Source organism: Helianthus annuus, chromosome 8 (genome assembly GCF_002127325.2).
Source record: "Helianthus annuus cultivar XRQ/B chromosome 8, HanXRQr2.0-SUNRISE, whole genome shotgun sequence".
Taxonomy (NCBI): domain Eukaryota; kingdom Viridiplantae; phylum Streptophyta; class Magnoliopsida; order Asterales; family Asteraceae; genus Helianthus; species Helianthus annuus.
In genome coordinates this window covers 3,589,208-3,660,786 of record NC_035440.2, presented here as the reverse complement: position 1 = coordinate 3,660,786, position 71,579 = coordinate 3,589,208, and the positions used below count along the sequence as shown (strand labels likewise).

At 40.0% G+C, this 71,579-nt stretch overlaps 4 protein-coding genes and 1 non-coding gene across 9 annotated transcripts in view; 2 read left to right on the top strand and 3 right to left on the bottom strand.

The window, feature by feature from the left end:
• The first annotated feature begins 35,689 nt into the window (after positions 1-35,689).
• LOC110871796 (protein ESSENTIAL FOR POTEXVIRUS ACCUMULATION 1) lies at positions 35,690-42,772 on the top strand. Of its 4 annotated transcripts, none has more exons than XM_022120529.2 (11): positions 35,690-36,000; positions 36,704-36,760; positions 36,925-36,998; positions 37,116-37,955; positions 38,043-38,136; positions 38,228-38,332; positions 38,437-39,054; positions 39,593-41,131; positions 41,260-41,317; positions 41,404-41,552; positions 42,144-42,772. In XM_022120529.2, the coding sequence occupies exons 1-11, from the start codon at positions 35,925-35,927 to the stop codon at positions 42,470-42,472; spliced, it is 3,939 nt and encodes a 1,312-aa protein (XP_021976221.1). In that variant the 5' UTR covers positions 35,690-35,924; the 3' UTR covers positions 42,473-42,772. The 4 variants fall into 4 exon arrangements, with proteins under 4 accessions (XP_021976221.1, XP_021976222.1, XP_021976220.1 ...); XM_022120530.2 differs by having other exon boundaries at positions 36,701-36,760; positions 36,934-36,998; XM_022120528.2 differs by having other exon boundaries at positions 36,701-36,760.
• Positions 42,773-44,291: 1,519 nt separating this feature from the next.
• LOC110871795 (4-sulfomuconolactone hydrolase) lies at positions 44,292-51,721 on the bottom strand. Its single transcript, XM_022120527.1, has 10 exons — positions 51,460-51,721; positions 51,312-51,383; positions 51,153-51,232; positions 49,758-49,857; positions 48,631-48,684; positions 48,094-48,171; positions 47,908-48,005; positions 46,363-46,420; positions 46,144-46,265; positions 44,292-44,704 (listed from the first exon to the last, which is right to left on the bottom strand). Exons 1-10 carry the CDS (start codon positions 51,658-51,660, stop codon positions 44,548-44,550), a joined length of 1,020 nt encoding a protein of 339 aa, XP_021976219.1. The 5' UTR covers positions 51,661-51,721; the 3' UTR covers positions 44,292-44,547.
• Positions 51,722-51,765: 44 nt separating this feature from the next.
• On the top strand, positions 51,766-51,839 carry TRNAV-AAC. The gene has a single exon. It is a non-coding gene; the product is annotated as a tRNA-Val (tRNA).
• Positions 51,840-59,446: 7,607 nt separating this feature from the next.
• On the bottom strand, positions 59,447-62,870 carry LOC110871794 (ACT domain-containing protein ACR4). The gene is made up of 6 exons (XM_022120526.2): positions 62,574-62,870; positions 62,417-62,462; positions 62,195-62,309; positions 60,834-61,507; positions 60,619-60,723; positions 59,447-59,977 (listed from the first exon to the last, which is right to left on the bottom strand). Exons 1-6 carry the CDS (start codon positions 62,645-62,647, stop codon positions 59,618-59,620), a joined length of 1,374 nt encoding a protein of 457 aa, XP_021976218.1. The 5' UTR covers positions 62,648-62,870; the 3' UTR covers positions 59,447-59,617.
• Positions 62,871-69,815: 6,945 nt separating this feature from the next.
• Positions 69,816-71,579, bottom strand: part of LOC110871793 (cation-chloride cotransporter 1) — a 13,371-nt gene continuing 11,607 nt past the window's right edge. For both annotated transcript variants that reach the window (XM_022120523.2, XM_022120525.2), the window contains exon 13: positions 69,816-71,124. In XM_022120523.2, the coding sequence (XP_021976215.1) occupies positions 70,022-71,124 (1,103 nt within the window). In that variant the 3' untranslated portion in view covers positions 69,816-70,021. The remainder of the gene's footprint in view (positions 71,125-71,579) is intronic.

The following is a 71,579-nucleotide window of genomic DNA, read 5'->3' as shown; positions in this document are numbered from 1 at the left end:
GTAATTCTTTTCATGCACCTTTAATTGCCTTGAAGCATAGGCAATCACTTTGCCCTTCTGCATAAGCACACACCCCATGCCTGTGTGTGATGCATCGCAGTAAACTACGAATTCATCTGTACCCTCAGGTAATGTCAACACAGGTGCGTTGCTTAGCTTCTGCTTCAGTATTTCAAAGGACTCTTGCTGCTTCGGGCCCCAAATGTACTTTTCTTTCTTCTTGGTCAAGGAAGTCAAGGGCGCAGCAATCCTTGAAAAATTTTCAATAAATCTCCGGTAGTATCCTGCTAATCCCAGGAAGCTACGGATTTCGGTAGGCGTCTTTGGCTCTTGCCAGTTCATAACTGCCTCTACCTTAGCGGGATCCACTTGGATACCACGCTCACTTACAACGTGTCCTAAAAACTGGACCTCTCGTAGCCAGAATTCACATTTCGAGAATTTGGCGTAGAGTTTCTCACGTTGTAGTAATTCGAGAATGCAACGGAGGTGCTTCTCGTGGTCAGCTTGATTCTTGGAATAGATAAGGATGTCGTCGATGAAGACTATGACGAATTTATCTAGATACGGCTTGCAAACGCGATTCATGAGATCCATGAATGCAGCCGGTGCATTGGTGAGCCCAAAAGGCATCACTAGGAACTCGTAATGACCATAGCGAGTCCTAAATGCAGTCTTGTGTACATCTTCATCTCTGACCCTTAGTTGATGATAACCCGACCTTAAGTCGATCTTGGAAAAGTAGCTTGCTCCTTGCAGCTGATCGAATAGATCATCGATCCTTGGTAAAGGATATCTATTCTTTATGGTAACTTTATTCAGTTCTCTATAGTCGATGCACAACCGCATCGATCCGTCCTTCTTCTTTACAAATAGGACAGGAGCTCCCCAGGGAGATGAACTAGGTCTGATAAAACCTTTCGCCAGCAGTTCATCCAACTGGGTCCTCAGTTCTTTCATTTCCGTTGGCGCTAATCTGTAAGGTGCTCTTGCTATCGGAGCTGCTCCAGGAATGATGTCGATTCTGAATTCCACTTGTCTATCTGGTGGCAAACCAGGTAGTTCTTCAGGAAAAACCTCGGGGTATTCAGAAATGACTGGAAGATCCTCGATCTTCGGCTTTGGTTCTTCTATAATCACCTGAGCCATGTAAATTACACAGCCTCTGTTCAAACACCTTGAAGCTTTCAGCATAGATACGTCTTCGGGTAATCCGTAATGCGTATCCCCTCGAATGGTAAGAGATTCACCACTCGGAGTCTTTAAGACAATTTGCCTCTTGCCGCAAATGATTTGGGCCTGGTTATGGGATAACCAGTCCATGCCTAGCACGATGTCAAAACCCGCAAGTTTGAAAGGAAGTAGAGATAAAGGAAAAGAATGGTTCCTAATGGATATTTCACATCCTTCTAGAACGGTAGAGACGGTTTCTATCGTTCCGTCTGCTAACTCTACTTCGTATTTCATGTCTAGGGTTTTGATTGGCATATTTAGTAGTTGGCAAAATTTCTGGTCTACAAAGGACTTGTCAGCGCCAGAATCGAACAGTACTCTTGCAAATATATTATTTACGAGAAAAGTACCTGTAAGCACATTGTCGTCCTTAACTGCTTCCTTTGCATCCAAGCGAAAAATTCTCGCATTTGATTTCTTCGTCTCTTCCGCCTTCTTGGCATACTTCGGGCAATTACTCTTTATGTGCCCCTTTTCATTGCAATTAAAGCAGGTTGCATCCTTTATCTTTTTGCACTCCACTGTCTTATGCTCCTTGGACTTGCATAGCCCACAGGGTGGAGTCCTTTGTTGCGACTGTGAACCAGACGCAAACCTACACTTCCCGGAGTGAGGTTTCTTGCAGACCTTGCAGTAAGGTCTTCCATCAGCTTGCCCCTCTTTCTTTGCCTCCGACCCTCTCTTTCCTTCACCGTTTCCACGGTGCTTTTTCCCAGCCTTTCGTGAGGTATCATCCTCACGCTTTCGCTTTTCAGCCTCCTTGCTCCTTTGTGTCCTCAGACGGACAGCATCAAGTGTAAGAGACAAGGAGAGGTCAGTAACTGACCTGAAGGTCGTTGGCCTAGAAGCCTTTACGCTGGCCTTGATCGCCGGCTCTAAGCCCCCAATGAATCGGGCAATCCTTCGTGGTTCTGGTGTCACAAGATATGGCACCAGTCGTGACATAGTGTTAAAGCTTGTCAGATAAGCTTGACAATCCAGGTTTGTCATCACCAGTGAGACAAAATCAGCCTCAATCTTCTCAACCTCGTGCTGAGGGCAGTAGTTTTCTTTTATGAGGGTAATAAACTCCCCCCATGACATTTTGTACAAGGCAGACTTACCTGAAGCCTGCACCAGAGCTCTCCACCATGCCAGGGCCTCGCCCTTGAATGACTGGGACACAAACTTAACCACGTCCCTCTCAGCGCACCCGCTGATGTCCACAATCGTGTCCATCTCGTCCAGCCAGGTGATACAATCCACCGCACCTTTCTCCCCCGTAAATTCACGGGGCTTACATGATACAAAGTATTTGTAGGTGCAACCCTTAGCACTGGACGCATCAGTATATTCTCTATCGCGATGAACGCTGTGCTCAGTAGACGAATGCTTGTCGTCATCTTTCTTGGGTTCAGAGGGTGGTTTGGAGTGTGTCTTTGGTTTAGAGAGTGGCTTTGTCACAGATCTGCCTTGAGACTCAGTATTTTGACGATCAATAGCTGCCTGGACAGCATTGTTGATCAGAGCCTTTAGCTGTGCGCCTGTCAAATGTACTGACGCATTGTCATAGTCATCTTCATTCGTGTGGCTGTTCTCTCCGTTGGGATCCGCCATTTGTAACTTGAATCTGTTACAGAAGATGACAAAATTTAATTTAGGAGATTATTACATGATTGTCTTTTATGACAATTTGTCAACCATGGTATAGAGACCATATTCGGTTAACTTATTAGTTCATTAAATATTAGGATTTGAATATATCCTATTTTGACTATATAAATAGTATTGGCGGCATAAAGCCTAATCATGATGATGTTTTATAATATTAGCCGAGATTCCAGAGAATCAAAGGCATAGAGAATTGAACCGTAGTTCTTTCATCTCTTTCTGACAGAGAGTCATAGACTACCACTGCCTTTTGTCCTTATAAGACAATTATTATGGCCCATAGGCACTACACCTCTAATGGATGTCTTAATAATATTGGCCCGTAGGCACTACATCTCTAATGGATGTTTTAATAGGGTTGGCCCGTAGGCACTACATCTCTAATGGATGTTTTAATAGGGTTGGCCCGTAGGCACTACATCTCTAATGGATGTTTTAATAATACTGGCCCGTAGGCACTACATCACTAATGGATGTTTTAATAGTTCTGGCCCGTAGGCACTGCATCACTAATGGATGTTTTAATATGTTGGCCCGTAGGCAATGCATCACTAATGGATGTCTTTATAATACTGATCACCTTCATTGGTGATTTAACCCACGATCTATATATCATTTAGTTGGGTTTTGAAATCCTCAAAGGATTATTGTATAAGAATGACGTGCGTGATTATAACGAATCACATCTGCCATGAATGTTAACATGCGTACAGAGGTTAACAGGGAATCAGAATCTTTTCAGCAAGGTCGTACCATCTTGACTGATCTTAAAAGACCCCAAGCTAGGTTTCACCTTTTAAGATTCTTTATTTTAGGCCGATGAATATAAAAGGAATGGTTTTGATTTATTTTTATATATATTAAAACAAAACTCATAACATACATTCCAAAATCTCAAATACAATTACATATTGCCCTAAGCGGGTCTTTCAAATAGTACATACCTCCAGAGAGGTTTAAAATAAGTGACAAGTCCACGCAGGGACTAATATAAGATAGGTGTCCATGCAAGGACTAAAGATAAGTCCACGTAGGGACTGAAATACGATAAGTTGTCCACACAGGGACTTATTTTAAAGTAGAAATTACATTCGTACTACTATTAAGGGCTAGTGGTCACGTTTCTTCTTTTTGCCCTTTAGTAGGTTCGCCAAGCCCTTGAGAAATCCTCGGTGGCTTTTCTTTTCTTCCTCGAACTCTCTCTCCACACGATCTAGTCGATGGAGTATTTCTTCCTGTTCAGGAGGAGAGAATCGTGGTTGTGGCGCTTGATGCGGAACTGGAGGTCTGGGAGGTATTGGATACCCATGAGCTGAGTAGTCCGGTGGTCCCATGTTTCCATGTGCTCCGTCAGGGTAGCGCGCATTATATCTAGCCGACACCACATATGGGTCGCGCTCATAGCCGTAGTTGTAGCCGTAGTTGTATTGTGCTTGTGACGGTTCAAACGGGTTGTAAGCCGTTGGACCTGTGTAAGCTGGTATGGGTTGGTCATACCCAAATGGTGGCGAATTTCGTGCAGTAGGTGCGGAGTTCGCTTCTTGTATAGGACTTGAAGGTCCTTCTTCTTGTAGCGGCGGATAGTGGCTGCTACTTGAATGTCGAGGAGTACTGAAATGCATACCTCCTCCTCCTCGTGTAGACATACGAGCATTGCTCCTCCTACGCCTCGGCGGATCAGGTATTACTGGTTGTGCCGGTGGCGGAGGTGGTGGCGTAACTGCCTCAAAGTGTGAATCCTCAGAGGGATCCTGTGGATGTCTCGGTTGTTGTGTCTGATGAGATGGTGTGTTGTACCACTCATGTCGGTCAAACAAGGCCATAAAGCTATCTGGGCCTTGATACTGCGGACCATGATATGAAGATCCATCAGATACTTCTATCGGATGCGTGGGCGTACCACGAGCTGGTTCAGTTGGATCCTCATCTTCCTCCATGGGATCTTCAGAAAAATGGTCTTGTGGCCCTAGTGGAACAAAACCTGAAGGTTCCTGTATGTAGTCAGCCGGATTAAACTGAGCTACGTAGTATGGACTAGGGTCGTCGTAGTTTCGGTGCGATACCGAACGTTGTAGAGGTATGAAGGAAGGTTGTGGGTTGTTGGGATTATTTTCTGAATCTGGCCCAAAGGAGTGCCGGTAGGATGGCGTCGAGCTGTGCGAAGTGGAATGCCTCGCTGGTTCGTAAAGATCTCTTCGTCGTTGTGGCTCTTCGCTCCTTGTCATCGAAGGATGTCTTGTACCAGATGGTCCAGCTTCTTGATCGTGATGTGTCACGATTTCTCCTCGGCCTCTTCGTCCCCTTCCTCTTCCTCGGAATATAACAGGTGGCATTTTCCTGCTCCAAAACTTATTAAAAATCAAATCGAAAATAAAGACAAAAAGGAGTAAAATCCGAATTTGTCCTAAGTTCTTGTCTAGACTCAAGTATGTGCAATTGTGTCACTGAGATTAAACACAATGCCTATTGTGTTTAATTCACTCAATGTTGGCTCTGATACCAATCTGTCACACCCCGATTTCCACGTGTCTCACCGGTGGGCCCGGTGGGGATTACCGTGACGATGTTGGCAACAATATAGTCAAACCACACAATTATATAATGCACAGCGGAAGCATAATTTAAATATATAATTTCAACCTCTGATTGTAATATCAAAATGTATTACAGAAGTTGAATATCCACAGTGGATCATAAATACAGATAAAGTATTGTTCCATTAGATACTGCAATCAAGCTTGCGAGGCTTATCCCGATGCTAGGGAGCTAATACCAGCCAATTACGTTTAGGTACCTGCACTTAATCTTTTTGGGGAAAATACGTCAGTTTACACTGGTAAATACATTCAACTGACACATTTAAAAATGTTTATTTAAAATTGATTTGAATGCACAAGGCACAAACTCTTTTATAACTTGGGAAAATTCATAATGATCTTGTGAACGTTTTACATGTTCTTTTATGCGTTCAGTAGCCCGGGTCGTGCCGGGTTAAAGATTTATAGACACACCACGTTTGCGTAAAACCGTAGTACAGAAACCAACGGCTACGTCTTTTAGTTTTAATGTCGACACTTTATACCGGGTGTACGCCTACACCGGGATGTTGATGGTCGTGGCCATTTCGTAAAATGATGCCGAGGATATCCGGGACAACGGTCATTAAACCCCCCAAAGGCTTATAAGCAACAAAACTGTTTAAATGAGCCGATCATATTATTTAATTATCCACCTAAGCGATGGATGAATATAATGCTCAATCAAGCGGTATTAATATACCGTAACCCAAGCCCATATAGGGGAAATAAGTCAAAAGTATTTACCTTTGCAAGTATTAATCCTTAATTTAGATCAAGTCACCGATAGCTTTTACTGGGGCTCCTAATCTGGAACGAAGGTTTTAATTAACCTCTTAGAATCCTAACGGTCCTTATAGTAGCTGTAGCTTAAACCGGTTGATTCCGATATATAGATATGGTTAATTCGCACGAAAAGGCGAAAACCGAGAATGGAGTATGATTTGGACCCAACAAGTTCAGTGACTTGTTTTATATGGGTTTATAGTTCATACTCTGGATTTTGGGGTTCAAATAATATAATTTGACCCGTATCGGCTATTGCACGAAAACTAGTTCCATGAGCCGTACCGTGTGCGCAAATAGGCGAAACGGTTAACCATAAGAGTCGTACGCTTATTTCCTAAGTCAATATGCCTTAAAAGTATTTTGGTATCAGTAGGATACCTTCCGTAATGCCCGTAACGAGTTTAAGTTTATATTATGCCCCATAGGGGCTTTTCGGTCATTTTAAAGACTTTAAAAGGGATTTTCGAGTTCTACAGGAAATCTGAGTTTCCCGAACAGCTTATAAAGCTTAAAATACTTTATTTATTATTTAAAACCAGTAGCAACTGGAATCGGGTCAAAAGACCTTGTAGAACTCCCGTTTTGGCCAAAAAGGGCATATTCGGTATTTACCGAACCGTAGCCATAACCGCAGGTTATGAGCAAGGTAAAAATTATTAAAAATCTTTAAAATTCCCAAAATTTTATTTCACCACAGTGGGTAAAAGTTTTTGTGACGAAAACTTGGGTTAGATGGGCGTTATGCTAATTGCGCCGTTAATTACCAAACTTTCTTAAAAGTGCGCCTTTTAGCATAACTCTCATTCTAGACCTCGGATTGACGTGAAACTTTAAGGACATGCTTATAATTTAATAAGCAAGGTTTTGGTCCGTTCACGTGTCCGAAATACTCGTTTTAATTTTAAAAGGCCGTTACGGTCAACTTTTAGGCGAATGACGGAAATGCGCTAAAGACTCGGATAACTCATGAACCGATCACAGAGGTTCATACCATCATGTAACCTGGTCCTAAGAGTGTCCTAAGGCATATCTATACCTCACTAAAACGGGTCAGAACTGAAGTCAAAGCAAAAGTCAAACTTTTGCGACTTTCGGCTCCGAACCGGGTTAATATAGCAAACGGTCGATTCAAACGAGCGCAAACATGTTTATATACTTATTATCATGTTTTATGATTATCAAAACAGGTTCCATAACATATATATTACAGATTATGTATGAATCGCCAAAATAGCTTTCTGTTGACTTTTTAACCGCACGTTTGACTCGACATTTGACATAGTTAGAGTGGTGATCAGGGGGAACCATTTTAGAGGTTTAATACCCACATAAATACCAACTCATAACCATTTTTGATTCGTCATAGGACTGAATCATTTGCGAGTTATTGTAATGACAACCGTTAGTTACGACGGTTGCGTTTATGAGCTATAACTATGGAAATGTGGAACCAAAATGGTTATGAACGACTTACAGAAGTTGCTTCTTGATTATAGAACAGAAGAGAAGGCTTGGGAGCACTTAGAATGATCAGTAGTTGAGTGTTTTGATTGTGTGAATGGTTATGCACACAAAGGTGCTATTTATAGCCAAAAACAAGCTCCTATGATCATTACAACTACCACAACAGGTCAGGGGTGATGGGTAGATGTCCCCTAAGTGTTATGGGTCATATGTAGGGTGCCCATGCTCCATTAAGTGGTGTTTGATCGTTCAAAGGTTCCAAAAGCCAAGTAGTTACAAAGTTCCTGCATCTGGGCACTTTACGCGGCCCGCATGGACATTCCATGCTTCTTTTACGCGGGTCGCTTGGGATTAGAATTTCAGACGCGTTATTGAGGAGGCTCGCGGCCCGCCTCAACTTATCCTTAAACTTCACGCGGGTCGCCTAAGGTTAAGATTTCAGGATTTTTAAATCTTTTTGTAATTATTACAGAATCTGGCCATTAATAACGAAATCTTTCGCAATGATTCGCCTGACCTTTCGGTTTTGAAGGGGTAACTTTGCGGTTTGGCCCTCGGTTATTTACCGATAGGGGCCTCGTGTTAATTACCCGCATTATTAAGTCCCCGGTTTATTTATTAATTATATTGGAAAGCCTTAACTTTCACTGTTGACGCTTTTAACCCTTCTTCTACGAATTCGATCGTAACTTTCTCGTTTCATATCGAAACTTCGCGAAATTCATATATATTATTTTAGTGAGGGTATAATACCGTTACAAAGTCTTTGGGACGTTAAAGGGTCACTCAGAGGTATTATTAAACATGTTGACACAGTTAACCCCTGTAGTTTGTAATCTCTCACTTTCTTCCGCGTTTTATTTTTGTACGATCTGTAATTTATTCGTTTGAAGGTTTAAGCATTAATTAGGGATACTATACAGTATATTTACCCTTGTTGACATTTATAACCCTCGAATTTATATACTTTCAAGGTTTGTCAAAATTAGTCCTTTATTTATTATAGATGCCACGTGTAAACAAATGACACGTGTTAACACATCATTGGACACAAAAATTCGAGGTGTTACAGGTTTGGACCTGGTTAAGGAACGTGCGCGCGATGCTGGCTTTAAAGCTGGTTATAACCGCTGCATTGGGCATATCAATGTATTATCCGCAGGCGGTTATACTGATAAGGGATCCGGGTTCCGTGATGTGGATACCGAAGGTCGCCTGAAAGCGGCCGTAGCCTCCTTTTATGATACGCCTCTCTCCTGTGTGGAGAAGTTGGACGACTGTTTAGAGGCTGCGGATTATGTAGATCGGCTGCGGATGCTCTATGCCGATGCGGAAGAGGAGGATCCTGCTGGTGGTGCTGGAGATGACGCTGGTACCAGCGGTACGAAATAGGGTTTAGGTTGGCAAGTGTGCCCCCGTTTTGTTTTCCTCTTGTATATATTAGGAACTTTATGTAAATCCATTAAGCACCGTGTGGGTGTTTGAATTTTTTGAATATAAAGTTTTTTGTTCAATGTGTACAAGTGTTTTTAATTCTTGCATGTTTGAACGTATGTATGCGGAAACCCATTTGTGAATGGGGTCAAGTAGACTCCATACTTTTTGTCGTATGAGGATGCGTCAATTCTGTTATTTACCGCGTTAGGGTTTTAGAATTGTGTAAGCTTTGTAAAAGCTTATATATCCGGAACTCTACCCATTTGTGAATGGGGTCAAGTGTACTCCATACCTTTGTCGTATGAGTCCGCGTCAATTCCATTGTTTGCCTTTTTGGGCTCAGGAATTGTGTTGTCTAACAAAAACTTGTTTATTCGGCCGGATAAATATGCAAGTCTTTTTGCCTTTTGCTGGCCTATTACAATATTTGTGTGTGGTTACCACTTTGTATGGGTATCGCGAATGAAGATTTTGCCAATCTGTTTTTGGGATACCGCAAAGTGGAACACGCATTTGTAATAGTAATAACAAACAATAATGTATAAAATTGCTTATTTATTTATTTGCAAATGGCCTGCGGCCCGATAGGTTACTGATGTATTGCAAAATACATACTTTTATCGTGTATAGTTTGTATATTTTATCGTTATTTTTAGTTCAGTTTAGGTTAGAATTGCGTGCTATTGATCTTTCTTGCGTTTTCCAGGTCGTGATACACAAAAATGCTGGAATTGGAGCAAAACAGAGCTGGAATGTCGAATGTCACGTCTTGGTTCAATACATAAAAGTGTTAGAATAAATTGCAAGAATTTTGGAGAGTTAGACAAGCTTTTGGAACAAACATTCTGTGAAAAAGTCCCACTCGCGTAGCGCGAGGGGAACACATCAAGCTCTAGCGCTACACCACTGCATGGGCTCTGACTTTTCGTTGACTGAAGACCACTCGCGTAGCGCGAGCACATACACTTTACCCGTCGCGCTACGCGACGGGTGTAACTGACAAATCTGATCTGTTGGAGATTAGGGTTTCGTATAAAAGCCTAACTAATCATCATTAATGAACAACACACGAATCAAGAACCCTAGGACGAAATTCTCAGCAGATTTTGAAGGTTTTCGAAGCGTTCGAGCGTACAAGAATCATAGGATCGAAGCACGGAGCGTAGGAAAGAAGATAACTCGGGTCTTACCTCCCGTTTTTCACTATTTTCACGTTTTGTTACTTTAACCATGAATTCTTGTTTTGAAACTTATTTGTTTTCGTTAGACATGATGTTTCTTGGCTAGATCTTCGTAACTACCTAGACTTGATGATGTTTTGATTAATGTTTTGGATCTTTTAACGGTTTTTATTTGTTTGATTATGGATTGATTTTTAAAGTAACGTGTTCTAGAATTTTTGATTTGGTGCACATGCGTATTTATCTTTGATTGTGGATTACTTGCTGTTTCACATAGATCTTAGTGACGGTCTTTATCACAACATAGGTCTGTGTTAATTATTTGCATCCTTGCGGGTTCGGGTAATCTTTGGGTAAATCGGCCGATAGCCTTAGAAACAGTAACTAAAATATAATTAGAAGTAAATATTCTGCTTAGCTTGTCGCTGAGAGGCTCGAGTTAGTTATTAGGTCGCAGTGCAATATATAGCTAAATTAGATTTTGAGAGAAGTCGAGGTTAGTTCCCTAATTGCAGTTGTGTCTAGTAAGCCAAATCAGAACCTAGAACTGCCTTAGATTATCGCGCTGAGAGGTAGATAGTCATATTAGGGCACTTTTAGAATCGTTAGAGGACTGAGAGGAAATCTAACAGTCGGTAATCATAACAGCCTTGTAGGGTTTCCTAGGTTTCTTCCTGAGAAGGGTCGGGAAGTCTTAGCATTGAAATACCTTAAGGTTTAGTATTTAACGATCCCGGCTCCATACAACAATAAAACCGTTAGAAGTCCATTCATTATCAAACCGGATTCATGTCTAGGTAGTCTTTAATCTCATCTGAGTCAAAACCTTAGTTCTTCGTGCGTGCTTTAGTTAATTTTAATTTAATCACAATTTTAGGATTTTAGCAAAACCCCCCCCAAACACAATATTTGTTAGTCGTGTCAGTATTTAGTCGTAACTGAGTCGTTAACGTAATTCGTAGAGTCCTTGTGGGTTCGACATCCGGACTTACTTTTCTGTGCTAGAGTCGACCGGTACACTTGCCGGTGAGTAGTTTAGTCTGGTTTAGGAGTCTAGATTTTTATTACTTGAGTCGTAATTTAGGGTAATTTTAGTTTAATTAGTTGAACTACTTTTTCCACATCAAGTTTTTGGCGCCGTTGCCGGGGACTTCTTGGCAATTGCGTTAACTGCTTTGTTTGGATTTCAACTGATTTCGTTACGTGCTTTTTGTGTGTTTGTGAGTCGTAGGAGTCCAAGTACTTTTAGTGTCTTTTTCGTGTTTCCTTGAGTCTTTTATTGGAGTTGACTTACTTGTTTTATTCTTGGTTTTGCAGTTCATGCCCCACACACGTTCGCAGGGACCAGTGAAGCCACCAATTGACAAGTCTTCCGTCTCAACACCAATCCCTCAGGTTCGAAAACCCCCAACTTCATCTTCAGCCCTTTCTGACTCTACACTTCCATCTAAACCACCGAACTTCGACTTTACCCCTAAGTCATCACCCCACAATTCCCCACCACCCTCCCGTCACCCTAGTCCACCACCAGTTCACCAAATGGCCGAAAACCAAACTGTCCACCAGCGTTCCACCGCGGGTTTTACCGCAAACTCACCCATCACCCTCCCTGAAATCACCAATGATAAGTCTTGGCAAATTCCTTCATACATCATGACTGCCATTAACAACTCTTGTCAGTTTCACGGTCGTGATGATGAAGACGCGCCAGCACATATCAACCGTCTCACCCGTCTGTGTAGCACCTTCGGTATCGAAGGTGTGAATCTTGATGCCCGTTATCTCCAAGTCTTCCCCTTTTCGCTTGCTGGCCGCGCAGCCACCTGGCTTGATTCGCAGCCGGCAGGTACTTACACCACTTGGGCCGGACTTAGAGATGCCTTCCTTGCTAAGTATTTCCCACCTGCGAAGGCCTCCCGCCTTCGAGATCAGATCCATTCCTTCAGAATGGAGCCTGACGAACCTTATCACTTAGCATGGGAGAGGTTTCAAACATTGCTCTCGCGTTGTTCCCAACATGGACTGTCGGATTGGGCCTTAGTAGAAAAATTTTATAATGGTCTTACCCCTGAGTGTAAGGCCCGATTCGACACATCCGCAGGAGGCCACCTAATGGGAAAGAAAACTGTGGCTGACTGCAACGACCTCTTTGAGAGCTTCGCTCATGCTGATATAGATCATAGTGCTACCGGCAGGAATTCCAATCCTGTGGTTACCTCCTCATCCTCTCGAGGAGTGAATCAAGTCGTTTCAGACTCAAAGGTAATATCTCAGCTTGACTATATCACCAAAGAGTTGCTAGAAATTAAGAAGAAGGTAGATAGATGCGAGGTTTGTAGAGGGGGACATGACACCATAGATTGCCCAACCATCACACTAGAGCAGGTCGAGTATTTAGCAGGTCAAAATAGGGGTCCAACTAACCCGTTCAACAATAGTAACTCTAATTGGCGTGCTAATAATTATCGCTCCTCAGGTAACCCCCCTGGTTTTCCGTCAGGTCAATACCAAAGTAGGGGGCCAGGTTTTTATTCTAGTGGGGGGTCGGGTCAAACAGGTCAATTTGCTAGTTCAGGTTCAGGTGGTCAGTTTAGGGGTGAGGGGTCAAACCAAGAGGTTCAACCCAAGAGTGAGGGGACAGGGGGTAGTTTGTCTAGGATAGAGGACCTTCTTTCCCAATTATTGGTTAAGGACCAAGCTACCCAACGTACCTTAGAGGACCACGCCACTCTCCTAAAGAACAATCATTCTAGTTTCCTAGACCTTCAAAGACAAGTTGGGGATATTGCACGCCAGTTGCAAGAACGACCTCCCGGTCACTTTTCAGGTAACACAAAGCCCAACCCATCTGGTTCTTTGAAGGCAATTTCAACCCGTAGTGGTAGGACCTTAGGAGAGGTAGTGAGACCCGAGACCGTAGAAATAGAAGAGGAAGAGCCTGTAGATGAAGAGATTGAGATGGAGGAGCCCGGTAAAGTGCAACCTAGGTTAATCCCAGCAAGTACCGCACACACCGGAGCGCCCTCGAGTGAGAAGAGTGTAGGAAAGAAACCCGTCCAAGTTGTTCCTTCACCGACTGTTGATATTTCCCGTGCTCCTTTTCCGTCCCGCCTTAGAAATCAAACCTATTCCAAAGAGTACGGAAAATTTTTAGAAATCTTCAAGCAGCTTAGGATAAACCTTCCGTTCATAGAAGCTCTCCAATCAATGCCTAAATATGCAAAATTCTTAAAAGACCTTTTAAAACGAAAGGATAGGTTAGGAGAGGTTTCCAACATCCCCCTTAGTGGAGGATGTTCAGCCGTAGTGTTGAACAAGGTTCCGGAAAAATTGACGGATCCGGGCCTTTTTACCATCCCGTGTTTGTTTGGGAGTGATACCGAGTGTAGGGCCCTAGCCGACCTAGGAGCGAGTATTAACTTGATGCCATATTCTATGTATGAGAGGTTGGGGCTAGGAGAGTTGTCACCTACACGCATGTCTTTGTCGCTAGCCGATAGGTCCATCAAGTATCCACGAGGTATCATAGAAAACCTTCTAGTCAAAGTGGATAAGTTTGTTTTCCCGGTAGACTTCGTAGTTCTTGACATGGAAGCCGACGAAAAGGTTCCCATCATTCTTGGACGACCATTCTTGTGTACCGCCAAGGCCATCATCGATGTCTTTGACGGGAAAATCACACTTCAAGTCGGTGAGGAGAGGGTCACGTTCGAGATAGCACGCTCCATGGAACACCCTAGTGGTTCCGATGATCTTAGTAGTCCCTGCCATTCGGTCTATTTCATAGAGTCTTTCTTATCATGTGTTGACCATTGCTTTGACTATATTAGTGGAGCCGACCTGGTTGAGAGTAGGATAGAGGAAATAGTTGAGAAAGTGGACGAGGTTGCTAGTGAGAGTGAAGAGGTAGTCGAGGACGAAGGGGTCCCCGAAGTGTTAGAATTGAGTGAAATAAAGAGTGAAAGTGAGAGTACACCCGTAGAGAAGCCCGCCCCTTTAGAGCTTAAAGTCCTCCCGTCCCACTTAGAGTATGCTTTCCTAGGTGAGGGGTCCGAGTTTCCCGTCATTATTTCGTCTAAGTTAGAGGAGGGAGAAAAGGGTAGACTCTTAGAGGTGTTGAGAGTGAATAGGGAAGCTATTGCATGGCGCCTTTCGGATATCAAGGGCATAAGCCCCGCTTATTGCACCCACCGAATACTCATGGAAGATGACTATAAGCCGGTGGTGCAGCCTCAAAGGCGCCTTAATCCGAACATGCAAGAGGTGGTTAAGAAAGAGGTTCTTAAGTTGTTAGATGCCGGGGTAATTTACCCCATTTCAGATTCACCATGGGTTAGCCCGACCCAAGTCGTCCCAAAAAAGGGTGGGATGACGGTGATCATGAATGAAAAGAACGAGTTAATCCCATCCCGTACCGTTACCGGTTGGCGTGTATGCATAGATTATCGAAAATTAAACGACGCCACCCGGAAAGATCACTTCCCCTTACCATTCATTGACCAAATGTTGGAACGTCTAGCGGGTCAACAATTCTATTGTTTTCTCGATGGATTTTCGGGTTATTTTCAGATCCCCATCGCCCCGGAGGATCAAGATAAAACGACATTCACATGCCCTTACGGCACTTATGCGTATCGCCGCATGCCTTTCGGGTTATGCAACGCTCCGGCAACTTTCCAAAGGTGCATGGTAGCCATATTCCAAGACATGCTTGAGACCTCCATGGAAGTTTTCATGGATGACTTCTCGGTCTATGGCACCACTTTCGACCAATGCCTTTCCAACCTAGATAGGATGCTTAAGAGATGCATAGAGACGAACCTTATGTTGAATTGGGAGAAGTGTCACTTTATGGTGACGGAGGGGATAGTGCTAGGACACAAGGTGTCGAGAGAGGGAATAGAGGTGGATAGGGCCAAGATAGATACAATAAGTAGATTGCCTCCACCTACTAGTGTTAAGTCCGTTAGGAGTTTCCTAGGTCATGCGGGCTTTTATAGGCGTTTCATAAAGGATTTTTCCAAAATCACACGCCCGATGACTAGGCTTTTAGAGAAGGATGTACCTTTTGTCTTCGACAAGGAGTGCATCAAGGCGTTTGACTTCTTGAAAGAGAAACTCGTTAGTGCCCCAATACTTGTGTCGCCCGATTGGAGTTTACCTTTCGAGCTCATGTGTGACGCAAGCGATTATGCTGTAGGTGCGGTTCTAGGTCAAAGAGTCGATAAACACTTTCATCCGATTTACTACGCGAGCAAAACTCTGAACGATGCTCAAGAGAACTATACCACGACGGAAAAGGAACTCTTAGCCGTAGTGTTTGCGTTTGACAAGTTTCGCTCATATCTCGTGCTTTCTAAATCCACCGTGTTCACCGACCATTCTGCTTTGCGATTTCTGTTTCAAAAGAAAGACGCAAAGCCACGTCTTATTAGATGGATTCTTTTGCTCTCCGAGTTCGATATAGAAATTAAGGATAAAAAGGGAGCGGAAAATGTGGCCGCCGACCACTTGTCACGGTTAGAGGACCCTAAGAGAGAAGAAGTTCGTGAGGATACCATAGGAGATACCTTCCCCCACGAAACCATAGATTTTGTGAGTGCCGAGGTAGAGGGTTTGCCATGGTTTTCGGATTTGGCAAATTATTTGGCAACCGGAGATCTTGTGAAGGGGATGTCGTTCCAACAAAAGAAAAAGCTTCTTAGGGAGGCTAGGAAGTACATTTGGGATGATCCTTACCTCTTTAGGATAGGAGGAGATAGAGTGCTTAGAAGGTGTGTCGCTAAGGAAGAGGGTTTAGACATCCTTAGGCATGTGCATGAAGGTTTAACTGGGGGTCATCACGGAGCACATGTGACGGCACAAAAAGTTTTCGATAGTGGGTTTTATTGGCCGACGGTAGTTAAGGATGCCGTAGAGTTTGTTAGGACTTGTGATCGTTGCCAACGTACCGGCAACATCTCATCCAAGGATGAAATGCCTCAAAATCCAATCCAAGTATTGGAAGTCTTTGACGTTTGGGGCATTGATTTCATGGGACCTTTCCCGTCTTCTAGCGGGAATAGGTACATCCTCGTGGCCATTGACTACGTTTCTAAGTGGGTTGAAGCTCAAGCTTTGCCCACCAATGATGCCCGAGTGGTGGTGAGATTCCTCAAGAAGTTGTTTACACGTTTCGGGATACCTAAAGCTATAATAAGTGACCGTGGCACGCATTTTTGCAATTCCGCCATGGAAAAGGCACTTGCGCGTTACGGTGTCACTCATCGTCTTTCCACCGCGTATCACCCGCAAACTAGTGGCCAAGTAGAGAATGCAAACCGAGGGGTGAAGAGAATCCTTGAGAAAACGGTAGGGAAAAGTAGAAAGGATTGGTCGGAAAAGCTCGACGACGCTTTGTGGGCATTCCGTACCGCCTATAAGACACCGTTAGGCACCACACCCTTTATGATCGTATATGGCAAAGCTTGCCATCTCCCGGTTGAATTAGAACATAGGGCGTTGTGGGCGTTGAAAACCGTGAACCTTGACCTTACCGAAGCCGCAAGGAGGAGATTCTTCCAAATTCACGAGTTGGAAGCTTTGAGGGATGCCGCATATGAAAGATCTTGGAGCATCAAGGAAAAATCAAAGGCATTGCATGATCGAAGGTTGCGAGGTTTGAAGGAGTTTAAGGTAGGTGACAAGGTACTTTTGTTCAATTCCCGTTTGAAATTGATAGCAGGTAAACTGAAATCGAGGTGGAATGGACCGTACGTGGTTAAACAAGTGTTTCCGTACGGCACGGTTGAGCTTTACGATGAAGTCGATAAGGGAGTTTGGAAGGTGAATGGCCACCGTTTGAAACATTACTTGGGAGGTCCGATTGATTCTACCGAAGAGGAAGAAATTCCTCTAGAGGACCCACCCACCTTCGCCGAACAGTAATTGCGTAAGGTTTCGTTTGTAGAGTTTGTACCGTTTGTAAATTGCGTTATTTCGTATGTTTTTCGTAGTTTTTGTGTTTGCGTCTTGTGTGTGTTTGAGAAATTTTGCAGGAAACGTACCTTGAGGAGCTGGAAATTTGAAGAAAACGAGGTTTCAGGTAAGTCCCATCAAAATTTTTCTAAAAAAAAAAAAAAAAAAAAAAAAAAAAAAAAAGTGGAATTTCACGTAACATTCTGTCCAAAATGCCCAGTAGCGTAGCGCGACAGCTACAACCCTCTCACTCGCGCTACGCGAGCTCAAGGGGTTCATTTGCCAATTTTGAACCGTTGACCCTTTTGACCCTTTTGAACCCTTTTCACCTGACCTCTGTCCTAGCGTAGCGCCAACATCTAACCACTGTCACTCGCGCTACGCGAGTGACATAAACAACCAGAAAAAAAATTTTTAAAACCCTAATCCCCAAATTTTTAAAACACTTCCATTCCACCCTTCTTTATCCGGCGATCACCCACCACCAAACCCCTTTTCTCACCCGGCGATTCACCTCCAATCACCCACACCTCCGGCCAACCCCCTTCTCCATCCCACATCCGATCCACCACCCATCACCACCTGTTCACCGCCGCCAAACATCCACCATTTACCCGTTCACCTCCGCCATACCTCCAGCAACCGGCGATTCACCACTACCACCCACACCATCGGCCACCATTCACCTTTATCCGCCGATTACCACCACCCCCTTTACACTCCACCGCCGACAACCCATCACCGCTGTCGATTTTGTTTCTTGCATCTTTCACACCTCAGGTATGGTTCTCACTAAATTTTTCTGTTTAGGTACGGTTTAAAGTCAGGGTCTTTGTTAGTTGTGTTGGTTGTGTCGAGTTAGTCGGTGATTTTGGTCGAGTCATTGTTTATGATAGTTAGGTTAGTCATTGGGTTCATGTTGCGTCTGCAGGTGTTAGTCAATCGAGTCGAGTCACTTTGCTAGTGTTGCGTTGTACGCTTGTTAAATATTGCAAGGGTGCGGGCGGCTCGGGTTGGAATGCTGATTGCTTATGCGTTTGATTGATTTGAGCGGCGTGAGGTTGGGGGTTTGATAGCTTATACGGGAGGGATGGTTTTTGTCCGCGGACTTATTTATCATATTATTTAGACGCGGACATATGTTAGGATAAAATGCATCCCAAGTGTAGGGATGTGTCGCGCGAAATTTCATAAAAATTCAAAAATTTTCATCAAAACCACGCGCGCCGCATCCATTGCTTCCACACTTCGGAGTTGTTTCGACTTTTCGGCACTTGGGCTTGCTCGAGGGCGAGCAAGGTGCCGGAAGGGGGTAGAAGTGTTTGTTGCGTCTTTTGCGTCATTTGTGTCGTGTTTTGCGTCGTTTAGTGTCGTCTTTAGTATCGAGTCGTCTTAGAATTTTGTCCAGTGTCGGTTTGCGCAATGTACATCGCTTGATCATCGGATCGTTTCGCAAGTACTCAATCTCCATTCGGGCGAAGTTCGATCCGGTTTTCGAGCCGATATGCGTAAAAGTCACTTGTATCGAATTACGGCCGCAAACGAAATGCTATACGGCCGTCGTTCGACTGTACATTTTTATATTATTATTTTTGAGAAAAAAAAAATAAAAAAAAAATCATAAAAATCAAAAAAATTTAAAAATCCAAAAATAGTTTGTTATTACTGATGATCTGCTTGTTTTGTCTTGAATATTAATTGTTTTGCAGATATGGCGAGTAGTTCGCGAGCAGGTCGCGCCAGGAAAAGGGCCGCGGGCCAGACTGCACCGGGACAGGATCCGGTAATTGTCGAAACGCCAATCATTCAGATAGCACCCGATGATCCGAATCTACGAAAAATCACATATGATAAGTATAGTTTCATCCCGGATTGTAAGATGCACAGAGAGGACCATCCGATCCTCAAGTTCGAAGAGGATACGTACGAATGGGATAAGTTCAATAAGTTTAAGAAAATGGGTTTGCTTCAGCATAGGATAATACACTGGGAATGGTTGGGTGAGATAGGAGCTGAGCAGGAGGTTAGAGATTTGTTAGGAGAGAGGTTAATAGCTGCGATGAACTGCATTGAGCCACAGTACGAAGAGCTTGTGCTAGAATTCCACAGTACGTGGTATCATAAGGAAGGTAAGTTTGAGCAGGGAAATGCATTATCATTCAGTTCTGGTAGGAAGGTGTACGAGATGAATGTACCTCGGTTCGCGGTTATTTCGGGCTTATATACTGAGGATGAGGTTAGGAGGCCCGAGTTCTCGACCTGTCTGAGGGGTGCGTATGTGGAGAATAGGAGGTTTAGTGTGGGGAAAAGAGAGTTGAAGGCGTTCTGGGAGTCGATATCGGATACGAAGTTTGGCCAGACAAATCTGATTACTACGGTTAGGAATCCGATATATAGGTATGTGCTGAGGTTGTTGGCGACTACGTTGGTAGGTAGGAAATCAGGGGAGAATAAGGCCAACTGGATTGAGTTGTTTGTGTTGATGTGTAGGGTGCAGAGGCGAGAGTTTAACTTAGCCACCGTGTTGGTAGACTCGATTAGTCGAGGTAGGAGAGGTGGAAATAGAGCTAGGTTGGATATGGGCCCCTACATTACTAGGATTGCATCACATTTGGGGGTTTTAGATGTATATCGACCTGAGTTTTTACATAGGGGGCCGACTACTGCGATCTTTGGGTTAGAGGACCTGCAGAAGGCAGGAATAGCATCGTGGACGGCACCGTACGGCTGGGAGCCGATTAAAGAGGGCCCACCTGTTCAGCCACGACAGAGAGGACCGGTAGAGGTAGTTGAGCCTCAGCAGGAGGCAGGACCGTCGGGTGTTCAGCAGCCGCCACAGTCACCGGTACAGCCGGCACAGCAGGCTGAGAGGAGAGTTCCATTACCAGTTCCCCTTACTTTAGAGTCATTCTCTGGCTATGTGGAGCAGAGATTTGATAGACTGGAGCGCATGATTGAGCTACTACACAGGGAACGTGGTGCACCGGCAGGTTCTGTTTCTACTTATCAGGTTTATGAGGCGAGTAGCCACGAGACAGACAGTGGCTAGAGACTGTGGATGGAGTACAGGAGGATGAGCAGCAGCTGATGATATCTTTTGATGTTTATTTTTCTTTATTGCTGTTTTCATCCTAGTTTGTTTGGTCTGTACTTGATATTGATATACGTTAAACTGGTTGGGTAGGATGGGTTGGTTTGAAGAACAACTTATGCTGTTATTTTGATAGATATATATATGATGGCATGTTGGTAGGTTGTTCGTTGTTTGATAGGTGATTATGTTAGCCGCTTTCGTTCGCGTGTCCGAGGTTGAGTTGTTTGCTGAGCGCGTTTCGAATTGGAGGGCTTATGTGGAAATGACTGGCACTTTGACAGTCTCACATATCAGCTAAGTCGTTTCCCTTTTGTTGTTGTATTTTTTTTTTTATTTCGTTTAGTTCGTTTTTTATTTTGTAGTAGTTAGTTAGTTTGAGTCGTATTTTCGTTCTTGCATTAGGGACAATGCAATCTTTAAGTGTGGGGATGGGATACATGTAAATAATCGAGTCTTAATTATAAAAAATCAAAAAAATTAAAAATTGAAAAAGAAAAATATAAAAAAAATTGAAAAATCAGAAAATGTCTTTCGAAATAAAAAGAAGTTTGCATTTTTAACGGAAAATGATAGAAAAAACAAATGATTGCTCGGGTTTGAATAATAATAATATGAGATCATAATAAAGCAAGCTTGCGTCTAGTTAGGGATATGTGGGTAGGCCCGGGTTTTGGTTTTAAATCCCTTTGAGTTAATATACCTTAATTGTCGGTTTGCTAGTGGGTTCTCGCCTGGGAAATATGGGAAACTAAAACTGGCAAAAATAGTATAAGGGGTGCCGTTATAAGCTAAGATGGTTAGAGTTTTTTGTCATATCTCGCTGAAAAAAAAAAAAATAAAAGTGAGCTAGAAACTAAATGAAAGTAACACAGGCCTATGTAATCTGTGGTTGGGGATAGCGACTCTACAGCCGGAATGCCTCTGGGATGTGTGAAATCGACTTGCCGAATAAAAGTACCGAAACCTATGTAATCTGTGATTGGGGATAGCGACTCTACAGTCGGAATACCGCTGGGTTAGGGAAAGCATCGTCTAGTCTCACGAAAATGAACTGAAAAAAAATTGAAGCAAGCTAGAGAAAAAAAAAAAAAAAAAAGAGAAAAAGAAAAAAATTAGATTTGATGTCAAACTCTCTTTATCTTGGTATAAAACGGTTAGGAATTGGTCAAATGATCGTTCGTTTAGCCCTATAAGCTTGAGTTGGGAGTAGGTGGACTGTAGATTCTAGTGTGAGACCCTAGGTAGACTGACCGCACTTGAACTAAATGTACATGATAAGGGTTTGGGATCGAATTCGGGTTTAAAGTGGATCAACATATCTGCAATCGCTGCTAACGCAAGCCTTGGATTTAATTAAAGTATACCTATGATTTTCTGCCCGAGTGTTTGTTTGTTTATGATTCCGTTGCATAATTCTTTTTCGGGGACGAAAAAAGAGTAAGTGTGGGGATATTTGATGTATTGCAAAATACATACTTTTATCGTGTATAGTTTGTATATTTTATCGTTATTTTTAGTTCAGTTTAGGTTAGAATTGCGTGCTATTGATCTTTCTTGCGTTTTCCAGGTCGTGATACACAAAAATGCTGGAATTGGAGCAAAACAGAGCTGGAATGTCGAATGTCACGTCTTGGTTCAATACATAAAAGTGTTAGAATAAATTGCAAGAATTTTGGAGAGTTAGACAAGCTTTTGGAACAAACATTCTGTGAAAAAGTCCCACTCGCGTAGCGCGAGGGGAACACATCAAGCTCTAGCGCTACACCACTGCATGGGCTCTGACTTTTCGTTGACTGAAGACCACTCGCGTAGCGCGAGCACATACACTTTACCCGTCGCGCTACGCGACGGGTGTAACTGACAAATCTGATCTGTTGGAGATTAGGGTTTCGTATAAAAGCCTAACTAATCATCATTAATGAACAACACACGAATCAAGAACCCTAGGACGAAATTCTCAGCAGATTTTGAAGGTTTTCGAAGCGTTCGAGCGTACAAGAATCATAGGATCGAAGCACGGAGCGTAGGAAAGAAGATAACTCGGGTCTTACCTCCCGTTTTTCACTATTTTCACGTTTTGTTACTTTAACCATGAATTCTTGTTTTGAAACTTATTTGTTTTCGTTAGACATGATGTTTCTTGGCTAGATCTTCGTAACTACCTAGACTTGATGATGTTTTGATTAATGTTTTGGATCTTTTAACGGTTTTTATTTGTTTGATTATGGATTGATTTTTAAAGTAACGTGTTCTAGAATTTTTGATTTGGTGCACATGCGTATTTATCTTTGATTGTGGATTACTTGCTGTTTCACATAGATCTTAGTGACGGTCTTTATCACAACATAGGTCTGTGTTAATTATTTGCATCCTTGCGGGTTCGGGTAATCTTTGGGTAAATCGGCCGATAGCCTTAGAAACAGTAACTAAAATATAATTAGAAGTAAATATTCTGCTTAGCTTGTCGCTGAGAGGCTCGAGTTAGTTATTAGGTCGCAGTTCAATATATAGCTAAATTAGATTTTGAGAGAAGTCGAGGTTAGTTCCCTAATTGCAGTTGTGTCTAGTAAGCCAAATCAGAACCTAGAACTGCCTTAGATTATCGCGCTGAGAGGTAGATAGTCATATTAGGGCACTTTTAGAATCGTTAGAGGACTGAGAGGAAATCTAACAGTCGGTAATCATAACAGCCTTGTAGGGTTTCCTAGGTTTCTTCCTGAGAAGGGTCGGGAAGTCTTAGCATTGAAATACCTTAAGGTTTAGTATTTAACGATCCCGGCTCCATACAACAATAAAACCGTTAGAAGTCCATTCATTATCAAACCGGATTCATGTCTAGGTAGTCTTTAATCTCATCTGAGTCAAAACCTTAGTTCTTCGTGCGTGCTTTAGTTAATTTTAATTTAATCACAATTTTAGGATTTTAGCAAACCCCCCCCCCCAAACACAATATTTGTTAGTCGTGTCAGTATTTAGTCGTAACTGAGTCGTTAACGTAATTCGTAGAGTCCTTGTGGGTTCGACATCCGGACTTACTTTTCTGTGCTAGAGTCGACCGGTACACTTGCCGGTGAGTAGTTTAGTCTGGTTTAGGAGTCTAGATTTTTATTACTTGAGTCGTAATTTAGGGTAATTTTAGTTTAATTAGTTGAACTACTTTTTCCACATCAGTTACATAGAGAAACGTAAGAACATGGCTTACATATAACAGCGTCGAAGCTGTTGTGCATTCCATGTGCGTGCGATAGGTTCGCCTTCTAGTGTTTGCAATTTGTACGCGCCTTTCCCTAAGACCTCTTTGATGAGGTAGGGTCCTTCCCACTTGGGGGCGAGTTTGCCTGGGCGCTCGGCATTAGATGCCTCATTGTCGCGTAGGACGTAGTCTCCTGGGTTGAAAGTACAAATGCGGACGCGCGCGTTGTAGTACTTTTCAAGTTTGGATTTATATTTGGCCTCGTTGATGGCAGCGTTTTCGCGCCTTTCTTCCAAGAGGTCCAAATCGATCCTGCGTTCCATGTTGTTGTCTAGTTTTTCAATAGCCAACATTCTAGGAGAGGGGAGACCTACTTCTGCGGGGATCACCGCTTCTGAACCGTAGACTAGGCTGAAGGGTGTTTCCCCATTGCTTGTTTTTGGGCTTGTACGGTGAGCCCATAAGATACTTGGGAGTTCATCGACCCAGCCACGCCTGGCCGTTCCTAACCGTGTCTTGATCCCTTCGACTAGGCTTTTATTGATACTCTCGACTTGTCCGTTCCCTTGCGGGTGTGCGACTGATGAGAATATGTGCTCAATATGTAGTTCTTTTAGCCATTTTTGGAATTCGTCGGCAGCGAAGTTGGTGCCGTTGTCGGTGACAATGCACATTGGTAAACCGAAACGGCAGATGATGTGTTCCCAAATGAACTTCCTTGTTATCATAGCAGTGGTTGAGGCGAGCGGTTTTGCTTCCACCCATTTTGTGAAGTAATCAACCGCTATTATGATAAATTTAACCGCACCTGGAGCGTCAGGGAAAGGTCCCACGACGTCAATTGCCCATTTCTGAAAGGGCCATGCGGTTGTGACGGGGACTAAGTTGTTTTTTGGCCGCAAGGTTTTTGGAGCATGACGTTGACAGTCGATGCACTTGCGCAACTCTTTGACGGCGTCCAGGTGCATGCCGGGCCAGTAATACCCGGCATTCATGATTTTGGCCACTACCATGCGTGGTCCAGCATGTATGCCACATATGCCCTCGTGTATCTCTCGAATGAGGTATGTGGCATCCTGGGGGTTGACGCATCGTAGTAGTGGCCCGAGGTATGATTTGCGGTATAAGATACCGTCTCCCATTTGATAATGGCACGCTTTGTATTGTAGTTTGCGTGCTTCTGATTTGCTTTCGGGAGTCACACCTGACTGTAGATATGCGATAATAGGTGTCATCCATGATGTTGAACCGTATTGAATGACGTTGACTTGGCGCAGGGGTACCGAAGGATTTTGCAGGATTTCGATGCGTATCTCCTTTGCCAAGTGTTGGAAGCTGGTAGATGCGAGTTTCGATAGTGCATCTGCGGACTTGTTTTCGCTTCGATTAATATGGCGAATATTGAACGAAGCGAATTTGGATTTTAGTTGCAGGACTTGCTCGAGGTAGAGGATCATGATATCCCCCTTTGCGGCATAGTCGCCGCGTACTTGGCCTGCAACTAACAAAGAGTCGACGTGTGCTTCCAGATGTTGCACGCCAATTTTGACTGCTAAACGTAGCCCCGCTAACAGAGCCTCATATTCTGCCTCGTTGTTTGTGCTTTTGAATTCGAGGCGGATTGCATATGTAAGCTCTTGGCCGTCAGGGCTGACGAGTCGCAGACCTGCACCCGCACCTTCGTCGTTGGAGGCACCATCTGTGAAGAGTGCCCATGTCTCTGAGGAGGGTGGCGTTGGTGCAGGAGTTTGTGCTTCTTCGCATTCTTGGATGCGATTCACCGGTACTTCGGCGGCGAAATCAGCTAAGATCTGGCCTTTAATCGCGGGGCGCGGTTTATAGTGTATCGTGTGCGCGCCCAGCTCGATTGCCCATTTCGCTAATCTCCCAGAGATGTCGGGTTTGGATAGGATCGGGCCGATCCTGTAATTGGTTAGCACTGTGATGACGTGGTTTACGAAGTAGCGTCGCAACCGTCTTGAAGCGTGCACTAATGCTAGCACCAATTTCTCCATTATTGAGTATCTCGTCTCTGGGTCATTGAGCATCTTGCTGATGTAATAGATGGGTGTTTGAACCCCCTTTCGCTCCACTATTAATACCGCACCCACCGCGTTATCCGCGGCGGATAGGTATAATATGAGTGGCTCATCTTTGCGTGGTGCGGTTAAAGTTGGGAGTTGTATCAAACACTCCTTCATTTCCCGGAAGGCCTGTTCAGCCTCTGCGGTCCACTGGAATTGTTCTTTCTTTGAACAGCTCCGCAGGGTCTTGATGAACGGATAAGACTTAGCTGCGTGGTTAGCTAAGAATCTGTTAAGTGCCGCTAGCCTGCCGGCTAGTCGTTGCATATCCTTCATCGATGAAGGCGATGGCATGCGCTCGATCGCCTGGACTTTCTCCGGGTTTACCTTGAATCCATCTTTAGTGACGATGAACCCAAGGAATTTGCCTTCTTCCATTCCAAACGAGCATTTTCCTGGATTGAGCTTTATGTTAACGCTGCGCAGAGTTTGGAATGTTCTTTCAATATCTGTGAGCATGGTATCCTCTTCCATGCTCATGACGACCAGGTCGTCCATGTAGATTTCGACACTTTTGCTTATTTGGCCGCGGAAAGTGTCGTTCATCAACTTTTGGTAGGTTGAGCCCGCGTTGCGCAACCCAAACGGCATCTTTGTGTAGCAGTAATTTCCGGTGGGAGTCCGGAATGCCGTTTTGTCTTCATCCTCGATTGCCATTTGTACTTGATGGTACCCTTTGTAGCAATCGAGGAAACACTTCCACCTGAATGGTGCGAGATTATCGACTTTTTCGTCGATTTCTGGAAGCGCGTAACAGTCCTTGGGGCAGGCTTTGTTAAGGTCTTTGTAATCGACGCACATGCGCCAGCCCCCGGACGGTTTTTCTACCATGACTGGATTGGATAACCACGTCTGATATTTGACTTCCCGCAGGATGCCTGCGGAGAGCAGTTCTTCGATCTGCTCTTGCATCGCCTGATTTTTAGCTGACCCAAGGTGGCGTTGGCCTTGGATCACTGGCTTAATACCTGGCAAGGTATTCAAATGATGTTGCGCAATATCACGTGGGACCCCGGTCATGTCTGCGGGTGTCCACGCGAAGATGTCTTGGTTCTTGAAGAGAAGCTGCTTCAGTTGCGCTTTTGTGGTCGGGGATAAGGCGTGACCCAATGTGACCTTTTGTTCTGGGTATCTCGCGTTGAGAACCCATTTTTCTGGTTGGTCGTTGGGAGTGGGCCTTGCGACCTTGGTCGGACGTACTTCGTCCGACATCATGACGTCCCTGCTGGCGTAGATTATCGCGACCCCCGATTCGGTTGGAAAACCAACCGCAGAGTGGGGGACCGACGTAATCATATTGAAATCTCCTTGGGATTCTCTCCCGAGGAGTACGTCATATCTGGAGGTGTGAGGTAAAACCATGAAGTTTACCTCTTCAGTCCTTGTGCGGTTTCCGCTGGAAAGACGCACAGGGAAAGTAATCTGGCCTAGGGGAAAGACAGTTTCCCCTGCGAACCCGGTTAACGGGTAATCTACTGCTTGCAACCGATCTTTGTCCTCCTGGTCGAACTGGTTGAAGCATTGTTCGTAGATTATATCAGATGTACTGCCCGGGTCGATGAATAGACGCTCGGTGCAGTAGTGTGCCAGTTGGCCTGAAATGACGACGGCGCGCCTATCGCGCGGTCCGCCTCGGACTTTTGGAAAGACGACTTGCTCGTCTTTCCAGTCACATTCCGGCCTTCTTGCCGCTTTTCGCGGCCTGCCCTTGCCTCCGTGGATCATGTGGGTGGAAGCCACGTGCATGGTTCTCTTCCCGGAGGAGGTACCTTCGCCATGAGGGGTAATGCGCTTGGTGGGTTTTTGCCCACCTGGCAAAAGATGTTGCAGTTTCCCCTCCTTTAAGGCGCGCTCAATCTCCAGTCGGAGACTGATGCAGTTGTTGGTGGTGTGGCCCGAGTCCTTGTGGTACTCACAGTAGAGTGTGAGGTCCTGATTTTTCTTGGACTTCATTGGTTGGGCCGGTCGCAAGAACTGTGGGTCCGCAAGGAGGACCTCACTTGGCGACATAGTGATCTCGGTCCAGTTGCGGTCCCGAGATTCTTTTTTTGACGCCCGACTGTCTCGGGCGGGGTTGTAGTTCTTTGGGTCGAACGTGTTGGTTCGCGAGAAGTATGGTTTGGAAATATCGCGATTTCCAACGTCCCGGTTGCGTTTATTGTTACGCTTGGACCCTTGGTGGGATGTTTCGGCTTGGGGCTTTGCCTTTGTCACATGCGGTTCAAGTGAACGCTGTGTCTGGGTGTATGTCTTGACCGCGGTCATGACATCTTCCCATTTTTTAGGCAAGCCCTCCTTGCCAGAGATGGTCATGATCATCTCTCTGTCTTTGACGGCCCGGATGAAGTGGTTTCGTGCCATCTGGTCTGCCACGTCACCTATCTCCAGACACTCTTTATTATATCGGACGACGAATGCTTCGAGCGATTCGTCGTCCCTTCGCCAGATGTTCATGACGTCCAACGAATCTCGTTCGTGGCGTCGCTGCTGGCAAAAATGGGCGAGGAACTTGGTACGCAAGTCCTCGAATGAATCCAGTGGTCCCACTGGCAAAGAATCGAACCATGCCCTGGCCAGGCCCGTAAGGGTCTGGGGGAAAAAATTACACCAAGTGGGTTCATCCCACTGGCCGTTGATGCCCGCGCCCATGAAGATGTTCATGTGGTCGTCCGGGTCGGTCGAACCACTGTATTTCCCAACGTTGAATGGGAACTTTGTCGTGGTGACATGGGCGTTGGCAATCCGCGTGCCGAACTTGGAATTTTCGGCCGCTGCCTTTGGCCTGTATGGCTCGTTCGCAGGGCGCTTCGCCGCCCTAAGGTATGTGTTGCGGGGGTGACTGGGGGGAACATAGTTGCGTCCTCCCGGTCTGCTACTGGTGTCATGCGAATCACCGCGGTAGCTATGGTCGTCAGGGTCGGTATGACCGTACCCTTCGGTGTATGGTTGTGGGCCCAATCGGCTCTGAATGCCTGGGCCGCGTCTGGAGGTTGATCGCCTCCTGTCCTCGCCATGGGGGCCAAGGCGGGTATGTACCGGTCCTCTGGTGTGGGACCCGTATGAGGAATCGTCCTCGTTGAGGGTGTGGACCAAACAGTAAGACGATCCCCGTTCTTCACGTCGGCTTCTTGAAGCCGGGCGTGAATGTATCCTGCCGTCGTATTGTAAAATACGCTCAACAGGGGTGTGCGGTGCTGGGGGAAGCCCAGCTCGTATATTCGCTTCAGTACAAGCGCGGTTGTATGCTGCGGTCAGCGTGGCTGCTTGCTGCTCGTACCAGGCATGAATGGTCATGCCTGGTGGGATCACAGATGGGAACTCTGATAAGTCATGTCCAAACATAAAGGAGGGGCTCCTTTGTGTGGACGTGCCGATGTGTCCGGGTTGGGAGGTCGAGGCATTGACCCCTATCGGGTTTGGGATTGGAGGATTTTGGTTATCCGCAGTGTTGTTTTGGTGATCAGTCATGATCGTGAGAGAGGAAAAAGGATGGTTTAGAAAATGCTAAGAGTAGCGGTGGGCGCCAATGATGAAACAATGGTTAACCGGGCAGGGTTAACACACTGGTCTCGTCAAGAAGGGTTAATCCCTTCCTCTCGAGGATCGCTGGCTGGATCACCGGTGGTTGATCTCCTGCACAAGGAAACAAGCCGTGACTCGTAACAAGGAGGATGGGGTGGGGGGTGCTCCTTGTTACCACTCTCCGGCGTGAGAATCAGTAGTTTGCTTGGGAAGCAAAGTAAGATAGTAGTAGTAGTGAGAGAGTTGTGAAGAGATACCTCAAACCTGGTTTGGGGTTGGTATTTATAGCCGAGGAGTGAAGGAGGATGATGATGGATGGACTGACGACGTGCTGCACCTTTGCAGGTGTGTCAGGCTTGTCGGTTATGGAGGTTATGCCACGTCAGTCCATTGCTTACGTAGCTCTGACAGGAAGCTGCCATTGGTGCCACTTGCACTGTGGTGTCAGTCCTACTTGTTGAATGCATAGGATGCGGTGCAAGCCGCATCGCTACGTGCGGTAACATCTGAAGTTACCGCGTCTCCTACTTGTGATCAAGGAATACGCGAGATGCGGTGCTAGCCGCATCGTCGTCTTGCCTGCATCCCTTGTCGTGACGAAAACGCCCGTATGGAGCGGTGTCAACCGCACCGTTACGTTCATCTCCTTCTGTGCCTAAGGTAAGGCTTTCTTTGTATTGATAGAAGTGTTCGCTGGATGCGGTGCGAGGCCGCATCGCTGTGAACACTTTCGTTTTCATACACCAGATGTGATGCTATGTCGCATCACTCTACCGTTCTCATGTTCCATGTAAGTCCTCCTTCGTTACTAGATAGATTGGATTCAACCCTTGTGCCGACGCGTTCTCGCGTGGGCACAAGTAGGTTGTTAGCTAGTGGGGGTTTTGATAAGGGTAATGGTCACTCGCGGTCGATGCTGACGCGAGATCTGGGACCATACCCCTTCAGTGGCCTAAACCTATATCATCAATATCTATTAGATGTGATAGTGCTGCTACCTTGGCTAAGGCCTATAGCCAAGTGTATAATGGGAAGTCTAGACACTTAGGTGTTAGACACAGCATGATTCGTGAGCTCATCACGCAAGGGGTGATATCGGTGGAGTTTGTGAGAACTCAACATAATTTAGCCGACCACTTAACCAAAGAGTTATGTAGAGATCTTATGCACAAGGCGGCTGTAGGGATGGGATTAAAGTCCACCTGAGATTTCTCGTGTTAAGATACCCAATTCCCACCTAATATGACGTTAGGTGCTGAATTCAATGTGGAAAGCTTAATATTTAGAAATTGGAACACATTAGTAGCATCATCCCAAGGTATGTGTTCAGACCTGCAAGTTAAAGGAGGTTGAAGGATTTCTTCTTAATAGTTCTTTGAAAAATTGCATATGCAGGTGCAAGAATAAAGAACTACCTATATGACCATGAAGTTTAGCCGCTTCAAGAAACTAGGACTTGGCTTTGATATGTTCATTGAAGGATGAGACACAGGCTAGTAAAAATAGTGTCAAGAAAGAACATTAGAGTATGTAAACTTGTGTGTATATTATCTTCATGTATTCACTGAATAGAAAGGGTTCAATCCTTAGCGACACCCCTATATTTGAATATTTGGAATGTGTAATATACTAATGTGAAATTCAATCGTCGCGATATTTCATTTATGCATAAGTTTGATTGTTGTGAATTTGTTTAAGTTAATCAAGGATTACGCTAAAATGGGGGAGGAATGTTAGATATTTTAATGTAATTGGGGATTGACTTGGTGATCAAAGCGAATAATGATACACATCAAGCAAGTTAGGAGGTGCGGGAGTGCACGCTTGTTTGAGTTATTATAATTCGAAGTGTACGGGCGGAGCCCGTACTCTACGGGGGTTCCAAAGGGGCAGCGCCCCTTGGCGGGGGGTCCGGGGGCAACGCCCCTGGGAGCAGGGTCCAAGGGGCGGCAGCCCCTGGCGGGGTCCAAGGGGCAGAGCCCCTGGCTGGGGTCGAAATGACAAAAATTTTACTTAGACAATTTTTCTTTGGTCACAATTCTGGTTCAGACAATTCGCACAAACAACATACTCTGATTCAATTTCTCGAAATTAGAGTTGTATCCGATTGAATTATTCGGGTGAACCACCGAAATAATTTGATCTGAGAGTGATTACACGCCTCTCTGATCATCCGACAAACCGAAATTCCCCAACATGCTAATGAGAAGATGATGATGTTGATGATTCAGATGCTTGAAAGGAACAAGTTGCAAACTCGGATGCTTAACTCACTGAGTCAAAGAGTAGAACACTCGGAGAAGGCATTTGTGAGTGATAAGGCTAGAAAGAAGAAGAAGAAAATGGTATATTTTTAAAGTTTTAGTGGGGATGACATGAATTGGTTCGTAAATTATTGACCTTTGAAGTTTAGTTGGTTCTTGTTAAATTTTTACGTGAATGTTTTGGTGGTATATGTGTATCTAATAAAGTAATCGTAAAAATCGTCTTCAATCTATAAAAAGTGTGACTGTAGGTTGAAAGGGTATTTGATAAACCCAGCACTGCATACAAAGGGTCTATTTAATGAAATTAGTATCAAATTAGCACCGCGTAGCGTGTGTCTATCATTTTTAATAAAAAAATGGGTATTTAAAAGTAGGCATAACATTGGAGGAGAAATGAGTGTGTTAAAAATTTTAGGGTGTAGAGAGTGGTTAGAGAGTTAAGAGTGGCAAACTAAAAAATCAACCAATGAGAGTGTGCCATGTCAAAATGGTAAACTATGTTAAAAAGTGTTGGCAATGGTTAGACACTTGGTGAAGTGGTAAACTATTTAAAAAAAGGAAAAATGTTTGATTGGTTGAGATGACATGGACCCCACCACACACCCCCACTCTCTCCCCTCTCCTCCCTCTCCCCGCATTGGTATTCCCTCACCGATTTTTCTCCCTAAATCGGTAAAACCAATTCGGTAAACAAGTAGGCATTGGTTAGACATCGGTGCCGATGCCTTTTGCCGACACCACTCCGAACCCCCTTAGTGGAGATTTGATTTGACAGTTGATGTGACACGTTTGAATGCATTTAAAAGCAAATACAATAGAGATGTATTAGTTAAGTTCACATATTTAAAACGTGAAATATTTATTTTTATATTATCGTTTAATTTGGTCTTTTTTAAATCTCTCACTCGATACTAATAAAATGAAAAACTTTTTCTCTTCTGGTGACTCAATAATGTACTAGTTAGAGCTCACAACTTATTTTCACTTTGATGTCTCAAAATGTAAGAACATGATCTCACGTATGTATTAGTTGGAGATTTGGTAAATGAATAATGTCATGATTTAAACGGCCATATCTCTCAAAGATCGACATAATAATCTCGGTTTTTATTATATAAAATGCGAGTATTAGTTTTAAGATTTATATTTTTTTTCATGTAGAAGACATGTTGAGTCAAATAAAAAAACAACTAATATATAGCTTCTCTGGCTATAGGTAGTTGATTTTGACAATTGTACATTGAATGATATCAATGTCATGATCGAACATACATGATGAATTAATAGGAATAAATATGGTACCAAGAAGAAAGTATCTACACAACAATAACAATTTAAGATGGTTAATTTGTAATATTTTAGATTTTATTTTGGAATAGTTGTATTAAGTAACATCATGAAACTAATAAAAATAACTTAGTAACTTATATATACATTAATTTGTGCATTAAGAAATCAAATCAAAGCCATTTTGGTTGATAGCTTAGTGATAAGAATAATCTGGTTAGAAATAGTTTACGGGCCTCAAAATGGAGTATTCTCCTTAAAAAGAAATCAAATCAAAAGTTGATAACTATAAAAAGCATTACTGGGTGTTGCTACCGTTAGACCCGATTTACTACTTCAATCCAGAAACACATATATGAACCTCTAGCTATTTTCTTCTTCGCGCATCTAGGATTTTATCTTCGTGTTGTCTGTGTTGTGCTTCGAAGCTTATATCGCAACTAGGTTTTCATTTTCTTACTTTATGTTCCTTCTTCGAAGCTTATCTCCGCAAATAGGTTTTATCATCATGTTTCAACATTAAGGGTTTGCTACAAACTAAAAGATGCATAACCTATATTAGTTTAGAAGACTATACTCTTTTCTAAATAGTTAGCTAGATAAGACTGGGCTTTCCACACTCTAAACATCAAAAAAATCAACCCCTAGATGTAGGCCTTTATGCATTAGAGAGATGTTTGGTATAAGATCATGGTTCACATTTGTCATCATGTTAATAGATTTAGACACGAATAATCATATGTGATTGTTGTTATTGTAATTATTATTATTATTTAATAAGCTTACGATTTACTTGAAGATGAATGAGACGTCGATACTCAAGTGATGGATTGAAATGAGAGTGGATTAAGAAGTTGGGTGAAAAAAGTCCACATAGAAGAGTTCAAACTTGTGCACACATGCAAATACGAAAGCAAAACCAAAACAACATTTATATGTACAACAAGACAATAACCTTGATCGTGGATCATACGTTGTGAAGTTTCTTGTTGGTATTAAAGAAGTTTAATACAATTTAATTCTTGTATTTAGTGTGTTTAAATGATTAATAGTTTTGTTTTGATATAACTATAAGGCTGGAGGGTGTGGGATAAAGTCCGTAGGGGCTTTATCACGTCACCTCAGCGTCACGTCAACGCCACATCACACATGGGGTTTTAAGGCCTCTCCCCTTAACTTGTACGGTGTGGGATAAAGCCCCCCTTTAATTATGGCGCCCCCCTTTAAACTGACCATCTCCCCTCGATCAAATCAAAAATAGTTTGTTAACATGGTGGCGAAGAAAGCATAGTGCCCCGGTTTAACTTGCAGGGTATGGGTGGTGGCGGGGGGGGGGGGGGGGGGCGCTATCGGCGGTGAGGTGGCACGGTGGCCCCCTCCATACCCTCCGGGCCTAAACATAGACATCTTCCTTAGTTGAGTAGCATTCAAAGAACTAACCATGCACTAAGATAAACTACGAAACTCTGAGAAAATAACCAAATCATTTTCAAATTTTTTAATATACTCATTTCAAGTTAATTTCAAACTTCTATTATCATCTCTAACAGTACAACAAACTGTTTCTACCGTTATATATCGAGAAACAATCTATTGAGTGAGTGGACGTTCTTTTAAAGAAACCATTTTCACAAAACCCAACACTACTATTTGTTCAATCTAGTACTATTTGTTCAATCTAGTAGCTTGCCAACCAAATATAGAGTTGTTAATACTTGTTTCAAAATCTACCTTGTTAGTTATACTTGTTTGAAATTTCATACCTTGTTAATTATGTATTTCACATCTTAATTATGATTTGTTTTGAAGGATATTGTATTACAGTTTTTTCATAAAATAGAGTGAAGTATGTATATTTTATTTCAATAAAAAGGTACTATTTACCCTAAAGATTTTGGTCTAGCACCTAACCCAATATCATAATTCTTCATAGCTTTATTACTAAAACTAACTAGACAATAGAAATCATAACCCATCAACACTACATACCCTTTACATGATCTATACATTTCTCATAGAGAATCAAGTTTACATCTAAAATTTGAAAACGAAAGATGATACGTACCACTATACCAAAACAAGTCTTATAGTACGCAAATTAACATCTTTAGTTAAAGGCGCAACGACAACACTACACTGGTTTAAACGAAACCGACAACCTGACCTGAACCGATACAAGTTTGAACCTGATGGATATCCAACCCGGTTCCAACCATACTGAACCCATAGGTTTGAGACCGGTTTGTAACCCTCTCCTTTGAAACCACTTTTCAAACCAATTTGAAGCCGAATATACTACAAAAAAGTATTATAGCATTTGAATTAACATTTTTAATTAGAGGTGCAACCCTAAACCGGTCTAAAACTGAAACCGACAACCCGAACCGAATTTTGTTTGAATCCATGGAGACCCAACCCGTAGGTTTGGTACCCCCCCCCCTTTAAAACCTCTTTCAAACCGATTCGAGGCCAAACCAAACCAGCAAAAACCCTTTAGAAACTATATTGAAATCGGTTTAAATCCGAACCGAACCCAATATAAAATCGGTCAACAAACCGAGCCCGTTTGAACCCGAAATCCGTTTAACTTTTTTTTGTTAACCTACCCTAACCAGTTTGAACCCGAAACTGGTTTTGACTTTTTTTGGAACAACAACTTTCAATAGAACTAGCGAGACGCTAGAAAACAAAATACAAAACTAATTACAATAGACAATTTACCCGGTTTCTCCAAACTACATCCTTACAATTCGATCTATTCTTATTCTCCGAACTAATTTGAACCCGATTATAATATAATATACAATTATACACCACCCAGCTTAACCGAACCCAATTTCACAAAGACAGTTGACCATTTGGGTCCGATCAGGTCTTGTTTAAGTTTACTTTGGTTTGGGTTTCGTAACGTAACGTAACGCAGCACAACCCACAAAATATATTCACCCGATTGTTTGTTGATTGGGTCTTCTCGCTACCACCCAAACCAAACAAACCCTCTCTTCCCCTCTCTCTCTCTCTCTCTCTCGCTAATCGCTATCTACTCTCTCTCTCTCACAACAAACCCTCTCGATTCCGATTTCAATTTTCAAGCCCTAATTTCAAATCTTCCGATTGATTCACCGTTCCTTCAAATCTCCACCTCTCTCTCTCTCTCTCTTGTTTCTCTCTCTTCGGATCTTCTCTTCCGATGGCTGACAGCAAGCTTCATCTCTCCGACGATCTCATCTCCTCCAAACTCTCTGATAGTTCATGGAATCCGAAAGGTACGATTTAATCGACTGTTTTTTCAATTTGATTTTGTTCGATTGATTGCTTGTTATGTTCGTGTTAGGTTAGGGTTTACAGTTTACTGATCTGTAATTTGTAATACGTTGATTACGTCACGCTAGTTTGATTCGGTTTTGTTTGTGATTTTGTGTTGAATCTGTTTCTGTGTTTTTGGACTGTGTGTGTGTGTGGTTAGGTTTTGTTGACTGTTTGTTATAGTTGCATTTTGCATTGATTTGTGTTGATTATGAATTTGTTTATTTGGATTTTGTATTTTTTTTGTTATTGAGAATGTGTTTTGTGAATCTGTGTGGAGTTTTTAGTTAGTTTGTGGTTTGTTGCATGGTTGATTGGGGAATTGATGTTTACGAGATGCCGATTTCGTTTGGAAGTTGTGTTTTACTTCATGAAGCTTAGCTACATTGATAGGAAACTGATTTATTCGCGCTTTGTATGTTTTGATTCATCTCGGTACTGCTTTCGATCTACTTCCTAGATCTGAACTTTAGGATTTAACTATGGATTAAGAGGATCTGTAATTGTGTTTTATAATGAAAGTTTGTTGTCTCTAATCCCTGTTTTTTTTGGTTAGTTAGCTAAAGGTTTTATGAGATTCTTGTATACATTCTTTTTATTTTATACACTCATTAGCTCATTGTTTTTTCTTACTTTGTAATGGTTTATTATTCATGATAGTAGAAGCTGCAGGTGGGAACGATGAGGACAAGATGCTGGGTTTGCTAGATGAGTCTAAAGGTGGGGTTTGTAAATGATTTGTAACATGTATTGTTAGTTTGTTACAGTATTTTTTTAACAAAGTTACGGTTTGAAAGTAGTTTTATTATTTCTTTACCACCATCTTTTCTTAATTATGTTCCTTGAGATCTTATGACTTTTGTACTTCGTCTGATTTATTAAAGATCATGCAGGTCTGGATAGCAGCATCCCCTTGTCTCCTCAGTGGCTTTATGCTAAACCAAATGAGAGTAAGATGGTAAGTTATCGGATAATAGTTGGAGCTCTTTTATGTATTTGGAAACATAACATGATAAGTAGATAGTAAAAGAATTAGATGTTCTGAAAGGTATGTTCTTTCTGAAAATGATCACAGGAAATGCGTGCACCAAGTTCTCTCTCTCTTGGAAGTTCTGCTGATTCCAATGCGAAGGACTGGCGTCCAGATGTGACCGATGACAAAAAAGACTGGAGAAAAATTGCAAATGAAACTGAAAATTCACGCCGCTGGCGGGAAGAAGAAAGAGAGACCGGCTTACTTGGTAGAAGAGACCGCCGGAAAACTGACAACCGTCGCGTTGACGGTGGTCGAGACACCACTGATACTAGAGTTGCACCTACCACTGAGAGGTGGCACGATGCCGGGAGCCGTAATCCTACTCATGAACCCCGTCGTGATAGTAAATGGTCGTCTAGGTGGGGCCCAGACGAAAAGGATAAGGAAGCCAGGTCCGAAAAGAAGACATATGTTGAGAAGGAAGATAATCATGGTGAAAATCAAACGCATTCAAGCACCATAAGATTAACATCCGAGCGAGATCCCGACTCCCGTGATAAATGGAGGCCAAAACACAGGATGGAGGCGAGTTCTACCGCACCGGGTTCCTTCCGGGCTGCACCAGGGTTCGGGCTGGAGAAAGGACGTGCTGATGGTCCAACCACAGGCTTCACCGTTGGTCGTGGCAGGGCTAGTGGAACACTTGCGAGGCCTTCATCTGCAGGATCTACGGAAACCAATGCTAGCGTTCCTGGAAAGGCTGTTTTTTCTGCTGGCATGTTTTTTTATCCAAGGGGAAAGCTTCTTGATATATACCGTACACAGAAACTTGACCCTTGTTTTGCTAACATGCCTGAGAAAATCGAGCAAGTATCTTCTATAACAGAAGTGACTGCTGTTGAACCACTTGCTTTTGTTGCGCCTGATAAAGATGAGGAGGTATGCTAAACAGCTAAAGTATCCTCACAGTTCTGTTACCGACTATGTTTATTATAAAGTTTAACTAGTTAATGTATTTTGTCACAGGCTATTCTTGGTGATATATGGAAGGGGATTATTACAAGTAGTGAGGTGTCTTACAGTCCTTTTCCAAAGGCCAGGGCACCTGAGAATATCGCAGGTAACTAAAGATTTAAGGTTAATCTTAATGAAAACACTATTGGTTTTTATAAAGGTTAATATTTGTATCTTAAACTTTTTGTTGTATTTAGATGCTGGAAAAGATGATAATCTCTCATCGGTGGAGGAACTGGTTGATCCAAAGAAACTGGAGAGTACGCTACATTTTAATGATCCTAATTATAACTTGACATATGGTGAGTTATACATATATCATATATATATATATGTATATACAGGTATTTACTAATGTAAAACTTGTTAGCATATCATCATAAAACAACTTTTTACTTTGTTTCAGGGGAGCAAAGCGTTCCAGAAATGGAGTCATATGAAGGGAATACAACAAGGTCAAAGAGTGGATTTATAGTCAGCAATCATGATGATACTGCTAGTTCTAAAGTTACCGATTCAGCTTTCATGAAGCATCAGCTGTTTGATGATGTGGTAACGAACGAGCGTTCAAATGATTCAAACTCACTTTTTGCCATGTCATCGTCATCTGAGCAATATTGGTCTGGAAATATGCAGCAGCAGCCCATAAGGGGTAGTATAAACAAACATTTGGCTAGTGGTATACCGCCTGAGGAGTTAAGTTTGTTTTATTGTGACCCGCAAGGTGAGATTCAGGGCCCGTTTCTCGGGGTTGACATCATTTCGTGGTTTGAACAAGGATTCTTTGGGGCGGAATTACCCGTTCGTGTGGTGGATGCACCAGAAGGAACTCCCTTTGAGGAGCTAGGAGACGTTATGCCGCACTTAAAAGCTGCACAGAGTTACACCAATGATGCTGACGTGGCAGTCCCTGCTTCTGTTTCCGAGATGGGTGTTTTAACCGAAGATCCTCGTTGGCAGTTAGCCGGTAATAACGGTTTATCCACGAAATCATATTCTGAGGGTCAAGGCTTTCATGATGAAGGTTAAACCAAAAGCCTTTATATTAATTTTTTGAGCAAAATGCCATTTTCGCCCCTGAAGTTTGGCCGATTTTGCGACTTTCGTCCAAAGGCTTGTTTTTTCGCATCTGGATCCAAAAGGTTTGAAATCTTTGCCATTTTCATGAGGCTTGTTAACTCCATCTATTTTTCTCCGTTAAGTTAGGGGTATTTTTGTCTTTTTTGTTAACTTTAAGGGCAATTCGCTTTTTTCACTTAAGGACTTGCTTGTCCATTATGCTAAATGCTTGTACATAAAGTGAAAAAGACCGAATTTCCCTTAAGTTAACAAAAAAAGGCGAGCATACTTAACAGAGAAAAATGGATAAAGTTAACGAGCTGAATAAAAATGGCAAGATTTCAAACCTTTTGGATCTAGATGCGAAAAAACAAACCTTTGGACGAAAGTTGCAAAACTGGCCAAACCTCGGATGGAAATGACATTTTTCTCTATTGTTTTTTTAATTAAGTATTCTAATTGATCATATTTTAAAAGTTTTCATTATTTTTTTTTCTTTTCAGAAATTTTGTTCCCGGGAAACCCTGAAAGTTTTGTGAAACACGCGGTTCCTACCGACTTAACTGAACCTGGTGCACCGAGCCAGAATGACAATAAGATGCACCCGTTCGGGCTATTGTGGTCTGAGCTTGAAGGGTCGAGTTTAAGAAAAGACCAGCCATCGAAAATACCCTATACTAGCGGCATTCAGCAGCAACATATGAACCCGGTCGGTGGTGTAGCTGATTACAGAAGGAATACGCTTGCGGAAAGTAACTTATATCAAGATGCCATGTCAGCATCCAACATGAATCAAGAAGCTAATCACTTTGGTTTAGCAGAGAAACTTAGGTCTCAACATATTCAACAACAGTTACTTCAACAGCATAATCTTTTATCTTCTTCGCACTTGAATGAACAACGGTTTCCCGGTCAAGATGTTGACCACTTTTTGGCACTTCAGTTGCAACATCAACAACAGCAACAGCAGAGGCAGATTCAGCTTCAACAACAAATGTTACTAAAAGAGCAACAATCTAGACAGCAAATGCTGCTTGAACAATTGGTACACAATCAGAGGTCACGTACGGATGTTCCGAGGTCCCATAACGCGCTCGATCAAATGCTTCTGAAGCAGCAAATTTTAAGTGAAATGCAGCAACGTGAGCAATTGATTCAACAAGCAAATTACGGTCATCAAGGGCACACAAATGATCTCATGGAGATGATGATGCGTGCTAAACATGAACAGCAGTTGCTTCAACGTGAGCAGTTGAGACAGTTGGCGTTGAGGCAGAGGGTTGAAATGGAGGAAGAACGACAACTCGGTACTGACTGGTTTCACCGAGTTAACTCACCTGGGCTCGGTTCTTCAGATTTGAGTCAGCTCGAACGGAACCTCTCGATGCAAGAACGGAATCTTTCGATGCAGGAACGCATTCAACACGGGCTTTATGATTCAAACCCGTTACCGTTTGAACGGTCGTTGTCAATGCCAGGTGGCGGACCCGGAATTAATCTCGACGTTGCAGGCCGATTTTCTTCCACTAACAATTCTTTAAACCCTAATAATTTCCGTTCCTCACATTTGGATATGATGGAAGGACCGATATCAAATGAGTGGATGGAATCACGGATTCAACAATTACATATTAATAACGAAAAACAGAAACGAGAAATGGAAGCAAGAAGGAACTCGGAGGAACAAAGTCAATGGATGTCTAGTGGGACCAGTGACGACACCTCAAAACGACTGCTTATGGAACTACTACACCAGAAACCATCCAATCAACCCACTGAACCGCTAGATATAAACAGTGGACTAAATAGTGGACTAAACCATCACCCATTTGGTGTTGTTGGATCTTATGGCTCGAGTCCTGGTACAACCATGAATGACAATATAATGGGCTTTAAAGCCCATGAAGAGAGCCTGGGCCCATTAAATATGAGTACAGAAACTCAAGAAGGTATGATGACTCAGCAGGGTGGTGGTACTGCTATAGATCACAATATAATGACAGTTAATGCTGTTGCCAGACATAACTCACAAAATATTGGCGGTAAGTCGTAACTTTTATATATATATATATATATATATATATATATATATATATTGTTTGTACCTTATGTCAGCTTTATTCTTCAATGTCATTTGATGTGTCTAACATGGCTTTAGCTGTGAATGCAGACTTGTACATGGACAACATGGGACCCTCTGATTCTTTTCCAGTAGACGTTAAAGATCGGTAAGGAAATGTTTTTACAGTTATTCAGATGACTCAAAGCACAAAGCTTAAGAAGTCGTTTTTTTTACATGTGCTTTGGTTTGCAGGGTGACAGGTGCATCTAGAAGGCCCGAAAGTATTTTACTGAAACGCCCTCCGGTCCCACGTGCAGCCTCAACACATGAAGGACTATCTGAGCTGGCGTCAAATTCAGATATCAGAGGGAGGAGTATCCCTACCATTATATCTCCCGAAGGTACATGTTGCAAATATGTAAAAGTTACATACACGTAGGGGTGCAAACGAGCCGAGCCAAGACCGAGCTCGAGCTCGATTAACTTATGAGAGCTCGGGCTCGAGCTCGGCTCGATTCGAGCTTTGTTTTCAAAGCTCGAGCTCGGCTCGTTGGTATTTTCTCAAGCTCGGGCTCGGCTCGTTTATTATCTATTAATTAATATATTAAATAAAATTAATATAAATAATAGACTTTTTAGGCTCGCGAGCTCAATAAGTGAAGCTCGGGCTCGTTTACCAAATAAGCTTATTTTTAGGTTCGAGGTCGGCATATAAACAAGTTTAAATAAGACCGGCTCGACTCGGCTCGTTTACACTAAGGCTCGATGAGCCTAACGAGCTTCACATGCGAGGCTCAAGCTCGATAAACAAACGAGCTTTATTTTAGGCTCAAGCTCGGCTCGGGCTCGATAAGGCTCGGCTTGTTTCGAGCTTTTTCTCGAGCCGATCTCGAGTAGCTCGCGAGCCGCTCGGCTCGTTTGCACCCCTACATACACATTTTATTGCATAAGAAAATAGTTTTGATTTTTGAATATTTATATTCAAATATTAGGCGGGAGACGAGAAGCAGTAGGCAATGTAGCAAATCAAGCGAATGACAATGCGACAGCTGGCAAGAAGGATGTTCGTTTTAGGAGAACATCGTCTTGTAGTGATGCTGACGTGCCGGAGACGGCATCGTTTAGTGACATGCTTAAAAGCAATGCTAAGAAAGATAATAATGCTGCGGCTGCTGCTGCTTTAGAAAGTGCGGATGGACAAGGGGGTAAAACCGGAAAGAAAAAAGGTAAAAAAGGGAGGCAAATTGATCCGGCGCTTCTAGGGTTTAAGGTTACCAGTAACCGAATAATGATGGGCGAGATTCAACGTATAGAAGATTAACCCGACCAGACCGGACCGGATCGGATCGTTTTTCTTGTTTTTGTTTTTCTCCATTTGTTGTTTTGTTTTGTTAGGTTGTGTGGGTCGGCTTTTACAATGTTTTGTGCAACGACTTGTTATAGAGTGTTTTTTTACTCCCCCATTTTTCATCCTAAGGTTTGTGATGTTTGGGGTGGGTTGGTAAGGTTAGGTTTGCATAGAGTTTGTGCTTGTAAAGCTTTGTACAGACCCTTTCTTCTTTGTCTTTCTTTGGAAAGATTTAATATCTAGTTAAATTGAAAATAATAAGTCAGTCCTGTCTATTGTTTTCTTTCTAAACTGCAGTCTGCAGGTCGTCTTAATATCAAGGAATATTGGATTTTAATAATCTCAATTATTCGTTGTTGGCCGTCAATGGTCCCAACTTCAAAAATAACCACTGGCAGTCCCAACTATTAACATACTGGCCTCCAATGGACTCTGACTAACAGAACCCTAACGTCATTAATCTCCAATCGCCGGAAAAACGTTTTTGGCAGGAAAACTGAACATTTTTGTCCCAAACATCTTTGTAACCTTATTACGGATCTTTAGGAACTTTTTTTCTAGTAAAAGCTCCAATTATTGAAGTCGTTGGAAAACTTTTTTTTCGCGGGGAAACTTATTTTGGACTGGGAAACTCAACTTTTTGGCCGGAAAATTTAACATCCTCGTCCCAAACCTCTTTGTAACCTTAGATCGGACCTTTAGAAACCTTTTACTGGCCAAAAACGGTTTTCCGGCGACCGGAAACTAACGGCGTTAGTGTTCTGTTAGTCAGGGTCCATTGGTGGCCAATATGTCAATAATTGGGACTGTCAGTGATTATTTTTGAAGTTGGGAGTGTTGGCGGCCAATAACGAATAGTTGAGATTATTAAAATCCAATATTTCTTATATTAAAATCAATGTTCTGTCATGTTCTCTGAACCAGACCTATAGATTGGAATATGGCTATATAACCGGCCAGTTGAGGGTTTTAGTTCGAATTTCAATATTTCGTTTTTATTTTTTACTTCTGTTTTTTAATTTTGCATTTGAAATCTCATATAAAAATTGTTTAACTTCTAACTTCATATGTTTTTTGTTTATTAAAGCCTTTATGTTTCATTAACATTGCAAATGCATATGAAACACTGCTGTAGAGGGCGCTAAACCCAGCCATGTGACAAACTTGGGCATGGAACACTGTAAGGTAAAGCTAGAGGGCACAGATGTTTGCATATCGCGGCCATGGTGGCAAACTTAGGCACGGGCAGAGTAGAGGTGGAGGGCGCCATTGGCTGCATATCACGGCCATGGGGGAAGACCGTGTGACCGTTGGGGGTTATTTTCTTCACATCTCTCACATTCTACTCTCAAATGATATTTACCCTAATCAATTTCTTTTTTTATTTGAAAAAAGAAAGATTTACCATCATCATCGAATTCATAAGAACTATCCATAGAGGCAATCAAAGTACGGTCCGATTTTATAACTCATCAATGACATCATAAACTAAGTTGCACCAGGGCTTTGTTTTATGTCAATGAAGAAGATTACATGCATGGGTATTAATACTCGCCAATGCTATTTATTCGGAGTACGCCAACCGTCAAAGCGTTGTTTACATGCCCACACAAGGAAAAAAGAAGAGCATTAAAAAATTGCAAGAATCAACAAGATATGATATTGAACGGGTATTCAGAGTTTTGAAGAAGCATGGGCTATCGTGGCCAACCAGACACAAATTTGGACGAAAGAAATGTAATATACACTTGTGTGATTTTACAGGGAAAGCAATTTGCTAAAACTACGAAGGTGACGTCCAACCGACGTTAGTCGTGATTATTAAATTATTTATGCAAGAAAATTTTAATCACCGTCCTGGTTACGAAAACACAGTTTAAACTATTTTATATGGTATGTACCTAACTTCGTTTATCTCAAATCTTATAAAAGAACAGGTTGAAAAGAAAAATGCTTATTACTAGCAATAGCGCGATGCATCGGGTTCTAAAGTATGGTCGAATGGATTGGTAGTTAACGTTTGTCTCTACCAAAATGAGTGTTGAAAATCAAGAAGCAGTCCATTGTCCTTGGAAAAGCTGCATAGCAGTCTTTCCCATGATCCACTCCAAGTCAGAAGACGAGATTGGCACTTGATTAGCGATTACAGACACGGCGTCTTTTGCTTCCTTATAACCACATTCTTCAACAACAAAGGGGAAATCACTGCACAATGTCATGAAATGTACACATTCAAATATTAACACCTCTTTTGAGACATTATACACCTAGCTGATTAGTCACTGTTTTGCTTGCTACAAAAGGTTATTTACATGATAAAAAATAAAGATTAGAGTTAATAGCCAAAATGGTCCCTGAGGTTTGCTCACTTTTGCCACTTTAGTCCAAAATCCAAAATTTATAAATCTGGGTCCCTGAGGTTTGCATTTTGTTGCCATTTTAGTCCAAATTTCAAAAACTCCCTTTTTTGACTCTTGCAACAGCCTATTTTGTTCTTTTGTGCAGGGGTATTTTGGTCATTTTTTATGAGTTATTATAATAAACTCAGATCAAGAACCCAGAATACCCCTGCGCAAAAGGACAAAATAGACTGGTTACAACAGTTAAAAAAGGGGGTTTTTGAAATTTGGACTAAAATGGCAACAAAATGTAAAACTCAGGGACCCAGATTTAAAAATTTTGGATTTTGGACTAAAGTGGCAAAAGTGAGCAAACCTCAGGGACCATTTTGGCTATTAACTCTAAAGATTATGTTACATACAATGGAAACAAAAAAACCTTTTTTTTTTATTACAATGAGGAAAAGATAAATTAACTTACATTTTGGTGTAATTAAGAACATGTTTTCATTTTCCCATTGTATGCAACATAATTTCAGTTTTTTGCTATTTTATCTAGGGCGGCAAACGAACCAAACGTTCGGCGAACAGTTCGTGAACCGTTCGGCGGGAAGTTCGTTTGTGTTCGTTCGTTTAATAAACAAACAAACACGAACAAGAAATTTCGTTCGTTTAGTTAAACGAACAAACATGAACAGAAGTCATGTTCGTTCGTTTATGTTCGTGAACGTTCGGTAACGTGTTTGTTTGTGTTCGATAGTTCATTAGTGTTTTTAGTTTTTATGTCTATTTAAATACTTCAAAATTCTGACAAACTAAATATTTAATAAGTGTAAGTGTATTATATATTCTGTTCATGAACGATTGTTTGTGTTCATTTGTTTCCATTTGTGTTCATGAACATTATTTTGTGCTCATTTGTGTTCGTCAATGTTCTTTTTGTTTGTTTCCTAAAATTAACAAACAAACACAAACGAACACGAACAACTTCATTACCTTAACAAATGAACACGAACATAAAATCTCGTCCGATAAGTGTTCGTGAACGCATATATTTCTTAACAAACGAACACGAACAAGGTCTTGTTCGTGTTTGCTCGGTTCGTTTACAGCCCTAATTTTATCAGAGGAACTTTCAGCAGCTAAAAACTTAATTTTTTGATGACTTACTAGTTTACTTGCTATAGAAGGCTTATTTCTTTATTTACATACAATGGTAAACAAATTAAAACAAATATTTTCTTTATTCTTACATAATACATAAAATGAGAAAAAAGTGATATAAAATAAGAAGAATTAAATTACCTGCCCCACATCACACGGTTGGCGCCAAAGCTGGAAATTACTTGAGAAATAAGAGGTGTTAAATCGTCATATGGAAATGATTTTCTCGAAACTCTGAACAGGGCGCTAAATTTCACATAAACCTGTTGAATCAACAAGAATGAAACCATAATCCTAAAAATGGTAAAAAAAAAAAAAAAATCATTAGAAACTCTATTTAACAAATGGTTTAATATGTACCTGTGGAAATCTGGATAACCCGAGGAGCTCTGAGAAGGTTTTGGCTTCTTCATCATCCCTGCATAATAACATACAATAGAGAACTGAGAATTAGGGCTGCAAACGAACCGAACGAACACGAACAAGACCTTGTTCGTGTTCGTTTGTTAAGAAATATATGTGTTCGCGAACCGTTCACGAACACTTACCGAACGAGATTTTATGTTCGTGTTCGTTTGTTAAGGAAATGAACTTGTTCGTGTTCGTTTGTGTTTGTTTGTTAATTTTAGGCAACGGACAAAAACGAACGTTGACGAACACAAATGAGCATAAACAATCGTTTCATGAACAAAATATATAATACACTGACACTTATTAAATATTTAATTTGTCGTAATTTTGAAGTATTTAAATAGATATAAAAACTAAAAACACTAATGAACAATCGAACACAAACGAACACGTTACGAACGTTCACGAACATAAACGAACGAACACGACCTCTGTTCATGTTTGTTCATTTAACTAAACGAACGAAATTTCTTGTTCGTGTTCGTTTGTTTAATAAACGAACGAACACAAACGAACTTCCCGCCGAACGGTTCACGAAGTGTTCGTCGAACGTTTGATTCATTTGCAGCAGTGAGAATACAACTTGGCATAAATTGACGTTTGCAACTTAAAAGTATTTGGAGTCGGGTAAAGAGTTAAAATGGGGTTCGGTCACGATAGGTAAACTTTTAATGCGGGTTAAAACATTTAGGTTAGGTCCACACACATATTCTTGTCATTTATTAATAGAGTAAAATGCCATTTTCGTCCCTGAGATTTGGCTACTTTGGCGACTTTCGTCCAAAGGTTTGTTTTTCCGCATCTAGATCCAAAATGTTTGAAATCTTGCCAATTTCATCCAACTCGTTAACTCCATCCATTTTTTTAACGTTAAGTCAGGGGTGTTTTCGACTTTTTAGACATTTTTTAACCAAGTTGACACGTTCAACCTAGGGGTGTAAACAAGCCCAGAGGCTCGAGAGCTACTCGTGATCGGCTCGGTTAAAAGCTCGAACGAGTCGAGCCTTAACGAGCCCGAGCCCGAGCCCAAGCTCGAGCCTGAAATAGAGCTCGTTTAGTTATCGAGCCCGAGCTCGAGCCTGAAATACATAGCTCGTTTAGGCTCGCGAGCCCAAACGAGCCTAAACAAAATTTTAGTTTTTTATATACATAATATAATAATGATGATGATAGCATTGGTGAGCCGAGCTCGAGCCGAGCTTTGGCTCGCTTAATCGCTGTTGAAACGAGCTCGAGCCGAACTTTTAGCTCATTTGAGGTTGTTCTCGAAATAGCTCGAGCCAAGTCGAGCCGAGCTCGAGCTTTGGGTTTTACTCGCGAGCCGAGCTCGAGCTCAGAGAAGTAGGCTCGAACCGAGCCGAGCTCGAGCTCAAGCTTCATAAAAACATCACGAGCCGAGCTCGAGCCTAGTCGGGCTCGACTCGGCTCGTTTACACCCCTAAGCACAACCCATATACACCCATTTTTTAAGTAAAATGAGTCAAAGCTACTCACATAGGAGGTTTACAAAAGGCTAAGTGATCAAGCAGTACTACTGTTTTCGGAAATTCACTACACAATTCCTTGATTTCCGATATATGCAAGTTGAGACCCTAAAAACAATCCACAATCAATAAATAGTCACTAACATAAAATTTTTCAAAACTTCACACACCGAGAGGTGCAAAAGAACTTGCGTACCTTCATGCACATGAAGCCTACTGGCACTCCGAGCTCTCCTGCTTTTGAGAACATTGCTTTCCCTATTTTGTTTGTCATCTGCAAAGATTCTTGCACATTTAAAAAATAGAGTAAAATGCACGGATAGTCCCTGTGGTTTGGTGAAATTTCACCTTTAGTCCCCAACTTTTCAAAATTACACTCTTAGTCCCTGTGGTTTGACAAGTTGTTACTCGGATAGTCCCCAAAGTGGATGGAGGTTAGTTTTTCTTGTAAAGTGGGTGTGAAATGACAAGGACTATCCGAGTAACAACTTGTCAAACCACAGGGACTATCCGAGTACAACTTGTCAAACCACAGGGACTAACCGAGTAACCTTCATCCGCTTTAGGGACTATCCGAGTAACAACTTGTCAAACCACAGGGACTAAGAGTGTAATTTTGAAAAGCTAGGGACTAAAGGTGAAATTTAACCAAACCACAGGGACTATTCGTGCATTTTACTCTAAAAAATATTTGATCCTATTTTAAAAGCAGAAATAATTATGCAATATTTACCTGCTGACCAGATGGCCATAAGTACGGATTAAAGCGAATAGCACGATAACCATCCTGTGACAGAAAAATATCTTGGGTCAATGCCAATTTGCAAAAAATTGATGGATCCTGATTTTTTTTATTAGATAAGTCTATTTTGTATTTGATTAGATGGGTTATCTTAAATAAACATTATGAGTAAGAGTATTTTTTTTCTCGAGTGGAAAACCTATATTTAGGTCTTTCGGGTTGTAACTCATTTATGATTATTATGATAAGTTGATTTAGACTTTTAGTAATTACCGACACGGATAGCTTTTGTTGACTAACCTAATTTACTATTTTTGTTCATTTTAACACAACTTCGGAGCCAGGTCTTATACAATGTTGCAGAAATCGGCGCCTAGGCGCTAGTCGGTGGGTTACTGAAGCTAGTCGGTCAAAAAAATCGGTTATGGTCAAAAACGGTCAAAGTCGGTAAAAGTCGGACAAAATTGGTCAAAATCTGACTAATCGGGCCCATGTTTTTTTGACCCAAAAAACCCAATTTTTGAAACCTGGCCCTTGGTTTAAACCCCAAATTTTAGTTATAAACCTATTTTAACATTTAAGTTTAGGTATTTTAACATTTAACCCCCTCTATCTTTCACTAGTATACATATGGTTCCTAAACTTTTAAATTTATTAATAACCGGTATAAAGTTATCTCCTAAACTTGTAAATTTATTAATAAAAAGTATAAAGTTATCTATATATATATATATATAAATTTGAAAAATTACACTTAAAAAGTCAAATCCGATTAATCCCGATTAATCCCTAGGCGGTACCTCACCGCCCGACTAGCGCCTAGTGCCTTCTACAACATTGGACTTGTAATTTAGTGTTTTTGTAACATAATTAAAAATAGTAAAATAGGCTAGTCAACATAGTCTCCCTGTTCATAAATACCAAAACAAGTTATCATAATAATCATAAAAGAATTACAACCTTACAACTCTTGATAGATTTTCTAGAGTCTAGACAGGGAACCCATTCCTAATAAAACTTCGGTCTACATTAACCCATCTACTAGTATAATAAATTCCACATTGAGTTATCTAATAATTAATAGAGATATTCAGGGTCTATAAGAATTCTAAAAAGACCTCCAAGATTAGACGTTCAAGTTGCTGTACTCCACTGCCATCTTCTGCTGGATTTGCAAGGCAACATCCAACAAATTTGGATGGATGCTTCTTCAATACACTATTATTGTAAAAAAGTATAAATCAACAACATAAGTATTGTATCGTTTATTGAACCAAATGAAGCTAACCCACAGAATAACTAAATTCCGAGATCATGAATTGACTAAAAGATTCATTTATTTGTCTAAAGCAATACATTTCTAGTGATTGGGTATATTGAAATAGATACCGATTATACATATATTTAGCAATCAAACACTAGCAAATATGATGACAGGATAGCAACACAAGCAGAGCATTGGGAAGCATCATGAATCATGATATCGAGATTGGTGGATAAAACCAGAAGAATCATGGCAAACCTTCAAACATGAACCAACAGTGGATAATCACATGATTCTTTAGCGGCCATTTTATATGGAAATCTTCATATCATAGTTGTCGATAGCGAATAGTGACAAATAGCGAAAGCTATTTTATAAATAGCGATTACACTAGAAAAAGAATTTTGAAAACTTTTATATGTATATTACATCAAAATACCCTTGTATATATGATATTTTACATGTATATTTAACAAAAACCTATAAATCCAGCTATTTTATAGCTATATCTAATTCCTAGTTACATAAAAAAAAACAATCGCTATCGTCGCTATCTATCGCTATGACCCATATAGCGACACTACGGGGCTGTTTGGCAACATCTGAATGGTTAAGTGCTGAACCAGTAAGATGTCTGAACCATTAAGTGCTGAATCAGTAAGAGGTCTGAACCATTAAGAGCATGTATAATGTTTAACCGTTCAGGGGCAAATGTCTGACCAATTCAGATTAGAGGTCTTAACCATTCAGACTCTGTATAAATCTTAACCATTCAGAGGCAAATATCTGAACCATTCAGATATCTGCTCGTGAAACAAACAGTCTGAACCATTAAGTGCTGAACCAGTAAGAGGTCTGAACCATTAAGAGCCTCATTAAAAGGTAAACAAACAGCCCCTACGTCGCATGGCTACATAGTGTGCTATAGCGGTTGCTATAGCCGCTATTAACAACTATGCTTCATATGAACCGGAATAGTGGAAACGTTTCACAATACTAACAAAGATTTCCATCTGTTCCTAAATCAAATCAACTTGCATTGGCTGTTTCAATCTAATGCAATCCTTGTATAAATGTCAAATGAAACAATTACGAAACTCGGCTATTAAATATTAAAAAAAAAAAATCATAATCACTAACATACTAATAAGCAGTAACTATAATTCATATATGTTCCATTTAGGTCACTTAATTTTGAAACAAACAAACAAATAAAAAAATAAGTGAAATTATAGGCGTGAAATTAAACCTTGTGACATATGAATGATCAAACTTGTGATTAATCGGCTGCACAATCAGTGCACCATCCACACCTGCTTCTTCCATACACTATACAACAACAATATACCTACCAAATCAGTGCCCTAAATCGTAACAATTGATAATAATTTCAAATCATTCAACTTACTTTAATCAAAAAGTCGAAATTACCGCGTATCGAGGGTTCCTGACCAGGAACATAAGGAAATTTCTCAATCGCCTGCACACATATACAACATTTAGGGTATAATAGTTAAAATTTGAACTGTTTTTGTGGAGAATAATTATAATACAACCTCTTGAGGAGACGCCCACACGTGTAAGTGTGAATCGATGATTTTGGTGGTGCTGGTGGTTGTTGTTGCCATGTCAGCAGCTGCTGTTGAAGCTGTACGGAAAACTGGTGGTGATGAGAAGGAGAATGTAGAAGAAGGAAAGAAGGTTCTAGAAGAAATTAACGGCGTCAGTGAGGTGGTGTTTACTCTCACTATCGCCATTGTTTCTTTATCCTATACATTGCAGGTTTGATTTCATCTTCAAGGGTAAGAGTGACGGCATTAATGTATATTTTTAAGTTTATCTTAAGTATGCTAGCAACAAGTGGTTTCGTGGTGTAGTTGGTTATCACGTCAGTCTAACACACTGAAGGTCTCCGGTTCGAACCCGGGCGAAGCCAATTATTGTTTTCTTTTGCCAATTTTGTGTAGCTTTCAATCTCAATTCTAAAAAATTGTGTTTTTTTTTTCTTTCTCTAAAGCCGAACACTTCAACTAAACGTTTTTAAACATGCGTTTAAAAGCCAGCCTCTTTATATATAACTAGTAAAATATAATATGGTTAAGTTTTATTTAGGAGTAGTGAAATGGGGTTATGTTTCATTTAGTGCTAGAAACGAATCGGACAAACACGAAAAAGACGTTGTTCGTGTTCATTTGTTAAGAAACATATGTGTTTATGAAGGTTTAACAAACGAGATTTTTATGTTTATGTTCATGTTCGTTTGTTAAGGAAATGAACTTGTTCGTGTTCGTTTGTGTTTGTTTAGATAACGAATGAAAACGAACATTGATGGACACAAATGAGCACAAACTAATGTTTATGAACACAAATGGAAACAAACGAACACAAACAAGCGTTAATGAACAAAATATATAACACAGTGACACTTATTAAATATTTTATTTTTCGGAATTTTGAGGTATTTAAATAAAATATAAAAACTAAAAACACTAATGAACTATCGAACATAAACAAACACGTTACCGAACCTTCACGAACATAAACAATCAGACTGAACACAAACACGAGATATTTGGGGGGACAAACCCGCAACTCTTTTTATTCAATCAAACGAACTTACAAAAAAAAAAGAACAAATAAAACCAATAACCTAGACTCATATTTATAGTTAACAACAATAAAAGTAATGCAACATGGAGCATGATCCGAGACAAATAAGTTTAAAAAATATATTAGATCTAATATTGAATGCAACATGAAAACACTTATGAATAGTAGTGATATGTAACCGATGTTTTCATAATCGTATTTGCCTTAAAACTTTGGATAAAGGAAAGTTTAAAATCCAGCCTGACCACACGGTCCACTTTAGTGGTTGTATTTTAATTTCAAAAGGTGTAATGTAAATAGTGGAAACGTCTATATTGCCAAGTTGAATGTGAATGTGAAGCACTCAAGCCAATGATCTTGTGGATATAATTTGGGAAGAGAGAGATTGATAGTTGAGAAACTATGATATCGGTTTTTTTACTATCTGAGTTCGGATATATACACGGGTATTCTAATACCCTGTGTATCCGGGTTCGGGTATTGGTTGGGTAGGGTTCGGGTTCAGGTATAGATCGGGTTTTTTGACTTAATTTTTTGACATAAAACATAGAAATATAATGGAAACATTTATTTATACATATCGTATGTCTTGAAATCCGCCCAAAAAAGCTTCACACAAGCTCTAAACGTTTAAAAAAAGTTGTTGTACACAACGGGTCCGGGTATTACGAAAACTTGGTTAGAGTTCATAGCCAAAATGGTCCCTGAGGTTTGCTCACTTTTGCCACTTTAGTCCAAATTCCAAATTTTTTAAATCTGGGTCCCTGAGGTTTGCATTTTTTTGCCATTTTAGTCCAAATTTCGAAAAAGTCAAATTTTATCAATTTTTTTACTAAAATTTGTCTTTATCCTTATTTCAAACAAGGGCAAAATTGTCTTTCTATATTATTATTAAGCAATTTATATTAAAGAAAATAAAAAAAACCCTCTTTAAAAAAAACCATCTCTCTCTTCACAAGCACCACTACCACCTCTCTCTCTCCCTCTACTCCTCTCTGCCGCCACCACCGCCACCGCCACCTCCTCACGCCGGCGACATTAAAACACAGATGAAAGATCAGTGGGTTAGACACTAACGGATGAAAGATCAGTGGGTTAAAACACAGATGAAAGATCAGTGGGTTAGGGCAAGACCCAACACTGCCGGATTGATCTTTCTCTTCTCCCTATCTCTCTTCCGGATGGATCTAGGTTGTTTGCAGGTGGTTGGTGATTAGGGTTGTTTGCAGGTTGTTTGGGATTAGGTTTCGGTGAGGGTGGCGATGGTGGAAATGGTGGGGGGTTATTTGCAGGTTGTTTGGGATTTGGGTTGTTGCAGGTTTGGGGTTAGGGTTCCGGTGGAGACACCGCCACTGCCGGAAACCACCATAGCCACCATCTCTGTCGTTTCCCTCTTTCCCTCTCCGACTTCCTCTCTGATCTCCTCTCTTCGATCTCCCCCTCTCTCAAAGATTTTCGGTGTGTGTATGTGTATGTGTCTGATTAGGGTGTTAATGGGTGATGGATGTGTCTGATTGGGTGTTAAGTCGGTGGTGGTGGGTTTATGGTGGCGGTGGTTCTCACAGAGGTAGCAAGGGTGGGGGTTTGGGTTTTGTGGGGATGATGGTAGTGCAGTGGTGGTGGTGTGGGGGTGGAGGTGATGCTGTCGGGGAAGGTGGTTGAAGCCGTCGGGATGGTTGTGGTGGTGGGAAGATGAAGATGAAGTTCTGGAAGTTGGAAGTCCTGGATGTTGAAGATGAAGTTCTGGGTTCTTGCCCTTTTAAGGGTTTTTTTTATTTTCTTTAATATAAATTGCTTTATAATAATATAGAATAGCAATTTTGCCCTTGTGAGAGATAAGGATAAAGACAAAATTCAATAAAAAATTTGACTTTTTTGACATTGGACTAAAATGGCAAAAAAATGCAAACCTCAGGGACTCAGATTTAAAAAAATTGGAATTTGGACTAAAGTGAGCAAACCTCAGGGACCATTTTGGCTATTAACTCACTTGGTTATGGGTATTACGAAAACCAGGGTACAGGTTTTATGGAAACCCGGATACGCTAAAAACCCGGATACGAAAAAAACTTGGGTTCGGGTTCGGGTGTTGAACAGAATATGCATACCCGGTCCCTACCCTACAAGTAGGGTCAGGTTCTGATTTTAAAACCCCAGTTTTTCTAATACCTGAGTTCGAGGTTTTTTTTTTCTGGTTTTGGGTTTTTTTGTGCACCTCTAAGTCTCTAACTATGAGACTGTGAGTAGAGGTTGCAAGTAGGGCTGTAAACGAGCCGAGTCGAGCCGAGCTAGACCTAGCTCGAGCTCGGCTCGAACTCGATTCGAGCTGGTTCGGCTTGAGCTCGAATTTCAAATCAAGCTGAGATTTGAGGCTCGAGCTCGGCTCGGCTCGATCTAGCTCGAACTAACAAAGAACCGCAAAATTTATTACTTAAAAAAGCCCTTAAAATGAATTTCTTCATAGCCTAAAGGTCTTAATTGCCATTTAATTTAACCATATGGCTAAATATGCAAGTATAAATAGTTAATTCACTTTCTCCATTGTCTTTACCTTCTTTTATAGGGAAATACTCCCTTAGTTTTTGTTTTCTAAGCAATGTGGGACAAAAAAAAATGAAGGATGTAAACCTTATCGAGGAAGCTCACGAGCCGAGCCAGGCCAAGCTCGAGCTCGGTTCGTTTACAAACCGAGCCGAGCCGAGCTGGCTCGTTTACAACCGAGCCAATTTCAAGCCGAGCTTTCTTCGAGCTTTTTTCAAGCGAGTTTCGAGCGAGCTGCGAGCCACGAATTTTTTAAACACCCCTACTTGCAAGTATGAACCTTGGTTTCAGTTGGGGAAATAATGAGACCAGTTGGCCCTCCACCTGGACTGGAACTTTTTTAGTGGATTCTAGGCCAGGCTTCTTTAAAATGGGCCAAAGCAAGTGCTTGTGATTAGGTGTACTATTGAGCCTTGTATTATGACATTGGTTTTTGAATTTGTGGATTCTGGGCCAGGCTTCTTTAAAATGGGCCAAAGCAAGTGCTTGTGATTAGGTGTACTATTGAGCCTTGTATTATGACATCGGTTTTTGAATTTGTTTCAAGCTATAAGTCGATATTCACATCATTCTAGCTTGAAAGAGAATGTTAAAGAGTTTAGAATTTTGACTAGTTGACTGTTAGTTATGTACTACTTAGGTAGTCAAGATTTTCTACTAGCATAAATATAAATATACGTCACTTTCTCTTCATAACTTACTTTTTTGAATATTTACATTTTCATAACTTTTTTTTTTTTGAACATTTACATTATTTTCTACCACTTTCTAGATTATATAAAGTAGATTAATTGAAATCATGGTTAAATGACTTTACTTACAAACGTATATAAAATTATCATATTTACAAAAAATTATTAGTATTTAAACAAACTTCTAAATATGATAAATATTATTATTTTACCTGTATTTTTCATACAATAATACGTATAATAAAGAGTAATCATGTTTATATGTTTCTATGAAAGTACAAATCATGTAAGAAGAAAATATCTTACTATAATATTGATTTCTGGTAGTTAACTAATTAAATTAATATTCTTTAGAAACACTAAAATAAGTTTTATCTTATTTTTTTCTTATAAAAAACTAGGAAATTTACAAAAGAGTGGCACCTAAACGGGCAATAAGTTGCGACCCAAGCCCACAACTCTATTTTGAATAGCAAAACCATTTTTACCGAAAACAAAGGTATGTTTCTTCTTTTCATCAAGTTATATATATATATATTCAAGGCGAATTTGGATATCTTGTATGGAACGTTTTAAAATCAAGTTTTTATACCATATTTGATTTCGCTCAGAAACTGTTTAACCGGGCGGTTCAACTGGGTGTACCGGACAGTTTAACCGGTACAATCGGCCAGTTTGAAGCGGTTTGTAAAACATTGCTTGTATGTGGTCAATATGAGCTAAAGCATAAACCAAAACTGATCTGATAAACAAGTTGAAATCCATAATTATAACACATGGTGGAGAAAATTAACAATAGTCCACTTGGGTTGTCTATTTAAATTTTGAAAGAAAATATGAATGGTAATGAAGGGTTAATTGATCAAGTCCTCAAAAAGAAAAAGGAAAAAAGGGTTTAAGTTTAATGGTGTGATGACAAGAACACGTGGTGGACATGTTTTACTTGGCTCAGGATTTATCATAGGACGATTTTTGCAGGATTTGTTTTGTGGTGGTCCCCACATCTGCTGAGGGTGGTGGAAAGCGACGGATCATGGTGGTACACCACCATCTTAGCTGTCAATCTTTGTTGGTTCATTTGTCACCTCTTCATTCCTACAAACTCACACGCACGAACGACACCTTTTGCATTTTTCCTGTTATAAGACCATAAAGTAGTGCGGTGTTCGTTTCACGCCGGGAACATCACCCCTTCTGGTAGCGTGGTGGTGAGGGCTGAGAGTTCTCCACAGGCGTGGGGGCATTTGGATTGTGAGGTGGAGGTTTTGTATTGATGGGTGAATTTTGAGTGTGTTTTAACATGTTGATGTTTATTTTTTTTTTGTAAAAAATGCCACTAATCACGCCACTCCCACTCCTCGCTTTTTTGCACCATGCCACTTTTCTGATGCGTGCTGACATGACAGCCACATATCATATAACGCCACTCTTTCATCCCCTTCCTAAGTCTAAACATAAGGTCAAGTCACATGGATTTAGTTAGATTCAAACTTTTATATGAACTTTAGGGGAGGAAAACCCCGATTGGTAACCGAATTGATTGATAAAAGGAAAGGATGGTTTAGTTATGAGTTTTTTTACTAAAAAGATTTTGAGTTAAATGTCATTTTAGTCCTGTGATTTAGATGATTTTGTCAATTTAGTTAAAAGGTTTAAAACATTGTCATTTTAGTCCAAATAGGTTTAAACATTGCCAGTTTAGTCCAAATGAGATGTTGAAAATCACCTTAGCCCGAAAACGCGAGATCGCAAAAATATATAATTGGCCATGTGATTTCTAAATTTTTTATGGTTTTATTTTTTTTAGTATGTTTAATTTTATGTAATGTTTTTTTAATTTAGTTAATGTAACTTTAGTTTGTTTATTTTAATGTAATGTTTTTTTTATTTAATGAACTTTTATTATGTTAAAATTATGTTTCATTTATAATTAAGTAGTTTAAAAAAAAAAGAAAACAATTAGAGTTTACCTCCATGGTATGAGTGGAAACCACTCTTATATTTTTTTTTTTTAGCAAAAAGTGGTGTATAAGAGGAAAATTGACATAGCAAATCATGATTGGGTGGGTGAAAATTCTTTCGCCATAAAACATGTAAACTTCAAGATATTTATAAAAACTCTTAATATAATAAAGATGTTACAGAAAAACATAATACAGAAACTTTTTGTTCTCTAGCGTTAAGATTCTAGAAATTGTGTCGTAAGCAAAACGTGTAACCAAATATCGGCCATCCGTATCAGTATTTTATTAACAAATGTATAAATTTATAATTATAATATAATATATTAGTCATACACTCAAACTAAAATATAAATAAAATAATAATCAATTCCAAACAAACCCTTTGGAATCCGAAGCACTATTGGACGTATTTAGGTAATTAATAATAATCATTTCCAAACAAACCCTTTGGAATCCGAAGCACTTAGGTAATTAAAATATTATATTAAGAAAAAACAAAAATATTATATTAAGAAAAAACAAAGTTTTGAAGTTGGGTGTGCATTGTTAGGAGCCGAATTTGACATTGTAACGATAATAATATTAATAAAAAGAAGTTGCTGCTACATAGATGATGACTCATATCTTTACGTTATTCATATTTTAATCACATGTCATATCTTTGTCCTTGTCAATTTCCCACGTGTTTGGATCATCACTAAACACTCCAATTCCACAAAAACCTACTACCACTAGTTGCTATTAAACACATGTTTTTAAACTCTAAACTAACTTTGCTTTTTTTTAGAAATCACATGTTTTTTTTTTTTTAATTAGTGTATTTATATAACATTATATATGTATTTTTTCTATTTTCTAATGATAAATATTACCCTATTTTACACTAATAATCGTAAAATATTTTCTCTCGTCTAGGTTTTAATATAAACCTCCTCTCTAAAAGGAAAATGTCTCTACTAAATGGGGGTAGTGGTAGCTTCACATTGGCAACAATATATACGTATGATATGACATTTTTTTTTAGTGAAATAAGTGAATGGAATTATGAAATATGTAAAAGAAACTTGCATATTAAGGAACTAAAAAAAAAATCTTACAAAATGTCTTAAAATATACCATATAAAACTTGCATTTTACTCTAACACGATTTTATATCGTTAGATAAACATTTCACGCCCATGACTTTATAGCCTAGTGACATCTTAAGGTGGGATAAGGCTTTGGAACTAATAGGTTGTGAGATTTACACAAGGGGGGGTTTCCCATATTTATTGGGTTTTCTCCTGAATTGGTGTATAGGTATTATGCCTAGTGGAGATAGATATGATGGGGTGGTTTCACTGGTGGCACGATGATACTCCGGTGATCCGTCAGTGATCCAAATTTGTCGTTCAAAAAAAATAAACATTTCACAAGAAGATAGATACATGAAGTTTGTTCACATATTTTCATTGTTATAAGAATAAAAGATTAAGGATCAAAGGCAAAGGGTCCTAAAAATAAGAAGTCGTACAAATGGTATCAAACGGACTTCGATTGACCTCATTCAAGCGGCATTGAAACTGTCTTATCGAACTCTATAATATAATTTTTTAATATAGTTGTATCGTAAGATTATACTGTATAATATTATACGTAATTATATTATACTGACAATACGGTCATACTGTATAATATTATACGTAATTATATTATACGTACAATACGGGAAAAGCAATATTTTTTTTATCTCTGCGATACGGTATAATATTACATGTATTTATATTTTACAGTACAACTATATTATTATTTTTTTATATGAGGCCAAACTAACAGATCAAGAATCTACAATTGAGGAAAAAACAAAGAAACATGTTTAACTACCTACCATTCCACATGACCTAACAACTTCTTTTCTAAACCTAATTTTAAGCCACTTCTGAACAAGATCTAATCAAACCCAAATTATACAGAAACTTTTCGGACCGATTCCTGAAAAGATTACCCAACGAAAACCCGCCCGTTTGTTGCGCGGGTGACTTTGACTTGGTCAACGTTTCGTCTTCCTTCACTTTTATGGTCTCTCCAATTGCGTTTCTAACTGCTTCAATTGTTTCGCTTTTAACTTGTTGGCCCGATGAGTCGATCACGTAGAAAGCGTTTACAGCCGTAGATCCTCGGGTTGTCACCTCGGCCCGAGTGACTGATAGCCCGTTTTCTCTGAATATTCGAGTGACATCGGATAATAGCCCGATCCTGTCGTCACCACATAGTTCTAGTCTTAGGCCCTGCATATCAAAAGTATAATAATTAATTACATAATCATATTTTAATCAAACATTCAAAACTAGGGGTGTTCAAAAAGCTCGTAGCTCGAGGCTTGCTCGGAAAACTCGAAAAAAGGTCGGTTGTAAACGAGCCGAGCCCGAGCTAAGCCTGGCTTGGCTCATGAGCTCGCGAGCCGGCCCAAATTATTTTATTTTATATAAATTTATTTTAATTTTAAATGTATTAAAATAAAAAAGAAGTGGGAGGGCGTTGCACTGCTAACATTAAAAGTTTAATTAATCAATAACATATAAAAATATGGGAAAATAAACAAAAATTTTACACATAATACTTTTAATATGTCTTTCGGTCTTTAAAATATCAGAAAAACAAAAAGAATACATATAGATATATGTGTAACTTTTATTTATTTTATTTTGTTTTTTATGTTAATAATATTAGGAAAAATATTTAAAAAAAATAAAAAATAAAAAAAAACGAGCCGGCTTGATTTGGCTCGAACATTTTACGAGCCAAGCTCGAGCTCGACTTTTCAGCTCGATAAAATAAACGAGCCGAGCCGAGCCAAGCTGGATCGTTAGCTCAACCTGGCTCGGCTCGATTACAGCCCTATTAAAAATTGATTATTGTGGTTTCATACCTCCGAAACCCGTCTTTTGACAGCTGCTTCTAGACAATGAATTACTCGTTGCCTCTCGGCTTCTGAACTAATCGGGCATCCGTCTGTATGTCGGATATAAAACTCCTACAATTACAGTAAACAAAAACCGATTAACACGCGAAATATACCGAAACCACACGTTTAAACCTAAATACGCGCATTCAAAACGATCATAACACGTTAACACAATCTACCTGAAACGCTTCCGGGCCTTCAGCAATGATGGTGGAGTGAAAAACGACGTACTGCATGTCGGTTAACGTGCAAACCGTATCGAACAGTAACTTCGGTCGATCCGGACACCTCAGGTTCACCACTGTGTACCCTCTTTCGACACAGTTTTCCACCGTCACTACCGGTTTACGACCGCTAGAAGACCCCTCGGGAACTGTATCGTACTCATCCGTATCGTAATCACGATCCGCATACATTAACTGGTGCAACCGTCGTTGAGTGTGAGTGAACCCGACAGAAACCGCGGTCTGTGCACCACGTCTGTCAAGATCGCCTTTTAGAACGTATAGCAACAGCTGTTTGATTTTCGCGAGTCGGTCCGGATCGTTGATTGGCAGACCGGTTTCTTCATCGGTGATGTATACGATCGAAGCCATTCGTGAATTGTGCGTCCATATTTCTGCAGCCACCACGTTGCATTTGAGGTCGGCTAGAACCGCAAACACCTCAGAAAGTAAACCGGGCCGGTCACGGCCCGTTAGCTCGATTGTGGTGTTTTCGGATGCGTATTGAACCCCGACTGAGCCTCTTAGGGACCGGAAACTGCACCCTCTTCGTCCAAGCGACTGCAGAATGTGATCCGTGACGATATCCTCCGAGAGTTTATTGCCATATTGATCCGTAACATGAAACACTGTGATCGATAATTCGGAATACAAACCGTTAGCGACTGAATCTATGCAGAACGCTAAATATTACGAGAAAACGCAGAACAAAATGAATCATTTGTTTTTTCAATCTTAAATTCTTTTAAAACATACTAATAAATTAGTTTAAAGGTTTTTTTTATATAAAAATTATTAAATACACATTTTTTCGTAAAAAGTAAAAAAATTAATGATTCAGATTTGTTCTTGTTTAAAGGTTTTTTTTATATAAAAATAATTAAATACACATTTTTTCATAAAAAGTAAAAAAATTAATGATTCAGATTTGTTCTTGTTTAAAGGTTTTTTTTATATAAAAACAATTAAATACACATTTTTTCATAAAAAGTAAAAAAATTAATGATTCAGATTTGTTCTTGTTTAAAGGTTTTTTTTTATATAAAAATAATTAAATACACATTTTTTCATAAAAAGTAAAAAAAATTAATGACTCAGATTTGTTCTTGTTTAAAGGTTTTTTTTTTATATAAAAATAATTAAATACACATTTTTTCATAAATGATTCAGATTTGTTCTTGTTTAAAGGTTTTTTTTATATAAAAATAATTAAATACACATTTTTTCATAAAAAGTAAAAAAATTAATGATTCAGATTTGTTCGTTTTGTTCTCGCAATAATTAAAAAAAAAAGAAAAAATTAATAAAATACATACCATCCATGAACCATCCTCCATCTGAAGAAATATAAGCTCTTTTAATCAACAAATTCAGATCAGTCAACACCTGAACCACTTCTAATAAGCTTCCTCGTTTGTTAGCACTATCAACCTACAAAAAAATATATATATAAAAAACCTAAATTAATACAATTACGCAATTTATTTCAAATAATAATTAATCCAATAATAAATAACCTTTTGGTCCAATTTAATTACCTTAATCAGGGTCGATTTTTTGTCTGTAATTTGATCAACAGTAACCCTAAAAAACCAATAATAAACACAAAATCGGTTATTAAATATTAAATGTTAAATTCACCCAATTATTGCAAAAATTGAAGACCCAATTGTTGAATTGTAAGGAAATAATTACCTGGGTGGATGCATACGATGAACAAGCTTTTCAAATTCATAATCAACGTCTAATGAAGGAGACCAGTAATGCATTTTATTGAATTGTGAGGGTGAAATTGGAGAACAAATGGGAGGAAATAATCAAGATTTGGGATATAATTTCGGTGAGTTTGAAGAATATGTATGCGAATTGTAGAGAGAGAAAGTGGGATGAAGCGATTTTAGGTGTTTGTATATTATTTGTATGTATTTCAATGTTTTTTGTGTTTGGCTCCTGAAATAGGTGAAGAGTTTTCTTTTTTAACCTTTTTTTTGTTTGTAGAGGGGGGCAGCCACATATAAAAACACCAATTAGAGGACCCGGGGTGGTCCGTGTTCGGCCCCCCATCACGAGTGATGGCCTTTTGATACACCGCCGCCGCCTTCAATATAACGCGTTATATTGTTAACGCGTAATGTGTATAACGCGTTGAACTTGATTAAATGAATGTGTATGACTTGTACATTGTGCATTAATACTTGTATATTGGAATCCCCATCACTAGTGATTCCACCCCTCCTACATTTCTATCACTAGTGATGGAAATTGGATTGATGACATGGCATTAGTTGATTGGATAGTGGGAGTGATGGAATCCATCACTAGTGATTCCACCCCTAGTCCCCTTATATTATTTTGATTTATTCAACATGATACTATATTATTACAATAAAAGATTATTAATATATATTTTATGTTAGGGAAAATTATATAACTAGCCATTATCAAAACAAGTTTCAGGACTAGTCATCTCCCACGTTTTTGGAGCGACGCATCACGTGACGCATCATGCATGGGATGCGTTTTTGGAGAGATTTCAGAAGCTGAAGCGTCTAGGTTCACCTCATACGTCTATGTGTCCATCCCATGCGTCTGTAGGTCCTACTCATGCGTCTGGGATTATGCAACTTTGAAAACCTCATGTGTCATTTTTTATTGGGTTTCAATATCATGACTCTAAAGACGCATCCCGTGTATGATGCGTCGCTCCAAGGATGCGGGAGGCGGCTAGTTTTGAAATTGGTTTTGGTCAATGGCTAGTTTTGTAGTTTTCCATTTATTTTATTCAACATGATTTTATAATATTAAAATTAAAGTTTATTTTATTCAACATGATATTTCAATATTAAAATTAAAAATTAATAATATATGTCAATAAATATATTATTTTAATTTTTCAACATGAAACAATATATTATTATTAAAGTATTAATAATACATGTAAATATGTAAATAAATATAAATATAAGATAAATAAAGAGTTAATTACATAGTTAGTCCCTGTGGTTTGCCCAAATTAACATACTTAGGTACTAATAGTTTAAAATCACATTCTAGGGTATTAACTTTTCATTTTGTAACGTTTAGAGGTATTAACGTTATTTGTAGGTTTAAAATCACATTCTATTAGTACCTAAGTATGTTATTTTGTGCAAACCACAGGGACTAGCTATGTTAATACCCTAGAAGTTAATACCTCCAAACGTTACAAAATGAAAAGTTAATACCTTAGAATGTAATTTTAAACTATTACGTAGTACCTAAGTATGTTATTTTGTACAAACCACAGGGACTAACTATGTAATTAACTCGATAAATAAACTTAGACAGATTTCATAGCTTTTTTCATTATTACATGTTTACCTGCATATCTAAGTACCGTTAGGCTTGTCACATATAATGACAATATTAAAAAATGCTCATCACGGAGGACATCATCTTAAGACTAGACTGCGACTTGAGACTCAATATGTTCTTTGAGAGAAGTAATGAGTGTTTGAGTGATAAATGGGATTCGAATGCATTTGATGGGAGTACATATAGTGTAAAGTTTGTTTGGACTATTTAGTTGTAAATAACGTGAACAACCCCTTGCAGTTTGAGTTTGACATATCGTATGTGACATTGTCGGGCACGCTAGTAAGTCAAAGGTATTATTTGGTGGACAAAGTATCAATTAGTTTGTTCGTGTGTTAGCTAGTGCTGCTCGACAATATTTTTGGGTAGATGCTTTATTATTTGTACCAGGCCACTAAATGCTTAGTAATCATGTGTTTAGTGTTCTTGACATGTCGTACTTCGCCTTGAATAGTTTCCAAACACGAGGAGTCTCCGAAATATCATCTTCCATATACAGTATGCTCATACGAATGACTTTGTTTTAGAAAGAAGTCGCTTCTTACATGAATGGCTATAGAGAATGAGTAAGGTTGGTCATGTTGTTTAGTTCCAAGAGTATCATATCTTACACATAATATGCCCTAGACACAAGTGGCTCTAAATGCTTTAAATGCTACATGTGATTGTGGGGTTTTTGTACCCTTTTAGATATGAGTTCCAGTGTCACCCTTTGACACTATCCTGCATTATTAGAGTAACTTCACTATGCCACTTGCACAAACTTTGGTACTTTAAAGGTACTTGTGTACCTAGATAAAAATAAAACCTAACACGTTTAATTAGTTATATTCTCAAGAATAATGTATAGTCTTTATTTTGTTTTTCATCATTGTTTTTCCATGTTTTGTATAATGGTTTCTTTTATGTAATAAGATACAACTTTATACATGTATGCAGTTAAAAAAAAATCAAATTTACAATTTAGTAATGGCGGACTTCAAATCGGTCTCGTTAGATCAACGCTCACTAGCACAATCATTTTGCTAGTAATGTTTATACATTATTATTTTTCATATGTGATAAATATAGAGCAAAACAATCAATATTTTAATATAGCCACCAAACTTTTTTATCGGGCTGTAAACGAACCGAATAAACACGAACAAGGCCTTGTTCGTTAAGGAAATAAATGTGTTCATAAACAGTTCATGAAAACTTACCGAACGAGATTTTATATTCGTGTTCGTTCGTTAAGGAAATGATTGTGTTCACGAACACAAATAAAATTGGTGAAAGCGACGAAGGCTAGAATTGGACGACGGAGGGAACAACTGAAAGTTGAAGTCATAATCGTGGAACGAAGGTCGATAGTGTTCGTCAATGTAAATATTGAGGAAAGAAAGAGAAAGAGTGTATAAATGTCGTGAGAATATGACTTCCTATTTTTGTTTTTAGGATAAAAAAATAAATAAAAGTTAAAGAATATAAAAAGTTTAGATAAAATAAATAAAAGTAGAAAAATCTTATTAACAACATAGACAAACGAAGATGAACGAATGTTCACGAACATGTTACCGGACGTACACGAACACAATTGAACGAACGAGACCTGTGTTCATGTTCGTGCATTAACTTTTCGAACGAAATTTCATGTTCATGTTTGTTCATTTGTTAAACGAACGAACATAAACGACATTCCCGCCAAACAATTCACAAATTGTTCGTTGAACGTCAGGGCCACCCCTGAGAATTCATGTACCCTGTTCGAGCTCGAAAAAACATGCCCTTAGGCCTTAACGAAATTGGATATTGGGTTCACTAAAGGTCTAAACCTAATGCCAATGTGCTAATAACTAATCTAACCCATAATAATAGTTTTGTAAGTGAGCATATGTTGGTGTTTGTATGGGTATACCCTATTAAAAAATTGCATATACATATCGGTTTTTTTTAGAGGTAATTACTATTTTCGTCCTTATGGTTTGTCAAAAATCACTATTTCAGTCCATTAGTTTAAAAATTGTGATTTCAGTCCCTGTGGTTTTACTTTCATAACCATTTCAGTCCACCTCGTAACCATTTCAGTCCCTGTACTAACAGAATAAATGGATTGAAATGGTTACGAAAGTGAAACCATAGGGACTGAAATGGTTATGAAAGTGAAACCACAGGGACTGAAATCACAACTTTTAAACTAATGGACTGAAATAGTGATTTTTAACAAACCACATGGACGAAAACAGTAATTAACTCTTTTTTTATAAATAATATACCCTTCGAAATATCGGACCCTGGCTGATGGTCCTCCCCGCCCACCCCAAGGCCGCCCTGCTGAACGTTCGATTCATTTACATCCTTAATCACTTTCTAAAACTAGAACCGAAGAAGCAAATGCCAGTCGAGCTACTTCAAGCACATTGAATAACGTCGTGGAGTAAAAAGTATTTATCTCAATGATTTTGTTAGTACTAAAATAGCTCAAACCGTTTACTATAAAAGGAAAGATGCCATGTTTGACGTCATCATGTGTTTTCTTATGTTTGGAATCTGTGCACGCCACAAAAGTTGGTATTCGTTTTCCTTTTGACTTGTATATAAAACAATATCATGTTATAGAACATCAAATACAAGATGACTATATAAAAATAAAAAAGATATATGATCATGACTCAAACCTTATGATCTTTCTCTCACATTTGTCGGTCCCAAATATCACATATATATATAGTAATTTGGTACCCTAACCAAGTTTTCAAGCGTACGATTTGCCATATGGTAAAGACCAAACGTTTAGGTGTCAAAAATGTTGCTTTAAACGACACAAATAGTAAAGATATCACGTGATGTCATGTGATTTATGGCACTTTGCTTAGAATAGGAGAACTTTGTCTATCAAGTCTAGAAGTATAGATATTTTAGTTGAGTATTTATGGTTCAAATGAAAATATAAGTGGTATTGTGGTAGAGAGTATATGGAATACTTTTGCTATGCGGTATCGGGGACGGTGGAGAGTCGTAGAGCCCCGTGGAGGGCCGTCCATACCGCCCCCTAGTCCGTTCCGTCTCCAGCGTCCTCTCGAGCCGTGCTCGACGAGCCAACTTTCTTATCCAACACATACACATATACAAACATGCATATGTATATATAAAGGGGCTCATCACAACACCTTTGGCTCGTCTCTTGTGGCTTATCCCCATACCCAATGACGTGGCCACCTACGTGACGGATCATCTCCAAAGGACTACCCTCCTTCATACCCACTAGCCTTATAGATAAATTAACGTGTAATATTTTGAAATACCATTCTAATCAGTTTAGTTTGGAGACACCGTTATAATTAGGGGTGTTCACGGTTCGGTTTAAAACCGTGAAACCGTCCAAACCTGCCATCGGTTTGGTTTCACGGTCGGTTTTCTTACTTAACTTTCGGTCAGTCAGTTTCAACATTTTCAAACCGTAGCGTATGATTTGGTTTACGGTTTATACCGAAAACCAACCGTATAAAATCGGACCAGACCATAAGAATTTATTTTATTTAGTTTTTTATATTTCATTCTGTACACAGAGACACAAATATAATTACATTTGTAATATACAATTAAATTAATTTAAAACATAAATTGGCTAAGCCCATTTTCACATTCTCATATTTCAATACAAGGTTCCAAGACTAAAAGATTGTCCCGGTTCCCGCTGATTTTTCGCGTTTAGTGTTAATTTTACCGAAAATTTGTTTTTTAATGTAAAATATTTGAGTTTTAAGAGTCTGACCCTCACCGATTTGAAGTTTTAAAGTCCAGCCCTCACCGAGTTTCCGTTCAAGCTCCACTCCGCCGTTGGACTTGCAAATTCTCATTTTTAGGTTTTGATATCCAACTAACCTCTCTTCAAAGAATAAACACCTCAAATGAAAAAAAAAAAAAAAAAAAAAAAAAAAAAAAAAAAAAAACATATGACTAACTTTTTAACATAGAAAACGAAAAACTAACTTTTTAACACCGTATGACCTAAAATAAGAAAAAAAAAAAAGAAGAAGAAACGATATGTGAAATTTGTGAATTAATCATATATTATAATGGGTTAATTGAATTTGGACTAAAACTTACCGAAATTAGCACATTGTTATATTGTATGTAATAACTTCGTAGACTTTCTTTTAATTCACCAAGCTTGAAAAAATAAAATCTATAATTTCTCTAGTACAAATTTAAGGTTAATTGTAAAAGAAATATATCCATTTTTTGAACGAAGACTTTCTTGTGTTAAGTCACCGCATTCCCCAAATCGGAGAACTTCGTTGCCCCACTCCGGCCAAACTATGTTGTCTTAACCGGGCCCACGCTGGTTTCAGAGTTTGGCTTGGGCGTTCCCCCAGGAAACCATACTGCCGGCGGCCACTTGACAGTCATTGTGCCACCACAAGAGTTGAGCACTCTCTGGCGTAACACACGGTGGGACGAAAACCCAGGTGGGCTCGGGATTCGAACTGACAACCTCACACAAGGTAGCTCAAATCCTTGATTGGCTTAATCCACCAAAAGTGACACAAAGTGGGAATCAAACTTGGACCGCCATTGAAGAATCCAAACCTCCTACCACTTTTCGAATATGTCAAAGATAAAGTTTATAAGGTATAACAAATTTTTAGAGCTTATTATAAAAGTGTAAAATTTATTACACGAATTGAATTTTAAGGGGGTATGATCGGGTGTTTGGAAACCCCACTGACTTTGATGTTGATGCACACTATCACATGCCGGTGTTGTTTTCATAAAATCAAATCGTATCTATGAACTATAAGAGCTGTAAAACTCCATTTGTCTCAACTTGTTGTAAGATGGGACCAAACCCCTCAACATGTGTCATGGGCCCGAAATATATAAATATTCTTCTATATTCCATAATAATTCATGGAGAGTGAATATCACAAATATACTTGAAATCGTTAAAATGTTATGAAATCACTATCAATCAAGATTTTTTTTTACTCACTCTTATTGTTCTTTGTGGAAAAAAAAAACTATTCAATACTAACTTTTTAATTAGAAGAAATTAATATAAGAAATTAAAAAGTTAGTTTTTTAAAAAGGTATTTAAATACGTATTAAATAGATATAAAATTACTTTTTTACCCTAAACAAAAACTATATATATATATATATATATAGAGAGAGAGAGAGAGGGGGGGGAAGGTTAACGTACAATAGCTCTTATCATGCGACCGGTACGACCTATAATTACGCACGTTCATTTGTAAATCACGCAGGTTATAACACTCAAAAACCCTAATCACGCATGTTGAAAACATTAATCACACACGTTATATATCTTATAATCACGCATGCCCTAATTCCCAGCTCAAAATCGCATCCCCTGTTCGACGGTCTGATACCATTGTTACTAATCGCTGACTCCAATCGAATATTAAAGTTTGGTCCATCGTCTGTTCTAAGGTTTGATTTCAAGTCGTCATATTGATGAAACTTTTCAAAATCAACGATGAATTTGAACCCAATTCTATGAAATTGACCAAACAATGGCCAATTTGAACTGAAACAAAAACGAAATTGAACGAAATTGATTAACCAATCCAATCCACAAACCCAAAAGTTCAGCCTGGTAGACATTGAACGAAGCTTACCCCAGAATGCTTCAAGATTGAAGAAGCATAGTTTTAACAGAACAAAACTGAATTGTGTGGTACAAAGAATGAATCTAACGTTTAATCTACAAAACGTTATCTTCCACGCTATATAGATAGAACCCAAAAATAAAAATAAAAATAAAAACGTTTTCGGTTCATCCGCTACGTGAACAAAGTGACAACATCTTTCCGGTAGCCTCGAACAATCAAAAGCCTCGGAATATTCTCCACCAACAAATCCATATACTCCATGTAGAAATACGACGGGTGGTTGACCGGTGGTGGCGGCAGGCTGACCAACACCACTGCTGCCATTCTCGAGTAGTTCATAATCGTTGAGTTCAACTTAAGTGTCGTATACAAGAATTTCTCCACTTGTTGCTCGTTCACCACCACATCCTTCCCATCCGCCATTAGTGGTTTCCCCTCCTGTTCCGCTCGATCCTTCATCTCCGCCAAGTAATTCTTTATCCGCTTTTGGGCGGCAGTAAACGCCTCCACCGAATCATCTTGCGTGTTTGACCCGCCGCCACTGTTGCCGCCAGTATGGTCCCATGTCTTCATTGAAATAACGAAAACTTCGGCTTGCATTCTAAGATCATATAGAAACTTTCTCACGTCGGCTTTAAGCTCTTCGGCATCCGAATCCTCTTCGGCGATACAAAAAACTTGAATCTTGCAACTTTCGAACATTTCTTTCGTTAGAAGAAGTTGAGACAAAAGCAACATTAAACCACCGTCTCGAACGATCCAATACAGATCGATTGTACCGTACTGTCGCTGATACTCATTCGGCCATTCATCAAGTCCTTTTACTATAACAACCGCTTTATTAGCGACAATACAGTCGTTAATAATCCCGACGAAAGTGGACGGAATTTCGGTTAGGTTTTCCCTCCGCCAAATCTCGGGGTAACGTAACACGACAATATTCGGCTTTAGATTCCCGAGGCCCATTGTTTGGACAATGCCTCGGAAACCGTCTGACATGGTGGGGGCCACTACTATTTCAGCGACACCTTCGCAACGTTTGTATTCGATGTAGGTGGCGAGATTTTTGCAAGCGGTTTTGGCATCTTCGGCACATTCTTGATAATCACCGTCTAATATGTCTACGAAGATTGACATACCCCGACCCTTTTTCTTCATACAGTTTGCGAAATCAGCAAGTTTTGGATGACATGGCACGTTTTCGGGTAGTTTTCCCCATGGTCGGCAGAAAATTAACGGGATCGGGTACCAGTTCTTTGGATGAACATTGCTTGCTGCAAAACCACAATGAGAAGAACTTTAAAACCAAATGAAGAGGTTAACACAGCTATTATTCCATATATAAGTTTGCAACTTTTTTGTGCATCATCACTTGTACATTGTGCTTTGCATGTTTCTCAAAAAAAAAAAGTTGATTTTTTACTTTTAACCTAAATGTTTTTACCTTTTACAATTTTAACCCTACATAATTTGTTTTTTTAACTTTAACCCAAAACTTTTCATTATTTGCAATTTAACTTCACAACTTTTGTCGCTTATACTTTTCATCTTTCGCAAATTTTCGTTTTACGTATAGTTCTAAATTTTTCGAGTTAATACGACGCAACGTGCATGTGTGGTTCAATGTTTTTACCTTTATTAATCCATGTTTGACAGGTTCGTCGCAACACGCATATCCTAGGTCGAGTCAGTGTTGGTGGTCGATGACGGTCGTGTGACATTAGTACTA

What these genes read in the sequence shown, in the direction of transcription:
- LOC110871795 (XM_022120527.1), bottom strand. Translation starts at nt 51,660, where the DNA reads ATGGCGATAGTGAGAGTAAACACCACCTCACTGACGCCGTTAATTTCT. An exon ending in GCCTTTTGTAAACCTCCTAT is followed by an intron (nt 46,421 to 47,907) that starts GTGAGTAGCTTT and finishes GTTATTATGCAG; the next exon opens with GGATGATGAAGAAGCCAAAA. An exon ending in GGTTATCCAGATTTCCACAG is followed by an intron (nt 46,266 to 46,362) that starts GTACATATTAAA and finishes TTGATTCAACAG; the next exon opens with GTTTATGTGAAATTTAGCGC.
- LOC110871796 (XM_022120528.2), top strand. Translation starts at nt 35,925, where the DNA reads ATGGCTGACAGCAAGCTTCATCTCTCCGACGATCTCATCTCCTCCAAA. An exon ending in AACCAAATGAGAGTAAGATG is followed by an intron (nt 36,999 to 37,115) that starts GTAAGTTATCGG and finishes AAATGATCACAG; the next exon opens with GAAATGCGTGCACCAAGTTC. An exon ending in GGCACCTGAGAATATCGCAG is followed by an intron (nt 38,137 to 38,227) that starts GTAACTAAAGAT and finishes TGTTGTATTTAG; the next exon opens with ATGCTGGAAAAGATGATAAT.
- LOC110871794 (XM_022120526.2), bottom strand. Translation starts at nt 62,647, where the DNA reads ATGCATTACTGGTCTCCTTCATTAGACGTTGATTATGAATTTGAAAAG. An exon ending in TGGAGGATGGTTCATGGATG is followed by an intron (nt 61,508 to 62,194) that starts GTATGTATTTTA and finishes TATCGATCACAG; the next exon opens with TGTTTCATGTTACGGATCAA. An exon ending in TCAAAAGACGGGTTTCGGAG is followed by an intron (nt 59,978 to 60,618) that starts GTATGAAACCAC and finishes TTTGATATGCAG; the next exon opens with GGCCTAAGACTAGAACTATG.